The sequence below is a fragment of the Gossypium hirsutum genome, chromosome A06 (assembly GCF_007990345.1).
Source record: "Gossypium hirsutum isolate 1008001.06 chromosome A06, Gossypium_hirsutum_v2.1, whole genome shotgun sequence".
In the NCBI taxonomy this organism is placed as follows: Eukaryota; Viridiplantae; Streptophyta; class Magnoliopsida; order Malvales; family Malvaceae; genus Gossypium; species Gossypium hirsutum.
The window spans coordinates 24,691,388-24,763,476 of record NC_053429.1 but is presented as its reverse complement, the minus strand read 5'-3'; the positions used below and the strand labels follow the sequence as shown (position 1 = coordinate 24,763,476).

The 72,089-nt window shown below is 34.3% G+C and overlaps 4 protein-coding genes across 8 annotated transcripts; 1 reads left to right on the top strand and 3 right to left on the bottom strand.

The window, feature by feature from the left end:
- Positions 1-1,443: 1,443 nt before the first annotated feature.
- Positions 1,444-5,595, bottom strand: LOC121230662 (eEF1A lysine and N-terminal methyltransferase-like). Its single transcript, XM_041115794.1, has 7 exons — positions 4,936-5,595; positions 3,826-3,947; positions 3,440-3,520; positions 3,221-3,295; positions 2,490-2,656; positions 2,243-2,393; positions 1,444-1,814 (listed from the first exon to the last, which is right to left on the bottom strand). Exons 1-7 carry the CDS (start codon positions 5,060-5,062, stop codon positions 1,617-1,619), a joined length of 921 nt encoding a protein of 306 aa, XP_040971728.1. The 5' UTR covers positions 5,063-5,595; the 3' UTR covers positions 1,444-1,616.
- A 9,316-nt stretch (positions 5,596-14,911) lies between these two features.
- Positions 14,912-23,242, top strand: LOC107962841 (alpha-aminoadipic semialdehyde synthase). 4 transcript variants are annotated; one of them, XM_016899383.2, is made up of 26 exons: positions 14,912-15,104; positions 15,282-15,340; positions 15,687-15,942; positions 16,019-16,105; positions 16,180-16,309; positions 16,409-16,582; positions 16,727-16,809; positions 16,919-17,020; positions 17,126-17,201; positions 17,269-17,440; positions 17,781-17,877; positions 18,025-18,191; positions 18,277-18,337; positions 18,482-18,622; positions 19,703-20,056; positions 20,189-20,269; positions 20,493-20,558; positions 20,817-20,934; positions 21,140-21,269; positions 21,507-21,586; positions 21,806-21,964; positions 22,063-22,300; positions 22,392-22,500; positions 22,579-22,740; positions 22,823-22,892; positions 22,984-23,242. In XM_016899383.2, exons 3-26 carry the CDS (start codon positions 15,694-15,696, stop codon positions 23,034-23,036), a joined length of 3,159 nt encoding a protein of 1,052 aa, XP_016754872.2. In that variant the 5' UTR covers positions 14,912-15,104; positions 15,282-15,340; positions 15,687-15,693; the 3' UTR covers positions 23,037-23,242. The 4 variants fall into 4 exon arrangements, with proteins under 4 accessions (XP_016754872.2, XP_040971726.1, XP_040971727.1 ...); XM_041115792.1 differs by having other exon boundaries at positions 14,919-15,054; XM_041115793.1 differs by having other exon boundaries at positions 14,931-15,104; positions 16,023-16,105.
- A 133-nt stretch (positions 23,243-23,375) lies between these two features.
- Positions 23,376-26,963, bottom strand: LOC107962843 (uncharacterized). Of its 2 annotated transcripts, XM_016899387.2 has the most exons (7): positions 25,907-26,869; positions 25,712-25,809; positions 25,062-25,086; positions 24,464-24,584; positions 24,244-24,378; positions 23,783-24,012; positions 23,376-23,692 (listed from the first exon to the last, which is right to left on the bottom strand). In XM_016899387.2, the coding sequence occupies exons 1-6, from the start codon at positions 26,388-26,390 to the stop codon at positions 23,796-23,798; spliced, it is 1,080 nt and encodes a 359-aa protein (XP_016754876.1). In that variant the 5' UTR covers positions 26,391-26,869; the 3' UTR covers positions 23,376-23,692; positions 23,783-23,795. The 2 variants fall into 2 exon arrangements, with proteins under 2 accessions (XP_016754876.1, XP_016754875.1); XM_016899386.2 differs by having other exon boundaries at positions 23,376-24,012; positions 25,907-26,963.
- An 881-nt stretch (positions 26,964-27,844) lies between these two features.
- Positions 27,845-29,643, bottom strand: LOC107962842 (glucan endo-1,3-beta-glucosidase 5). Its single transcript, XM_016899385.2, has 2 exons — positions 29,226-29,643; positions 27,845-29,124 (listed from the first exon to the last, which is right to left on the bottom strand). Exons 1-2 carry the CDS (start codon positions 29,567-29,569, stop codon positions 27,993-27,995), a joined length of 1,476 nt encoding a protein of 491 aa, XP_016754874.1. The 5' UTR covers positions 29,570-29,643; the 3' UTR covers positions 27,845-27,992.
- Between the last annotated feature and the right edge of the window lie 42,446 nt (positions 29,644-72,089).

Sequence of the window (72,089 nt, the reverse complement as noted above, 5' to 3'; positions counted from 1 at the left end):
TATTTTTGGCTTGTTATGCGACTACATCATGCTACAAACCTACTCTAGTAAATAAATGTTATGTGAGTAGTTGCTTTTCCCCTTCCTTTTAACTTCACTAACTTAAGCATTAAAGATTGGATTAGGGGAGTAAAAAGAAAGAGAAAAGAAAAAATCTTTGAAAAAATGGAAGAAGTAAAGAAAAAGAAAAAAAGGAGAATTAGAGAAAATGAAAAAGAAAATAAAAGTACCGTATGTTTATGGGAGAAGAAAAATAGAGAGATAAAAAAATAAATTAACTTCCACAAGTGTTTTAACAAAGGAAAAGTTAAAAACTTTTAACTTTTCTATTTGAGCAAAAGTGCTTTTCGAAAGTTAAAATTTTCAAATAAAAATTACTTATTGGATTAGAGGTGTATTGGATTGGATTAGAGGTGTAATGGAATAGAGGTGTAATAGCAAATCAACTGTTTGGTTGAATGTAATGGAATAGAGGCGTAATAGTAAAACTGTGTTTGGTTGAATGTAATAGAGGTGTAATAGCATAATGGAGAAAACTAAAATGACCAGAATACCCTTAGCATAAATTTGTTTTGGTAAATGATTATTGTTATTGTTATTTAAATTTTAATAAGATTATTTATTATCAAAAATAAATAATTTAATCATATTTAAACATAATTATTATTTAATATATTTTAATTAAAATATATAATTTAATAAAATTCTTAATAATTAGCAGAAATTTGTTTTGGTAAATTATTTTATTTAAATTTTAATAAGATTAATATCAATAATAAATAATTTAATCATATTTAAACATAATTATTATTAAATATATTTTAATTAAAATATATAATTTAATAAAATTCTTAATAATTAATATTCTTATATGAATTTACTCAAACCATAATATATGATACTGTAAAATATAAAATAACATAATTATTATTAAATATAATATAATTAAAATATATAATTTAATAAAATTCTTAATAATTAATATTCTTATATGAATTTACTCAAATCATAATATATGATTATAACTAATATGATTTAATTAAATATATGATTTAATAAAATTTAAAATTATTATAACTAATATGATTATAGTTTATGAATTTGTATAATTTAAAATAATAATTATTACATATAATTTAATAATAATATATAATTTCATAAAATTCTTGATAATAAAAATTTTCTTATATGAATTTATACAATTTAAAATAATTAATATTAAATATAATTATATAGTGATATATAATTTCATAAAATTCTTAATAATAAAATGTTCTTATATGAATTTACTAAAATCAATATATAACTTGAGAATTATATTATGCATAAACATAATTAACTTATATTAAGAAAAGGTTAGATGAAAATGAAATTGTACATTAAAATCCATATGTTATATAGTTTTACAACATCAAAAAGTTTGAACATTGATATTTAATGGTAAGAATGCATACCATTCAAAGAAAAGAAATAAAAACCCACCTCGGACTTTTCTCATTCTGTGGCGCAATCTTCAGTCACCCAGTTTCAATGCCATTTGCTTCAAAATCTGCAAAAGCTTGCTCTCGAGTTACTTGAGAATACATTAAAGGGGAAACTTTGTTATCAAACGGTCTTCACTTTAAACGTTTGAGCTTCTTTGCTGCATCTGTGATGCTCTGGCTTATCTCGGGATGTTCGGACTTGAGCAATTTATCAAGTTTAAGGGCAGCATCAGGTATGCAATCCTCCTCAATGTGAGACTCCGAACAAAGACCGAAAAGTACTAGGTTGACCTCTCCCTCCAGCTGAATGCAAAATAAGTGGCTAAAAACCTGAATGATGAGCATAACATAACCAAATTGCAATGAGATTTGCATGGTTCGATGCTACATAAATGTTGTAAGCATGGAGAACGAAAAATTAGTTAATCCAAGAACTACTGTTAGCTTTCTAAATTCTTAAATCCACATAATAAGTTCCCGATGGTTAAAACAATCAACGAAGTTAAATTTATAAAAATAAATAGTAGCATTAGACTACATGGGATGCAGTAAACATTCCTAGGAGGGTCATATCCTTGAATCCATGTAAAGATAAAGGTCGGACATGGGTACTTAAGGAAAAAAGAGTCGGACCAACATAGAAATAAATAGTAATAAGAAGCTTTTAAATATATTTACATTAGATTTATAGAGAGAGTATAGAACCATGAAACAAGAGATGAACTTTGATTAGCGAGTATTTATGTTCTTAATCTCACCTCTTTCATCCTTGAGACAACTGCATCCTTGATGGCAGGAGACCTTGAGACCAAATTAATAACAAAGAGACCTTGCTCGGAAAGAGTATCTTTTACGTTTTGAAGAAAAGAATCTTCCACAAAATCAGCAGCAGGACATCTCAGTCCAGAGCTATAAAGACAATACAACAGAGGTGATTAAAAGATGTATTTAAAAGCTTTCCGCTTTGCAACAACAATTGTTGTAGCCGTTAATAGAGCAATTCACCTTGAGTCAGAAAAGTCCACATCAACAATAATTATGTCAATAGCGGTACTTCTGCTTTCAGCATCTGAAAGTTTGCAACTTCCGTTGGAAGAAAGGAGCACTTCATTGCCAGCTGAAAATAAGTTTCTGTAGTCCCGGACAAACTGGATGCCATCAGCAATATGTACCTAAAAAATTGGAAGGCGAAAATATTTGAAGCTCTATTTAAAATATATATTATATCTGTCATCTTACAATTCTTTTACAAATGCATTCTTGAAAAGGTGAAACAGATAAATTTCCTACCATATTCATTCTATCTTTTCCAACTTTTATTATTATACCTAAGACATTGAAGATACTTCCTATACGGCTGACGTCTTGATAATAACATAAATATTTGTGTGTAGTTAGACAATTGACCTAAGAGGGTTTAAGAAAGTTCATAAGAAACTTTCAGTTAAGGCTTGATAATATTCAGGGCCTCACAGGTTTCCTAATTAGACCAAACAATCCAGCCTCTAATGACAATAATTGGAAGGTTTGGCATCATTGACCATAAACGCCTATGAAGGTCAAATTATGAATCAAGAATATTTCCCAAGTTGAGTTATATTGAAGCCAGGTTTAAGGATGAAACAAAAACAATTTGATAATTATTGGAAACAAGCTATTCAGTGACAATGGTACTAATTTTTCAGGAAAGGATTAATCACTTCAAACTAAAAATGCACTGAGATACAGTCAGTTACCTTCATTCGTTTATCTTCAGTAAAACCAAAATAGTCTCTTGCAAGGTTAAGCATAACAGGATCTAGCTCCACTCCCTGTGCATAAAAATTCCATTGCACTATTTCCATCAACTGAAGTCAACTTCAAAATCAATCAGAAGATTCAATAAAATTTTTAACAAAGCAATTCCTTTTGAAAGACAGTTTAACATGTCTTTGACAGGGTAACGTAAGAATTACCTCAATTTGCATAGATTGCATACATCCATGAAGAAACATAGGAAGTAAGCCCGCACCAAGACCTATCACAACTGCTTTAACCTGAGAAAGATGACTTCTGACATGAGCAGTAGTGCAGTGCATCAAAGAAAATAAGCATCAACGATTTGAAACAAGACAAACATTATGCTACAAAGATTAGACCTCCAAATCTGAAAGTTGGCTAAAGTAGGTCTATTCCCAATACACAACAATCACATCAAATGACCACCAAATATACTTAAAACTGGCAACCATAAATTTTCAACATCTGATGAAGACGAGCAAAACAGCAATTACAGATATCTAAATAGGTGGAGGGCAAAAATCTACCAAATATTCCACAAAGAAAAAAGAATGAGCGTTACCCTATTCCCTGATGATGCCACACTTTCCAAATAGGATGAAATCAGAGAAAACCCAGAAATGATTGCTGTATGATAAGAACTGGCCAAATAACCATGATACACCTTCATTTTGCCGCTTGATTCTACATATCATGTAAAACAACATCAGAATGACACACAAGTAGTTGAAAGGTGATGGAGTCAGCATTCTAACAATTTAAAAGTTAAGAAGAGTCTTGTAGATGGAAGGTAATTTCTGTACTTTGAATACAAAATGTTGCTCAATGACATGATAGAAGTGGCTCTGCTTTTATAAACAGCGACTAATAAAAAACACAGACAGAACTCAGAATTTTGCTCATTCAATGATTTCTGTCCAATTTTCTTGAAAATAGCACCATATTTCCCCCCTTTACCAATAATAATACACCAAAAGAAACAACAGTTCATTCAATGCACAGGAATTATATAAAATGAAGCATAAGAAAGGACAACTGCCCAACACCATAGATCTAAGACATCAATAGAAACGTAGAAATTCATGAGAAATGAGTCTGCAAGACCATTGTCTTCCAAGACAGTAGATTATTTCTCCAAAAACACATCCATCCAACTTGGTAACAAAGTCAACCAAAGTTTAGGAATCACCCAAAAACCACCAACGAACAAAAAAACAATGAGCTAGACATGACCAAATGAACAGTGAAATAGCAAACGATCAACTGTTTGTCAGCCTAGCATATAAGCACAAATTCACTACTTGTTTTTTCACCGTCAGGACACTATGGTCCAAGGAACAGTTTTACCTCCACTACTGAAAACTTCATACACAGAAATCACATTAAAAACTTGTTGGAACAAATATCTAACAGTCCAACATGACTTCGCATTCCAATGCACAATTTCAGATTACAGAAACAGTAGCAGAAAGGCATTCCCAGAAACTAATTCCTAGTTCTGCACCTTGCTCTTATCTCTTAAAAAAAGTAATTAAAAAAAACAGCATGGTCTAAAAGAATAGTTTCATGGGATTCCACATGTCAATGTGAAAGAAGTTTTACAACTCAAACAAACTCACCCAACATTATATAAGAGTTATTCTACCCAAAAATTTCAAAGAAAACATATTACCATTATTTCTTTTGAGGGCTCCTCTTCGTTTGGATTTGGAAGATGAACTGGCTTTCTTCTTCTCTGTTCCATAAACACTTTTGTCAAACAATCCATCCCTAGTTAGCAAAGCTTCAGACTGTACCATGCAAAAATATTTGATAAAAGATTGTCGAACAAAAGAATTGGCAGATTAATTTCGGTCCGAAATAAAACTCACCCGATATTGGATTAGAGGTGATGACCCGAAAAACGCTTCACTTTCAAAGGATTCACTGGATTCAGCTATCAGGTATTTCCAATTTTGTGAAAATATTGAAGAGCAGTAGAGAGTTGCAGATAGGGTTGGGAGGAAATGGGAGGAGACAGAGACTGAAGAAACGATGAGGACAGAATAATAAACAAAAACGGTGGGAGATGGAAGGAGAAATTTTGAGGACAGAATAGGAGAGGGTCGGGTAGGGAGGGAGGGTAAAACAGAGAGCAGGGGACGGAAGGCGGACGTAATAGGTATTACAGGGATTTGGGAAGGGATTACAAAAGTAGCGAAAAAGGGGATTAGGTCGGGATTGGTTTACGCCCGTAATGCCTATTACAGCGAACCAAACGCCGGATTAGAGGCGTCATGTAATACGCGCGTATTCGGCCTGTATTGTATTAGGTAATACACTGAACCAAACATATCCTTAACTTTTCTATTTGAGCAAAAGTGCTTTTCGAAAGTTAAAATTTTCAAATAAAAATTACTTATCTTGCAAGTCAAAAATACTTTTAAAAAATACGTCTAAACAAAGCGTAATTATGTGCCCTATAATTGACCTTTCAAAACCGTAAAAAGCTTGATGGTAGAAGTCAATATTTTCCTCCTACAACCCACCTCAAACACAAAGGCTAAATTCATAATTAAACCTACAATCTCACATTTAAATAATGATAAAAATGTAGCAAAATAATTAAATAAATAGAACTAATCCTATTAGTAATTATTCTAAACATTCACGTTTCAATTATTATCATTGGTATCAATTAATACATAACAAACATGCATTGAAAATCATTTATTTATTTAGATTGATACCTATTTTGTTATTAGCTCACTCCACTACCATGAAAAAAATTCATAACCATTAAAATATGATTCAAATGTGGCCAAATTACACTTCAATCAATTAAAAATTATTACATGAAATCCATATGTAATAAAAATAGTAAATAGATTAAAAAATATAAAAAATTTAAAAAATAGTTTAATTAATAATTAATAAATAAAAATAAATTATCCTTTGACTTTGATTGATTTGACTAATCATTGGTCTGTGTTAATCAAGAGTTGATTGGGTGTTGAATGATTATTAAGCTAATAGTTTTTTATATTTTTATTTTATTATAATTTTATTTATTTATTAAATTTTTTAATCTATTTTTATTGTTAATACATATAGATGCCATATGATAATTTTTAATTAAATTAAAGTATCACATGACACTTTTTAATTGAGTTAAAGTATCACACGACTAACATTACAACAAGAAACTTTTTAATATAACTTTAGATGAATCAAGAAAAATTTAAATACTAAAAAAGGGCAAACCTTATACTTTAAGGCGAAAAGATGCTTTGAAGCCTTCTAATTTTATAGGGGTGTTCAATCGGTTAATCGAACCGAAATAACATTAATTGAATTAACCGACCCTTCAAAATTTTTAACCGTTAACCAAATCGAAATTTTTTCAAAAAAATTAACTGAACCAAATTTTTTTCAGTAAATTCGGTCGGTTAACCGAATTAACAGAAAATTATATGTTTTTTAATTTTTGGTTAAAATAAGTATAAAATTAACCGAATTAATCGAATTACCTAAATTACCCGAATTACCCTAATTACCCGAATTAACCGAATTATTTGTATAAAATTATATGTTTTTTATTTTTATTTTTATTTTTATTTTTATTTTTAGTTTTAGATTTTTATTTTTATTTATCAAATTATTAGTAATTTTTATGATTGGGTTGGGTAATTGGGTTGGGTTGGGTACTTGGGTTAATATATATTAGATTAAGTATTTGGGTTTATGTTGGATTGAGTTTGAGTGAATAGTGAGCTATTTATATATTATAATTTTATTTATTAATTTTTTCGGTTGAACTGAAAAAATTTGATTAACCGACCGGTTTCGAATCAAATTAACCGTTAATCGAAAACTCAAAAAATTATTAACCGACTCCCGACCGAATTAATTTGGTTAACCAACCGATTAACCGAATTCGGTCGGTTAACCTAATTTTTTCGGTTTTAGCCGAATTTTGCACGCCCCTACAATTTTATATATAAATATGATAAATGCGGCTTTTTTATTAAAATGACTTTAAAATTTTAATAAATTAGGAAAATGACCCACTTTCTTGATTATGTACCTAATAATTTGAAATAAATAGTAAAATTGGTGGAGTCAAAGAGAATAGCGCACCAACATGCTACATCAGTCATCACAATAAAAAAATCAATTTTCTGGTAGAGCTAAGGAGAATGGCGCCACCTGTATAAATACCAAGAAAATACTAAGATTTTTCAATAATTAGGGGCCAAGAAATAAATAATGGTAGTGGAGCCATTCAAACCGGCACTACCACTTTTTTATGTGTCAGGGATATTTCTTAAAAAAATTTAAATAATATATTATTTTATTTGGTGAAGTCTTTCTAAATGGCGTCACCAATATAATGTGGTTTTTTTTAGAAAAAAATTAAAATGAAAACATATATTTTTTTAGTTTTTTACTTTTTTTAATTTAAAAAAATATTATTTTATTTGATGGAGCCATATAGAATGGCGCCACCAATGTAATTTTTCTTTTTTTTTAAAAAATTAGCTCTTTTAGTGAAATTATTATTTTATTTTGGTGGAGCCATTTTCTTTGGCATAACCACCTTGGTGGTGCTACATATATAGATCTTGTTAACATTCTGGTAACAATTGAACTGGAAAAGAAGAAAAGAGAGAATTTTTTGTGTTTAGTAGGAGAGCTGTGAAGATAAATAACTCGATGTTTTTGGTATACGTTTTTTTTTTATGGTGAAATTGTAGAATGTAATATTGGTTGTGTATTTTAAGGTCGACAAAGAGTTGGGTTCATATAACAACCCAACTCTCCTACTAAACTATTAGGTTAAGCTAGGGAAAGACATCATAGTTGCTCAAAAATCCAAATTATGGTGGGAGTTCATATAACAACCCTGTCCCGGGTCCTATCTACAAATACATCTGGAGGTGATAGGCACCAATGCAGATTTCAAAGATGGGTCTAATAATCGTAAAGATTCTGATCACAATGTCGAAGATTATAGTGACCCTGATCTTGATGAGGTTTTAACGGATATTGAGGATAAAGGCCCGGAGGAGGATGAAAATGTTCACGCCCCTTCTTCAGATAACCCAAGTCATGGTTTTGTCTTACGAAATAACCTTGGAGTGACATGTTGTGCATAGATCTAGATGCAGCGCATGCACCTGAGTTCCCCAAGTACACATATATAATTTCTACTCACAGGTTAGCGTCAAATTCGCAGTTTTCGGAGTTGTTTGTTGGGCAACGGTTCAAGAACAAGGTGGACTGTGTGTTTGCCGTCAAACAGTATAACATGAAGGTGTCAATTGATTACAAGGTCGTCAAGTCTACACCGACATTATATGTTGGGGAATGTTAGAGAGTTGACGAAGAGTGTAGTTAGCGGGTTCGGGCTACATTTATACAGAGGACTCAAAAGTGAAAAATACGAAAATTAGAAGGGTGTCATACATGCATTGTCACACGTATTACTCAAGACCCCCGAAAGTTATATGCTAAAATTATCTGCAACTGCATCATGCCACTAGTGAAAGATAGCCCGACCATTCATGTGTCAACATTGATTAAAAACAGGCAAGCCCAGTTCCAGTACAAAGTGTCGTAAAAGAAAGCATAGTGGGCAAAATAAATGGTCATGGAGCAGTTGTATGGCAACTGGGATGAGTTATGCAATGAAATTCAGGGATAGATTTCAGTGATGATGGAGTAGTGCCTGGAACTATCATGGACTTGCAAACATTACCTTACAAAGGCTTGAATGGACAACTTGAATCGAGGAAAAAAGTTTTTCACCGATTGTTTTGGACATTTGATTCATGTGTTAGGGTCTTCCCCCATGATAAATTGCTTGTATAGGTTGATGGAACATGGATTTATAGAAAATACATGCAGATACTACTGGTTTTTGTTGCACAAGACAGTAACAGAAATGTTCTACCGATCACCTTTGCCATCGTGGAGTCGAAGAACTCCGAATTGTGAGAATTTTTCATTAGCAACTTGCAGAGGTATGTTGTCAGGCAAGACAACATTTGTATTGTCTTTGGCAAATCTAAGGGTCTTGTTGTTGTGATTAAAAAATATGAGGTTTCGTAGAGGTCCATCTATTGAATTCACCATATCGCTGTCAATTTCCACAAAGAGTAAAAGAACAAAGATTGGTGTAAACAAGTCATGAACATAGGTACAAATATCATGATTAAAATTGTTTTATGAATATTTGGAGTCAATTTACTAAAAGGAATGGTAATGTGTTTTATCGAATACATATACAGAGTACGAGCTAAAACCACACCGATTCAAGCATAAGCTGGTGAGGTTGGAGACTAACATGGTGGGGTCCAATCCCTCTCTTAGACAGTGGTTGGGTAGCATGGAACCATGGTAATAGGCTCAATATTTTCATGATGGCTACCGATATGGTTATATGATGACAAACCTTGTTGAGGCCATTAATTTCGTATTGAGGCGTACATGTCACTTACCAATTTCATCAATTTTCTCATCTACATTTTACAAGCTACCAACCCTGATGCCAAAAATGGGATTGAAACAAGCAAAATAGATAGAGACCGGACACGTGCACATCGAAGATGGCAAGAATGCCATGGAAGTCAATGCTCATAGGGCGAGGTCGATGAATGCAAAACTATATTCCCAAAACTTGAAACCTTTTTGGGTGATAGAGTGCATCAGTCCTCACTCGGAGATCCTGGCAAGGTCCTACGGAGTTGATATCTGAAACAAGCGGGACGAGTGTAAGAGGTTGCAAACACTTCAATACCCATATGCTCATGTGGCTGCAACATGTGCAACCTTCAATTTGAATGTCAAACAATATATCGACGATGTGTACACACTTAAATGTTCTTTACGTATTTGGGGTAACAGTTCCCTGTATTGAAGGATGTATCGACATGGGAAGTGACCCCACCTGTGTTTGAGATGTTTCTAAATAGGTCACTACGTAGGAAACTCAAAGGAAGACCGACAACGACGAGGATTCAAAATGACATTGATATCAAAGAAGAGCTCGAACCAAAGTGTTGCACCATATGCAGAATAGCCGGCCACAATCGGAGTAAGTGTCCACATTGAAACGTCCATATTGGCCAATCTTCACAGTTTGGAGGAAATTAAATGATATACCCGATGTTTTTATTTTATGGTCTTATGGAAATGAAATTTTCTTTTAATTTTATTTAAAACCATTAGTGTTTAATTTTAGCTAAAGTCCTTAGTGTTAAACTTTTATTTAGAACTAACTTATATTTTTAATTAATTATAAACACATATACAACTTTTAATACTTGAAAATGATATTATGAGTTATACAGAAAAAAAAAACATAAGTTATGGAATTATAAATTAGTTAAACAAACAAATATGACATAACACTTGAAATTTACAGGAATCAAAATTAGAATGAACCGAGAGTGGTATCGTCATTTAGGGTGTTGCAGTTTACGGGCCTTCATTGACAAGCTGGACATTGGGGGTGTATTATACACATCAAGAGGATCAAGCGCTGGATCGATGTAGCCTGAGGTAGGGTTGAGTACATGGTATCACCAAACATATCAAAAATGGTATCAGTGATTGCAGTTGCATGTAAGTTGAACAGGGGTCGCCTATCTCTGGGTGATATGCATTTCTCGGGAATCCCTTACCAAAAATGTCAACCCATTGGTCCGGTAAAGTGTGTGTGTTCGAAGGTTGGTCCTCTGGGTCAGACTCCGCCATAGGTTGAATTTTATGTGTGTAACTGTTATTCGGTATTATCATAAGTTGCCCACCATATAAATAACTGCACCATTGGGCGATGTACCACTATATGTATTCATTCGAGAGACTGAAGTCAAACATCTTGTGGGCCATGTACCACTATATGACCAACACTACTGATCCCCAGCTATAAGTACCGGCACGATTGAAATCCTCCAATAGAGGCAAGTACATTAAGTGGACCCTATTAGACGTGTTGTTCGGCATAAGTACCCTATATCAGCTGCATAATATAGGCTCGAGCAACGCACCTCACCTCATACTCAGTGGCAATGCTCGATAACTTCTGAAAATTTGCTATCAACCATGGCAATGTTAAGCATGTAAAGTTCTCTTCCCCATCAACAAGGGACCATCTAAGCAATCTGTGGCATGTTACTGAAGGTTCCAACACTTTGCTTCTGCCTGTGGCCACATCACCGTTAACTCGTAACCCAAGTTGCATAGTGACGTCCTCCAATGTGATCATGCACTGCCCGCAATGCATAATGAAGGTGTGGGTCTCCGAGCACCATCGCCAACCAAGGCAGATATTAGGTCCTCTCTCAAATCGAATCTCCGGATCTATGCGACGTCTCCAAATCCCACCAACTGTAAGTATGGCATGACCCACTGGTCCGCAGTGTCCTTAAGAAAATGGAATTGCGACTTCAATACCCGACACTCATCCTGTATAGTAAAAATTTTATAAAAATATAATAAACCAAGTATCTATAAAATTAAAATTTAGGGTAAAATAAAAAATTTGAACATTCAATGTTTTCTAAGTAATTCTCCAATCAATTTATTTCTTCGTACCTACTATATGCTATATATCTATTTGTTTAACTCAGTAAAGAAATTGAATTTTGCTAATAAAAAAATTAAATAATCAAATAAAATCCCAAATAAAATAAGTTAAATAAAATTGATCATAGTTATGTTCACGAGTCTAAAGTGTGGGATATTAGGTTGGGAAGCTCAAAGTTTAATTAAATATTTTTATTTAAATTTAATTATAAAATTATATATTTTGTTTTTTTTATAAACTTTACAATTTTAATTTTATCGCTTAGTATAAAAATTTAAAAATAAGGTAACCTGTATTTGGCCCTTGAATTCTTCAAATATATATATATATATATATATATATTGTCTTTAAAATAAATATTTAAAGAATGCGATAAATTATGATATCTCAAGCCTTTAACTTCATCTTTTTGTGTTTGGCCGCAAATTTTTAAATATTTAAAAAATACGATAAGTTGAGATCAATGTTAGCATTTTCCAATTTCATTTTTGTTAATGGTATTTTCCAGAGTATAGTTTCAACATGTTTGCATTTTTAAAAAAATGTTTTAATTAATTTTAAGTAATTTGATTAAATTAAATTAAGAATAATATCATATATTATTACAAAGGTGACTAATTTTAGAACTGCATAATTTAAGTTATACAAATCCAATACATCAAATTAGTAATTAAGATTAATTGATATAAATTTAAGTTATTAAAAATAAATGCAATTATTTGATTTGTCAAATCAATAAAAAATTAATATGTATTTTTAATTGAAAATTAATATAAATTTCAATGAAAATAAAGAAAAGAAATCCACAATTTGATTTTATTTGTCGGATTAATCCCTACTATTGGTCACCTCCAATTTTATGGACATTTCAAGCTATTACATCAAAATTAAACTTAATCTAAAATCTACCATTCCAACTCTGTCCAATAATAAAAAAATTATAATTTAAATCTATATATTAGTAAAAGTAGTATATAAGAATAGCATATCACATTTTATAAATAAATATCATATATAAAATGTGAATAAATAATTTATTATTTAATAATTTTACTATTTTGTTGATCTTAGATAAAATGTTGTCCGTATTTACTTGAAAATACATTCTAATATTTGCATAACTTCTTTTTAAATATATATAAATTAAATATAATTAATTATTATATTACAATAACTACTTCTAATATAATACATGCACATCAAAATATATTTACATACCTTAATCGTATTTATTAACTTCGAAACTAACACGACTCCTTTTTCTCTTCTCTTCTCTTCTTCTATTTCAACACAAGGGGGACCAAAATCAGCCCTACCCTCCCTTTTAAAGGTACCAGCCGGCCTCTTCCTCCCCCCTCTCGCCTCTTCAAAATAATTTTTGTTTTCACATATCTTACTTAAAAGTTCAAAAAAAAAAAAAATTAAACCCCCATCTGACCTGACCAGTCACATTGCTAATGTTATTGATGTAACTGACGCGATGTAACTAGTTAAAATATTTATATTTTGGTCCAATTTTTTTTATTTTAAAAATGTCTCAGTATATTTTTTTTACAAAACAATCATTTTTCATTTTTTTTTCAGTTAACTCTCTCTTCTACTTTCTTTTTTTCTTTCTTTCTCTTTTTTCCCAAAGTTTCTTTATTTTTTTGTCCTCTATTTCTTACTTTCTTTTAAAAATGTCCCTTACCAAACGATTAATTCACATTACAAAAATGATTTAAATGGAAATTATTTCACTAAACTCACAATATTTAATTTTACAATTTATATAATTTAAAAATTATATTTTAAAGAATATAATTTTACATTTGCAACATTCAAAAATAATTTCACTAAACTTACAATATATAATTTTACACCACGAGCAATTTTCTCAATACTAAAAAAAATGATTTTTGTTCAAGACCGCTAACATTATGTCTTACAAATAAAACATAATTAAATGATTTTGTTCAAGATCTATAGTATTATGTCTTACAAATTGAAAAATATAATTTTTAACTGCAACACGAGCAAATCGTCCGAGCAAGTTTTTCAATGTTATTATCTTGCTTCTCGAATGCCGTTGATAGTAATGATCTCACCCGTGCAGTTCAATTTGGCATTCCTTAAACTTTCAAACATTTCGTTGACCTAGAGAATCCCAAATAATCCACTTGTTGCTGCATAACCAATTTGAACCAATAACTAAATAAATAACTGGCAAAAAAAATAATCATTAATTTTGCAGATGCCGAAGCTCCACCAGATTATCATTAAACAAAACATACCTCAAATTATAAATTTTATTAAATAAACAAAAACACAAATACATTAAAAAAACACCCATCATCTCTTTCCCATTCATCCTCTCCTCTAACATAATATAAAAAAAATTTATTTCAACTTATAGTGATCAAGGGTTATATTTAACTATTTGATCGCACTAGAAAGAATGACTCTATCAAATAAAATATTATTTTTATATTTAAATTTAATTAAATTTTAAAAAAATACAATACATTAATAGCTATATTCTTAATGGTTCTATCAAATAAAATATAGTTTCCTTTTTTACAGTTTTAAATTTAAAAAAAAAAACACATAAGTGCAACAAATAAAATAATATCTTTTAAAATTTAAAAAAATTAAAAAAAACCTGACACATACATCATAGTTTATTTCTGGGGCTTTCCTTGATATTTATATAGATAGTATCGTTATCTTTCGTTCGATGAACTTTGAATATTCATTTCAAATAATTTTATGTACATAATCAAAGTAGTGAATATTTTCGTATTTTATTAAAAATTTTAAGATCATATTAATAATAATAATAATAAGCCGGTAAATGCAAGTCTTAAGGAGACGTGATGAGGTGGAGAAAGGGTAACTTGTCCCAGTGGCAAAAATTGAAACCTAACATTAGACATGATTTAATTATGGGAAGGCATTTGGAACTAGGATATACGTGGCCCCACGTGATTGGAAGTAATAGATATGTAATAACTGAAAAGTGGGACCCATCTTCTCTGTCCCTAGCGTCATATCCTTATCATCACCCCAAAACAAAAAGGGAAGTGATAATCCATCCATGATTCACGAGTAGGATTCCAGATACATGCATTAACATATCATCATTCATTTATTTATACTATATTTTCCTGATAAACTTCCTCCGCTCTGAAGCCTTTAATCCGTATTACGATCTCTTCTTCTATGATTCCCGGAAGCTAGGTGGCAGCTGCCCATCTTTTTTCACAACTAAACTTTTCCTTTCTTTCAACGTAGAGCGGTTCCTCTGTTTCAACGTTACTATTATTATTATTTTTATTATTTTCATTGTTAAACTCAATCAATATGATTTCTGAGTTTCAGACTAATATTTGTTCTAATGACATGTAATTCATACATGTTCATAGTCTCTACTCATCAGTTCAGTGATATATCTTTTTCTTTCCCAGAACTGTTTGATCACCGCTTCAATTTGGGTTCATCTCATCTTTTAATTCTTCATTTACAAGTAAGTTGTATTTTCTTCAATCTCTGTTTCTCTCTCTTACGTGTTTGAATCTTTCCTCAACTTGTGTTTATATAACTTCAAAATCACACTTAATTTGTTCGATTGAATGAGAAATGATCCCAATAAAACAAACTGTCGGCAGTATTTAAATTTCTCAGTGACTGATCTCATTGAGGTATAATTGTTCTGCAGCAATTTGTTTCATTCTTAGTTTGTTTTCTATTTTATTATGGGATCCTCTGTAAGAAACATACTTTGATTAGTATTTTTTGTTCAATCCCATTCTAAAGAAGCCTGTAATAGTTCTAGTTGTTCATTTTTTTTTCTTTTGTTTTCTCTGGTGAAGGTTCAAGATGCTTGGAAATGGAGTTGTTGGGATTCTTTCTGAGTCATCAAATAAATGGGAAAGAAGGGTTCCTCTCACCCCATCACATTGTGCTCGACTTTTACACAGCGGGAGGGAGAAAACAGGTATAGCTCGTATAATAGTGCAGCCATCGACGAAGCGCATCCATCACGATTCCCTCTACGAGGATGTTGGTTGTCACATATCAGATGACTTATCAGAATGTGGTCTTATTTTGGGTATCAAGCAACCAAAGGTGCTAAATGTTCACCTTTCCCTATTGTTTACATTTTACAATCTTTTATGGCCTAACTGGTTGTGCTTTATTGCAGTTAGACATGATTCTTCCTAATAGAGCTTATGCCTTCTTCTCACATACTCACAAAGCTCAGAAGGAGAATATGCCATTATTGGATAAGGTAAGCTTCTTCTGTTGTATCTTTGTATGACACTATGAACTTATTGTATGACTTTGTCTATGGCATGCATGTAGATCCTCGCGGAGAGGGTATCGTTGTATGACTATGAGCTTATTGTTGGGGACAATGGTAAAAGGTTACTTGCATTTGGCAAATATGCTGGCAGAGCAGGAATGATCGATTTATTACGCGGATTGGGACAGCGTATGCTCTATGACTCTTTAATCCTTTTAAAATTTTGGAGATTTTATCATTTGCATACCTTTGTCTATGTGAAGATGCTGAATTGTCATCAAATTTCAGGGTATTTGAGTCTTGGATATTCAACACCATTCCTGTCTCTGGGTGCATCATATATGTATCCTTCCTTGGCTGCTGCAAAGGCTGCAGTGATCACCGTGGGTGAAGAGATAGCTTCTCAGGGACTGCCTTCAGGGATATGTCCTGTAATCTTCGTATTCACGGGTTCCGGAAATGGTACTGGAACTTCTTACAACATTCAATTATGTGATCTTCCATCAGAATACATGTCTGTTGTGCTGCTACAGAGTTTGCATTCATTTGATGTTATTAGATTACTCAATGTATAAACTTGCCTAATACCACTGTTTTGCTTTGCAGTTTCTGTTGGTGCTCAAGAGATATTTAAACTACTTCCTCAGGTTTTTGTTGAACCAAGCAGACTTCCAGAACTCTTTGGAAAGGTCAGTTTCCAATTTCAGTACTCCTTTTTTATGCATATAGTGGTATCTATCCAATCAATTTCCCCCACTTCTGATGCTGCTCTCATCAAAGTTTTTAAACCATTCTCAGGGAAGGAATGTTACATCAAAGAGGGTCTTTCAAGTTTATGGTTGTATCGTGACTAGTTGCGACATGGTTTCACACAAAGATCCTTCAAAAACATTTGATAAAGTAATTCATTCTCTCTACTTCTGGTTGTTTTTTCCTCTTCATTTTCGGTTCCGACCGAAAGACTGATCTTTGGTATTCCTTTTCTCTTTTCTTTTCAAATTCCAGGCAGATTATTATGCACATCCAGAACATTACAACCCCATTTTCCATGAAAAAATAGCCCCATATGCATCAGTAATTGGTAGGTTTGTTTTTCACTTTGTAAAGATTTCATTGCTTATAAATCACTGAAATGCGGTTTGTGACAGTGAATTGCATGTACTGGGAGAGAAGATTTCCTAGATTATTGAGTTCCAAGCAGATTCAAGAACTAAACAAGAAAGGATGTCCACTTGTTGGGATCTCTGATATAACATGTGACATAGGGGGCTCAATTGAGTTTGTTAATCAAACCACATCAATAGACTCGCCTTTCTTCAGGTATTCTAATGCTGCTTTGATCCTCAAAATGCCTTGTTTTTTAGGCTACTGAAACACTAAAAGCAATCCCATTTTTGAAGTTCCATCAAAAATGAAATTGAAAGCATGGCCAGGAATCTGTCTTTATCCTACCCCAATAGCATAAAACACAGTACTGTGGAAGTGGAGGCTTAATGATTCCTAGTTCATACTTAATGATGGAGTTGATTTTGAAGCTCAAACTTTACCATTGGTGTCAAATCCTAATCCAAATGCATATATATTGTGGATTGCATTTCAAATAATACTAAATCTACTATGATATTTGAAATACTCTTATATGGTCAATGATGCTTTTCAGATATGAGCCATTGACCGATTCGTACCATAATGACATGGATGGTGATGGCGTAATATGTTCAGCTGTTGATATTCTCCCAACTGAGTTTGCAAAAGAGGTGCAATTCATATTTCCCTTCCATGGTGTTTCCATTCAAGTTTATTGTTAGCCTTATGGCTTTTTTTTTCTTTGACCCGTAGAATGAACAAGTTTTAATATTTATGCAGCTTATGTTCATTAACATGCCATTCTTAACTGTTTCAAGGCATCTCGACACTTTGGAGACATTCTATCACAGTTCGTTGGGAGTTTAGCTTCTACAGCAGACTTCACAAAGTTGCCTGCACACCTCACCAGAGCTTGTGTCGTCCATGGGGGAACACTTACTACATTATATGAATATATCCCTCGTATGAGAAAGTCTGACACACTGTAAGCATTTTAATCCAATCTTGGGACTTCAAAACCGAATTTGATCCATCCATACTTTCATAACTGAATATATCTTTTATTTCAGAGATATATCAGATAATCATACTAATGGACACATCAATAACAAAAAGAAATACAGTGTATTGGTAAGTATCTAAGTCCATCACATTATGGCTTTCGACTAATTAAATATCAAAATAAAATGCGGGGATGAAATCCAAAATTTGATCAAGTTGAAGGAGCAAAATCAAATTTAACCATCAGACCCTATTGTAATTCATGATGGACAGGTATCACTGAGTGGGCACTTATTTGATCAGTTCCTTATAAATGAGGCATTGGATATAATAGAAGCAGCTGGTGGTTCCTTTCACTTGGTAAAGTGCCAAGTGGGCCAGAGTACCGATGCCATGTCCTACTCAGAGCTTGAGGTAAGTATACATAATTAATGCATCGGCTATTTATGCCATGTGATTAGGCTATCCACCTACTGGGTGGTTTATAATCAGAATAAATACAACCATTTGATCTCAATAAATATATAACCTAGACTATTCAAGTCTAATACTAATACAATCAATTTAAGTTAATTCTTATATTTAATTCAAGTTAAAAAATCTAGTGCTACTGCTACTAGATAGGGCTGTAAATGAACCGAGTTTGAACAAACAAATTTATATTCATGTTCGTTTGTTTATTTTTAAATTTATTTGTGTTCAGTTTGTGTCCGTTAAAAATTTATATTTTTGTTAATGTTCATTTATTTAAATTTATGTATATTTATGTTCGTTTGTTTAATGTTCACGAACATATTCATTTAACTTAATCGAACATGTTCACGAACATTAAATGAACATGTTCACGAACATATAATTGAACATGTTCATGAATAATGTTAATAAATAATAAACAAACAAACAAACAATAAATACATACATACACATATATTGTTTAGATATAAAATAGTCAAATGTAAATATTAATAATTATATTATAAATTAAAAAAATGCAAACCAACATAATTTTATTAATATATACTAATGAAATTTTTATAAGAAAATATCGTAAATAAATAAACGAGTTTTAAACAAGCTTGTTCATGAACATAAACGAACCAAACACACTTTTTTTCATATTCATACTCATTTTGTTTAGCTTAATAAATAAACATAAACGAACCTTACAATTTACAAACAATTAATTGAATATTCTGTTCATTTACGCTCCTACTACCAGACTCGATACTGTTTCAAGCAGAAAAAGTAAAATATTACACAAAATAACAAGAAACACACGGTTGTTGATACATGAAAAAGGACAAAAATATTCATGAATTCACTCCTCAGTTGCGTGATTATTCCAGTTACGTAATTCATACACCGGTTATCTTCTTCCTAAATCATCAAGAAATTGAAAGCGACTAGTTTTAAGCTATTTAGTTTCTAAATTTAGTTATGGCATATCTATTTCAAGTTAAAATTCATTACTAGAAGCCGGGTTTTCCTATTTAGGTTGGTGCAGATGATGGGAAAGTTCTGGATCAGATCATTGATTCATTGACGTCTATAGCTAATCCAACTGAAAATCATGGAACCCCAAGTCAACAACTGAATAAGATTTCCCTCAAAGTTGGTAAGCTCCAGGAGACTGGGATGAAGAAAGACTCCGAATCCGACCCCAAAAGGAAGATGTTGGTGCTTATACTCGGCGCCGGCCGTGTTTGTCAACCGGCTTGCGAGCTGTTAGCCTCAATAGGAACTGCTGCTTCTCGCCAATGGTATAAAACTTGCCTCCAAAATGATTCCGAAGAGCAGATGGATGTTCATGTTATTGTTGCATCTCTATACCTTAAGGATGCAGAAGAGGTAACAGCTCGGACTTTTCATTTTTATTGAAATGTTCATGTCCGAGTATCATACTTGTGTTACTCTCAAGTCCGAGTAACATAAGCTTAGAAATCTCAGTTTATGTTCCGATAATGATGGATCTGATGGCAGATAATTCAAGGTATTCCGAATACAGCGGCAGTTGAGCTTGATGTCACTGATCATAGAGCTCTCCATCAGTATATTTCACAGGTAAGATGTAATAACTAATAGTACTAACTACATGCTGCAATGATCCAAGAAGCAATTTGTATCAAATGATATATATATATGAATGAAATGATTTGAAATGATTGATTCAGTAGCTTCTTGTTACTTTTATATGTAACCCTTTTGCTTAGTGTGCATCATTGTTTCAAGGCTTAGATCAGGGTCTTACATTATCATATATGCTTTTCTTCTGTGCCATTAACAGGTTGAGATCGTTATCAGTTTGTTGCCTGCTAGTTGCCATGTTGCAATAGCAAAAGTGTGCGTCGAGGTACTTTCTCTTACACAATTCAGCATGGTGATAACTTCTGAAACACTGTATTTAGTGAAGAAGTACCTTGAAAACTGATGCTAGCTTTCTAGCATACCCTGTTGCAGTGGATAACCAAATGATTCAAACTTATGTTGTGCGAGCAATTAAAAATGATTCAATAGATGAAAGTAATAATCAAATGTTTGAGTTGTTACCGTGAATATGGTTCTTCAGTCATCATAGCTAAAATTATTGTATTAATATCACTTTATGCAGCTTAAAAAACATCTTGTCACAGCAAGCTATGTCGATGACTCCATGTTAATGATGGATGAAAAGGCCAAGAATGCTGGCATTACAATTCTTGGTGAAATGGGTTTGGACCCTGGAATAGGTAAATCTGGTTTTGCTTTGTAGTGCCTGTGTTTCTTAAAGCTTGCTCATGTCATTGGCTTCTGTAATAAAGCATGTTACTCAGACTCTTCTGGTTTCTTGAAGAACCCATTTTGGGCACATTTTTGAACATGGATAAGGAGATATGATTATCCTATACATAAAGAACATAATTATGGATTAAATATGTTGTTTCTGCTTTTCAGATCATATGATGGCAATGAAGATGATAAACCAAGCGCATCTCAAAAAGGGCAAAATAATGTCTTTCACTTCCTATTGTGGAGGGATCCCATCTCCAGCAGCTGCAAATAATCCATTGGCATATAAATTCAGGTCCATTGAATTATCTTCTAATGCTGAACAAGTAGAATTGTGTTAAGATAGGCTGTTAAACTCTATTTTAGACTACATGGTTTAACTGAAGCACACATTGTTCTGTTTTTTTGTTTGGTTTTGGAGTTAGAAGGCCAACTAATTGTTTCCCTGATGATATTACTCTTATAAATGAATGGAAGTTGAATGTTTGAGCACCATAGTTATAACTCACAAATGTTACTCTTGATTTTTCAGTTGGAATCCTGCCGGAGCTATTAAAGCAGGACGAAATCCTGCCACGTACAAATCTCAGGGTGAAACAGTACATGTAAATGGTAAACTGTCAACTTCTATAACAAGTCAAAGAAAAACGATTTATGTATCCAAGTCAACTTGTTTTACTATAAACATGTATATTAATCACCCTTTATTATAGTTACATATATATGATCCGTAATTAGTTAAAGACTTATGTCTGTATATTAGTGTCATGTAATGGCTACAAATTTATGGATTTACCTTTTATTGTTTCACTTAATCGATCATGTTTTCAGGGGATGACCTCTATGATTCGGCTGTGAGATTTCGGATACCTGATCTTCCAGCTTTTGCATTGGAGTGCCTTCCTAATCGTAACTCGTTAACTTATGGGGATCTGTATGGGATCGGACATGAAGCATCCACAATATTCCGTGGAACTCTCCGCTATGAAGGCATGGGATTCCCCTCTTGAGTTTTGCTACTCCTAATTCTGTTTAAGCTTCAATGCTAGAAATTTGAATCTATATTAACATCTTTATATTTTTTCCAGGTTTTAGTGAGATAATGGCCACACTTGCAAGAATTGGTATATTCAATGCCGAAACTCTTCCACTTCTCAAACATGAAGGTCGACCAACATTTAGAAATTTCCTTTGTGAGCTTCTGAAAATTGATACTAAAGACATGAATGAAGTTGTAGTTGGGGAAAAAAAGATAGCCGAAAGGATCCTAGAACTTGGACATTGCAAGGAGCCAGGAGTTGCTGTAAAGGCTGCCAAAACGATTGTGTAATCCCAATTTACATTCTAATATCAATTATGTATTCTTTTGACATAGCAATCAAAAGTTGCAAACCATAACACTCTTCATCTGTTTCAGGTTTTTGGGACTAAACGAACAGACAGGAATCCCGGTTTCGTGCCAAAGCGCATTTGCTGTAACATGTCATCGAATGGAAGAAAGGCTAACATACTCTAACACAGAACAGGTATATATAAATTACTCATAATTTAATGAGAAAAAAGTTGGATGAATTTTTTCACAAGCTGTTTGATTTGATCCTCAGGATATGGTTTTGTTGCACCATGAAGTGGAAGTAGATTTCCCTGATAGCAAACAGACCGAGCGCCATACCGCGACTTTACTGGAATTCGGGAAGGCTAAGAATGGAAAAATGATATCTGCTATGGCCCTTACTGTTGGCGTTCCAGTAGCAATTGGAGCTCTGGTACACTTTAACAACATTTCGCTTCTTCCCTTATAATTGAAAATGCTTTGAAATTAATTTATTGTAATTTTGATGGTTTCAGCTTTTAATTGTAAACAAGATCAAAACAAGAGGTGTATTGAGGCCTATTGTTCCTGAAGTTTATCTACCAGGTAATTTTCTCCATACCCATTGCATAACTTTCTTTTGCTTTATTCCATTAATTTTGAGATTTTTAACCATCAATAGTATTGACCGTGGCAGCTTTGGAAATTGCTCAAGCCTATGGTATCAAACTGATGGAGAAAACCGAGTGACCACCATTTCTCAAGATATCTATGATTCTCGGGGAGTGGATATAAATGCCGGTTTAAAACCAGACATTTCAAAGCATAAAGTGCTTATGTAAGTATATAATGTGCATACTCCAATACGTAAAAATGCATATATAGTTTATTTCGAGGGGCATGTAAACAACAGATGTTATTTAGTAAATGAATATATAAACACTAGTTGAATGCCATTGATGGAAAGAGTTTATTTGTAAATTGTAATGCACGGCTACCTGTCAGGTGGATTCACTGCAGATGCTAATGATCTCCTTCACATAGGCTTTGCATGTCATCATTATTAATAAACAAAAGAACCCTTGCAAGTAAAGGAAAAAAATACAAAACTTGATACTACAGTTGGAAAAGAACCTTGAATTTGGATATTATAGCCAGTTGAGCAACTCAATGATACGTCACTTCACCCAATTTGGATCTCACTAATGTTTTTTCCCCCTAAACTCAAACTGGACAAAAGGATAGCTAAAAAGAAAACTTTCCTTCTTCAGTGGAACCCTCGTACTCTACGGAATTACTAATTACATTAATGCATTATTCCACTCACATTCCTTCCAGTTTCTGTCTTCAATGTCAATACAACCATGTCCCCAATTTTGGGTGGTCTCCTTAATGGTTGATTTGCCCTGAACAATAACAAGCTCAAATTTTTCGGGACTATCAAATGTTTTTGAGTACGAGAAACAGTTAACAAAACTGTGAAGTAGGAGTCTGACCATAAAGACCATATTAAAGGATGGTAGAACTAACGATCCAAGACGCTATTTGTTGTTCCACTTCTTCCCAGCTATGCACTTTAGTCACCAAAGGATGTTCATCAATTGATTGCGTCTTACACCAAGGATAAGAATTCTCGTAATCAAAAAGCAGAACCCTGATTCCAACTTGAGCACACTCAATAGCATATCTAGGGTTATCATCAATTAGGATCTTGGCTCCCAACAACCTGCAGCAGAAATCAACATAACAACCAAAGGGTTTATCAGAAATAACTTCTCCAAGGAATTAATAACCTCGGCAAGACAACTACCATGAAAAGATGCTGGTTACTTGCATCATTCTTAATAAACAAACAATTGCACTTGAAATCATTAAAGGAATTCACGGATGAAAATGGAGCTGCTACTAAAATCATCCAAAAGCAATGTTATGGGTTAACAAGGCCTTATGAGCGTACCGGCATATCTCTGACTTGGGTCTAGATTCACCATCAAGAGCAAAATGGTTGCCAAAGTGAATCTCATGGAAAAGTCCGGGATAATGCTTCTCTAACCACTCAATTGTATGGTCCTTGATCACATTCTGCCGAGACCTACTCGAACAATTATGAAAGAACTGCTTAAGTGAACAGATCAGAAATAAAGGCATCATTAAGTAAGAATAGTATGCATACATACGTTACAACGGAAAGGTTACAGAATCTAGATAACTTGTGAAGCGCCCTCTGAGCGCCTGGGAGTGGATGGATACCATTCTTGAAGTATGGTGTCTTGAAGAACTCATGGACACGGATATCAGCTGCCAAAACAACAAAACAGGGTATGTTTTTAAGTAATCCTTAGCCAAAGAGTTGAAAGTTTTTTCAGAAAGAATATCAGAACATTCAGCATTTTATTAAACAATAAGAACATATGCAAAATGTAGAAACCTCAGCAAGTTTGCAAAAAGTTACTAAATCTGATACTTCTCCTTTATTATGATGAAAAAAAGAAATTCCTCAAATCACTTCCTAATAAGGATTCTATTAGTCTATTTATTCTATTACTCTATTTGTTTAAAGTAGGAATTCAGAAAACAAGAGAAACCCACAAAAGACTACACCTAGGTTGACAACCTTAACCTTTCATGCATAAAAAAGCTATATTCAGGGCAATTTATACAAAATTTGATGAAATTCAATATAGCAGTAGCAGCATCTTACTGGATGCCTTTTGTGACATGAATTTAATATATATATACATCCACAGAGGAATCAATCAGTATGTCTAGTGATACCTTCATCACGAGAACAGTTCCATATCTGTAACAAAAATAAAATATGCATTAGAACACTTACTAAGAAACCTAACCAACATTGAAACAGTATCTGACTACCTAGTAGAAAATACAATGACAAAAGTAAAGCTACTAAACTGGAAGACCCCAAGTCCCCAACCGCAGAGTAAACCATCAAGCATGTTACTGCAACTTAAACATGGAAGCAAATTCATTTCACAATAATTTACAGAATGAGACCATTACTGACATAACTTGAAGTGCAAATGGCTAGCAGCATTCTAGTAGAAACTATTCACACACAAAATGGTAGCACAAAAGACAGAACTTCACAGCTAAAAACCCCTTGAAGCCTTAGCTAATTCTACAACAATCATATAAAGATATGCCTGGCATAAAAATGAGACTTTTTCCCCTTCCCTTAACCTCGCCAGCTTTGCTGTACTCAGTGAAGAGCCACTTCTTCTTTGTTTCTTCTGTGGATCTTCGCCCACTCACAAAATTATGGTTCATCATCTTTTCCACTTAATTAAAACTCAACACTGATTGACTTATAGTACCAAAAGAATGCCAAGTATTCTCGAATCTTGACTTCATTCTACTACAATTCCCAACAATGAATAAACAAATCATGAAAAATAAAATCTTACCCTGAAAAACTCGTAAACATGGTACTCCGAAACTGAATGATTTAACGAATAACGATCCGCTATAAATCTATTCAAAGCCGACACAAAGTTTCCCAGTACTGCTTATACCATAAACCAAAAAAAAGCAATCATTGCGTTAGATAATACATATTTTCTTCTCATAAAAAAAGAGCTGGGTAGGAAAAAAATTTGTACCTTCATCGACATCGACAGCAACCACGATTTTCTCAGGCAACGGCTTGTCAGGAAAATCAAGAGTCCCTCTTTGAGACAAGCCACGAGAATCAGCCACTGTATTCGCCCTTTTCTGGGGTTCATCATGTTTAGAGATTTCTAATTCGCTCGCCAATTGGGAAGCGAAGGCGAGTGCTTTCTGATCCCACTTTCTCGGCGAATCATTGAGGCAACTTTTGACAGTCAAATTTAAGCCAGAGGCCGCTTTGTTGAACTTGAAATCGCCGCCGCTGCCGCAGCGGCTGACATTGTAATTTTCGAGAGGCACGAGTTTGCCCAAGAACTGGAAGCAACGGCGCTGGTCGTTGGGCGACGTGTGAAGGTGCCTGGAAAAAAGGGGGTCGTTACGGGCCAAAAACGCCATGAAAATATCGTTTCCCTTATGGTTACAGTTAGAGATTTGATTGAAGAAGAAACGAACACTTCTGCTTTGCTTCTGTAACATAACGAAGCTCTTCACATTCCAGCTTCCCCCCAGAAAATGCAAACAATAACAATGATTTTGCAGCAAAAAAAAAGGTTAAATAATTCGATTAATTAATGAAAGAAAAAAAGAGAGAGAACCAAGGGAAACAAAAAGTAGTGTTTGAATTGATTAGGGAAAATGGGAGAGGGAAAAAAGGAGTAAAAGAAAAGCGCGGCGGTAGTCATTTATTTATAATGGAAAAAGGTGAGAATATAATTGAAAATTCTGAAGGGGATATTGATGTTAAAATGAAATGAGAAGGGATTTATTGAAGGATATCTAGAAATTAGGAGAATCTGAGGGATTTCATAAAATGATGTTTGCTTTGAATTACAAATTTTGGAACCTCGTTTCTGCTTTTCCTAAAACCAATTAAAGAGAATGCCAAAAATGAGAGGAGATGGCTCACTTTGGGACCGCCGAATTTCTTTCCCCATTCTTTTTTTTTTCTTTTTTAAATCAGATCCAATTGGGTTTTTAAAAGCAATATTCTATCTAAATAATGAGTTTCAATTATTTTAACCTGATTAAAAATATCAAGCATTTGAATGAGGATCGGGTCGGCAGATGTTGCTGATGGCTATATTATACCTGGAAAGGAAATGGGACAAAATTTTTTTATTAAAATGAAAAAACACGTGTGTTGCTTTGGGGTGCAGCCGAGAACCTGATAGGCTTTGGCAGTAGGTAGCTAGGCGCGCCGCTGGCTCAGCCACTCCAATTGTATTATTTTTATTATTATAATAAAGACGTAAAGTCGAGAAATCCTTATCTTCATCATGTTCCGCATTTTCTAACCATTACTTTTATATTAAAGGGTTAATTCCATCCTAGGCCTTTACATGATGCTTAAATTTTTAAATTGGTACTCAAAGTATCGTCATTTTATCTATAAGCCTTCAACTAATTTAATTATTAAATTATAAATAAATGTATATGAATAATTTAAATTTGATATATTAAAAAATTTAATCTTCATAATTTTTTATCGAAACACATTGGCCTTAAATTATCCATTCGGTAAATAATTTGATTCGCATGTATTTAATGTTTATATTAAAATAAGAATTTATTAATACAATATTAATATTTTAAAGACCTAATTTTAAGGTTTTTTAAGTTTAAGTAATAAATTAGTTTAATAATTGAATTATGGTTAGTAAGAGTTTGTTGATACTGAATGGAAAATTGCGTACTTTGGCAGTACCTTTGCTGCTTGGTTTAGATGTTGAAGGTTGTGCAAGGCCAACATTGAGCCTCGGACCTAAATTATTTAAGTAATTGATTTTAGAATGAAGGAAGCCCCCCATGGAGTCGTTTTCGTTTCAGTTGCCCTCTCCTTTCCTTGAGACCATAATTATCATCTTCAATATAACGCTGAATGTGAAGTTTCTAATATATTACAATTGAGGGGAGAGATATCATAGCCAGGATTTAGATTTTAATCTGCAAACAAGGAATGTTTTGATTGAATAATTAAATTTACAATGGGGTCTAAAAATAAATTAGTAAATTTAACCTCAGAAAATGGAAGAGATGGTTGCCTGAGTGACTGCAGCAAAGGCAAATTAAGAACTCAAATCAATGAACACCACAAATAACTAAACCCAACACCACAACCAAAGCTGCAAATATGCCTTCCATTTTTGAGGCCGAAGACTTGAAAGGGGTACGAGCTGCTTTCTGTTTTCGGGTGTCGATCATGATCTCGAAACGACAAGGTGGCTTAGAAGGATCAACGTTTGTAATGGTAGCCAAGTTATTAAAAGAACATGCTTCTTTGCTTTGGTTCATGGTCTGGAAATACGAATTAAAAGCATACGAAGCGTTGCTTTGGGCATCCAGATTACCACACGAGGACCCATACCCCAGACTGGTGCAGTCCGCGTTCTCGCATGCGTAGGTAATGCTTTGTGCGAACTTATTGGGGTCTGACGAGCTAGCCGAAGGAGACATTACGCACCATTGCTTGGCCAAATATTTGACACCTTTAGCTGGGACGAGGGCTCTTCCATTGCCCATATCCAATGGATATTTGACGCTGCCATCGTATTTGAAGATACCCCAATGCCTTTCAAAGTTGCCAGGCAAAGTGCTCTTATGGTCTTCATCGAGGAGTGAAAAGATGTAGACATCAGGCGGGGTACGGCGTTTTGGGCTACCTTGGCCTTGGATTATACGGCTTATAAGGGCTTGGTTGAACCTTTTAGCATTGTCTATATTTCCATTAGGATCACCATCAGTTGGCCACCCAACTTCTCCAACGACGATAGGCATACGTCCAAAGCCATTCTTTTCGAGGGCTGAAATGAGGGTATCAAAGTTGGCATCGTAAACATTGGTGTAAACGATGGAACCATCCACAAGGGGACTAGCAGTGTTGTTGAAGAAGGCATATTCTTTGGGGAAACTGGGATCAGCTTGGAGACTGAGAAAGGGGTAGATGTTGATGGTGATAAACCCACCATTGTCTTGTAGGAACTTGATGATCTTTGTCATTAGATACAATAATTCGGGTCGGAAATTACCGCCGGAGGGTAAACCGGAGTCGGTCTGGTAGACGTCGGCGTTCAGTGGAATGGTTACCTTCACCTGTTTGCCTAGGCCTGCTTTGATAAGAGCTGCTTGAATGTTTTCAAGGGCTGGCAATGTTGTACGCACAAACATATCTTTGTATGAGTGGAGGAAAGGTTCATTGCCTATGGCTACAGACCTGGCAAGTTGGAATTATGCACCACACAAAGTTTATCTTTTAACTATATATAGATATAACAACATAACATAAGCAAATATACATATAAAAAGAAAGTGTACCTTATATCAGTTCCATGGGTGGATATATAGTAGGAAACATTTTGTTGCACCCATGCCTCGGCATTTCCCACAGCACTGGCAAGCGAAGCCAACATGTCATTTGGTATTCCAACCATAACTTGGATACCAGATCTGCCAAGAGCCTTGAGTGCCCCAGTATCAGCTTCAAACAGCTTCACTTTGTTGAACCCATTGTCTTTCAGGAGCCTGACCACTATGTTAGGCGGCAATGGGTGCGTGGATTGCAGCCCCCAGTTGCAAGCCAAGCCTAACACACCCTTAGCCAACCCTTCATGTCCCAACAGGCAAAGAAACAAGAACCACGCCAAACGGATTTGACCCATTTTTGGAAACGATAATCAGTATCAGACAAAGCCTCTTTTTACTTCTTAAGCCTTGTCTGTATGTGCTTATATATGGAAGTAGTCTGAGGTTTAAAGGCATATAAAGGTGGAGAAAATGTGCTTTTACCAATGGGAAAAGAAAGGGAAGGAATTACATAAAGGCTCAACAACGAACTGGATTCCAAAGGGAAAAACCCAAATTTAAACCATCATTTTAAAAACATTATCTTAGGGCTAGAGGTTATGTTAACCAAGAAAGGTATAGAATGAACATGTTGGAGATGGTGACGTGTACACATATTCAATAGGAGCACCTAGCCTAGCCTAAATGGAAAAACCAGAATAGAAGGAATGTATGCATACTTTGGAACTAGGATCTAAAAAAGGTTTCTGTCATTAATGGAAAGTCTCTTTTCGTTACTTCTCCTTGTTACATTTCAGCCCATAATATTCGTCACAGTGGATAGCTTCATCTTCACTTACAATTCCATAAATAGAAGATACCTGAGCTTGTCACTCAAGACTCTAGTTTAGATCTTAATTCTTAAGCCATGTTTGTTCCCCGAGTGTTGAAATGGAGCTAGCTTGATCAACTAACCCAGTTCTGGGCTTTTCAATTTGGAGCTCTTTTTATAATTTACATGCTTTCCTTTTCACACAAAATCTGTATTTAGATTTAGGTAGTGTCTATTAATAATTAGATTAGATTTGGGAGTCATAAATAGCAATCAGCATGTTTTAATAAGTGGGTTTCATTGAAAGGTAATTAGCATGTTTTGACAAAACTGCTTCACTGCTGAATTATGTTAGTTGGTTAGGTTTATTTATGGGTGGAATTGGAATATTTATACTTTAGAAAGTATATGCGATCATCTTAATGGTATACATACAAAGTTTTATTAGAGATACAAATTCCTATTCAGATGATAAAGAAATTGTCAAGGATTAACAAATGATAATAATGAATATATATTTTTTCTAAATAATCTCGTTATATGTTATTGATCACAACTGTTATTTTTAATCCAATGCTTAGAACTACTCATATACCCTCCAAACTTATAAGTAGAAGGATAATGAGCTTCAACGCACTCAAACTCATCCTCCTATATTGGTAACTTATATATTTTATTTGAGTTTTAAATGCAAAATTATTTAATTGACTAGGAAGTAGGAACCATACACATTCAGCAAATAATTTCCAACTCTCCTACTCAAAGTTGTTTTAATCCTAGCATTACTTACTACTTTATATGAATAAATTAGATTTTTATAATTATTACCTTATTTATCATAATTTACTAGTTTGTATGAATAAATTCGTGAAATTTGAACATCAATAATAACAATAAATCGCAAAGAAACAGAGAAAAATAGAACACACAAGTTTTACGTGGAAGCCCTTTCGAGAAAAACTACGGGTAGAGGAGAAGAAAAATTCACTAACTGTTGAATTCGAATAATACAAGAGAAGAGACGACTACAGCTATTTATAGGTTTAAAAATCTTATTCTAATCAAAGTCTAATAGAAGCAATGCAGTATGATTGAAACATCTTATTCAAATCAATATCAAATAGAATAAGTGTACTTCTATACGGATTCCATTTCTGCAGTTTGTACCGTACCGTGGTTGCCTTCGGCCCCAGCACCCCCAATTGCAACCCTAGTTCAATTTTATGCTTAATGGGGATATACGGTGGGCTACAGACTTTACCCCTACAGATCCCCTTATCTTGCCACTTTTTTTAACAGAAATTTGGGTCACACAACTCTAACAAAATTCAATTATCTAATTTATTAAAATTTATCATTTGATTTCATCCTAATAAATTCAACTATTTATTACATTCTGCATCGATCAAGAAATTCTAATTGAAATATGTAAATTTTGTAACATCAAAACACATTTTCAGTTAAAAGTGCATATGGGAAAATTCGAGAAATTTTCTGGAAGTTGAAGGAGACTGTGTGGAAGATCCCCTGGAAGTTTCAAAGACCACAAAAGGGTTAGGTTCTTTATTTGGCTTGCTCTCAAGTAGAGGTTGCTCACTAATTTGAAAGAGTCTCGAGAGGTATAGGCTATAGTTTGATGTGTAAGGTCTGTGGGCACATCACTGAGGATGTGTTGCATGCTACCAGGGATTGTTCTGCTGCAAGGCATATTTGGAATCTTTTAATTCCTATTAATAAAATTTTTAGCTTTTAGTCAGGTAATCTACATGAATGGATCGTTTTAAACCTATAGAATGAGCATGACTTGGGATTTGGAGAAGCCGATTGGAAATGCTTTTTGGGATCCTCATATGGCACATATGGAAAAATTGCACCCTCTCTATTTTTCAGGGGGCGTCTTGGAATAATATTGACACTATTTAGGTCTCCTATAGCTGGGCCAAACAGTTTATGATGACAGCTAGAGGCCCAACGAGACCAATTCAGGCTCCAAGTTCATGTTCCAATCTACATGAAAACTGGGTCTACTTGAATATTGATGGTTCAGTAAAAATTGAGGATGTTTCTGCTTCAGTAGGAGGAATTGTGCCAGACCAAGCTGGGAATTGATATTTTCCTTTAACATATTCTTAGGGAGTTGCTTAGTATCAAGGCAGAATTGTACGGCATCTTAGATGACTTAGACATCTTGATTGACCGAGGCTATGATAATGTGCTGCTTCAGACAGATAGTTTTGAAGTGGCTAATGCCGTAAAGGAAGGACTCACAAGAGGATCTAACTCTGCCTTGATCAGTAGAATTCTTCAACTGTTTTCTTGGCTTCAACTTTGAAGCATCTGTCATATCCCTAGAAAAGAAAACCGGGAAGATGATAGACTGGTTAAATTGGTTCATTTGAATAGTCAAGGATTACATGTTTTTGAAGTTTCCCCGATTAGGGAAATAGGTTATGTGATGTAATCTGTCTTTTTTATTTTTCTTCTTTATAAAAAAAACACATTTTATAATTATTAATGCAAATTATAAACTCTTCAAAATTGAGTGATTAAAAAATATATTTTTTTAAGAAATAAGTGATTACAATTTTAATTTTCTTTTAAACAAATCATAATGCAATATGAATATTGTATTGTGGTATGTTAAATATTATGACAAATGCAGTCTATATTTTATAGATATTGTTACTTGCCATGTCATTCAATCATTAATGGCTAATGACTTGGTGATCACGATTTTCAATTTCCTTAATTTTGGTTCTTACATTCCTTTAATAGTCACTTCACAAATATGAATCATCATATATGTAATTTATATTTTTTAATCATATACGATTAACTTATTAATGATTCATTACTAATATTACATTATATAGTTATTAATCAATATTCGCTATTATATTTTCTATTAATTGCTAATTATCAACAAAATTATTTCAACAACTTAAAAGTATAATTACGAAATCATATATGCTACAAATATCCGGCGGGACATACCTTGCAACTATGTACATATAATGTTGGATCTAGTGTAATAAGTTGAAAGAAATTCGTTTAATAAAATATATGTTGATTATATTAATATTATTTCTATATTGTCCTCAACGAATTTTGCACACAAAATAAAATTGAAGTAAAAATTAGTTTATTGGTTATCTAATATTTAACTAATACTAAATTGTATTACATGGTTGAATAGTATTATGAAAAGACAACTTGTATTAGTAGATAAAACTAAATATGTCCTTAATCTAATCGAAAATGAATAAACTAATTGAAAGACTAATATGTGTCTATTGAGTCCAATTCGCGAGTTTTTTTTAGCATCAAAGTATATAACTCCCAGAAGATAGAAACATAGATGTTGCTAATTGGACTGATAGTATATCAGACAGGAATTAAGTAAAATAGATCTTAAATCTGTTTGTAGATTTATTCACTTGTGGCGTTCATAATATAGTGTACATTAATCTTAAGTGGATGATGAGCTATGTATGCATAACTCATATACTTTGATGTAGGTAAAAAGCCTGAGTTCAAATAGAATAGGAATCGAAAGTTGGTATATTGGGTAAACGATTTTTGTAGTATGTAGCATCATTCATAATAGTGGAACTCATAGCCTAATTAAAGCGTAAATGGTATCCTCTTATTGGCATTGCATGATAAATAAAAAGCAAACATGGCCATAAGTCATTTGTCTTTGTGATAAATGACTTTATTATTTGATTGTAATTGACTTTTTCTTAAAAGAATATGTAATAGTTACCATGAGATAAAATAAAATCATATAGGGAGAAGGGATTTATTTAAAAGAGATTAAGGATATCCTATGATGGTAACACACTTATAACAAAGTCATTGGACGAAATCTTATTAAGTAGCTTTCGTAATGATATGTAATTAGGGAGAGTTCAATTAGAATATTATAGTGGAATGACTTGGTGACTAAATAAGTTTATAATTAATAAGTAAGAAGTTAGACTTAATTTTAAATTATTTGAGCCCTAATTATATATGTCCAATCGATCCTTACGCTAGCTCGTTAAAATAAAAAAATTAATTACATATAAAAATCAAATAGAGAGAAATGAATGGAAATGATGAAGTAAGGGAAATGAGTCGCATTCACTAATAAATGTGTTTTCTCGCTAAGTACATAAATGACTTGAGAATTAATTTACGATTTTTTGAATTATTATTTAATTAATTATAATTAAATAATTAAAGTTATAAAATAAGATAAAATTAATTAATTATATTTTCTTATAGATTCTTTTATGGTAAAGTTGTCGTGGCTTTAATAGAATTAAAATTTACTTGAGAAAATTATTTAATTAAGAAATTAATTTAGTTAATTGAATAAATAATAATTATTTTGGAAATAAAAAACAAGTATCGAGTTGAATTATATTATAAAGTGTTGGATCAAAAAGTCTAGGAAGCACTTATAAATGGGCCCAATACTACCCCTAATGGACATGAAGGAGCGGCAATAGAACTATTCATGGGCAGCAATAGAACTACGATCAATTACATTCAATTTCAACCATTAAACATTTAAAATACGAGTAATACATTTGTATGATACGATATATAACCATGAACCATAGGCTTACCCATACTTTTCTTGATCAAATCATGAATCTGCTTCGAAAAATTGATGTTCAAAATTCCATCCACAATATTCATGATAACATCCCAATCTAATACAGGAAAATCATCCTTCCGATTAGCAGCACTGCTAACAGTCAAATACTCTCATTCCACAACAAAGTGTCCTTAAAAGAATGTTATACCCCTCTGCCTAGAGCCACCAAGTCCATGTCCCCTTGTTTTATTGGATCCGATGTAACACCCCTAACCTGAATCCGTCGTCGGAACAGGTTTACGAAGCATTATCAGAGTTTATAGATCACTCAACTAGACATTTCATATAATATAATATTCACATCAGAAATCAAGTTGAAATCAAACATATTGTGCCTTATATGAGCCTTCAAGGTCTAAAATACACGTTAGAAACAAGTCGAGGCTAAATCGGGTATTCAAAGAATTTTTCAAAAAACATTGAAATTTTTCAAAGTTGCAGGGGACACACGGCCGTATGGCCAGGCCGTGTGACTCACACGGTCAAGAGACATGCCCGTGCCTCAGGCTGTGTAGGCATTCGAAATAGGGACACACGATCATGTCCTAGCCCATGTCTATGCCCATGTAACTCTCTGACTTGGGTCACACGGCCAAGTTACACGTTCGTGTGCTAGGCCGTGTTGAACATACTGACTTGCACAACTTTAAAAGATACAGAGGACACACAGCTGTGTTACCTGGCCATGTGTCACACATGACTGAGACATACGCCCATGTCTCTGCTCGTGTGGACAAAACTAGGCCATTTTCAAGCCACATTTCTCACCCAATTTGGTACCAACCTAAACATAACAATTTGTGTAATAGCCCAATTCTGGGCTTGGTCAGAACAGTGGTTTCAGAACCACTAACCCAAGGTCGGAGAAATTTTTTTTATATTATTTTATGTGTTGTAGAATGATTATATGAGTGCATGAAAATTTTGGTGAAATAATTTTAGTGATTGCATGCTCAATTGCGAAAAATGACTAAATCGTATAAGGGACAAAAGTTGTATTTCATTAGCTAAAGGTGTCAAATAGCTAGAGAACCAAAATTAAGGGTTTTTAAAGAGAAAATAGGCCTTTATTAATGGCATGGCAAGCCATAGGGACAAGAAAATCAAAAAGGTCAAAATTAGATGAAATTTGGTGACCAATTTGACTAGAATAAAATAAAATAAGGAAAAGCTATCATCAATTTTCGGTTCTTCTCTTCTCCTCGAAATTTTCAGCAAGGAAGGGGTCTTGAAAGCTTAAAATTTTAAGCCATTAAGTTCTCTCATAAGTAAGTGATGTTGATGACTTTTCTTGATAATTTTTGTACTTTTAGGACCCTTGTAGCATAAGTTAACTAATGAAGGACTATTTTGCAAAATGGTTGAAGGTCTAGGGTTTTTCCATGAGAGTATTAATGTTTTTTGCTGAATTTTTATGGAAGAAAATGAATCTTGGTTGTTAAACAAACAACTTTTGTGAAGTAGTTTTCATGGAAACCCTGACTAAGGACCATTTTGCATAAGTTATAAAATATGTGGTAAATGTGTGAAATAATGGGAATTATGGGCTGATTATAGTATAAAAAGAATTCAAATAGGGTTGGCAAGTGATAAAATTTGATAAAAATCGATTTACGAGCCTAGGGGTAAAATAGTAATTTTGTAAAAGTCTAGGGGCAAAATGGTTATTTTTCCAAAATATGAATTAGGAGATGCATTGATTAATATGATGATTAAATTTAGTGAATTTTTATCATTTTAGATCAAGAAATGCGAAATTCGGACCTAGACCGGGGGAAGGCCAAATAAGTAGATTAAATCCAACTAGTCGCCCATTTTTTGTATACCGAGGTAAGTTGTACGTAAGTAAGTCAACTTTATCACTATTATGTGTTGAATGATTGATTTTGCATAATATGTTTGAACATGAGTATAAATAATATGTGACGAAATTAATGTGGTAAATTCCCGGTTGAGCCTAGGAATAAATTAGATATCCATGTCATGACATTTGGTTGATATGTGCGCCAGTGTAAGACCATGTCTGGAACATGACATCGACCACGATACGAGAGCCTGTGTAAGACAATGTTTGGAACATGACATCGGCAATGTAATGAGAGACAGTGTAAGACCATGTCTGGGACATGGCATCGGCATTAATATGTGCGCTAGTGTAAGACCATGTCTGGGACATGGCATCGACCACATTATGAGAGCCAGTGTAAGACCATGTTTGAGACATATCATTGGAATTGAGACGAGAGCTAGTGTAAGACCATGTTTGGGACATGGCATCGGCCTCGACATGTGAGCCAGTGTAAGACCATGTTTGGAACATAGCATCGACAATTCACCCTTTTGTGTAAAGCTTGTCAGATATCCTTTAGTACTCCAAATAGTTTCACGGATTATTTTACAGCTTATGATAATGATATGGAATGATATAATCATGTTGTGAGTGGTACAGGTTCTTATTCGAAATTCATGAGATATAAGTCTAGTTATGTTACATTAATGGTAAGAATGACATGAGTAAGTTCCAGCTATGAAATGATTTTGGGACGATATTCAAAATCTTTGGTTTTTACTTGTGATATATAAGCATATAGTGATATCTATCCATGTTCACTCAAGAATGTTGTATTGATTTATAATATGCACGGCTAATGTTGTTACTTATTTATATGCAACTTACTAAGGTTTATGCTTACTCCCTCTCCTTTCCATTTTCTTTTAGTGCCACCAAGCTAGTATCGAGGATCAAGGGATGTCGGAGGCATCGATTATACTATCACCTGAATATTTTGATTTTGGCATATACAGGGACTTGAATCTCTTGTTTAGTGTCTTGGTAGTTTAGTCAAAAGAGTTGGCTCATATGATGGATGTGATATTCATTTTGTATAGGCCATTAATGTTGGCTAATATTGATTATTATTAAATGCATTTGATGCAAATGTCTTATGGTTGTGGTTGTTCTGGTTATATGTCTTATGCTTGGATTGGTTTTGGTTGATGTTGTGTAGGTTGGTGCAAGTAAGGGTGGCAAAAGGGCCTGGTAAATAGCCTTGTTTTTGTCCACACAGGCACACACGGGTGTGTGTTGTAACAGCCCAATTTTGGGCCTAGTCAGAATAGTGGTTACGAAACCACTATTCTGAGGCCGAAGAAAATTATTTTAATATTATTTTATGTGATATAGCATGTTTATAAAGGTGCATGAAAATTTTGGTAATTTTATTTTAGCGATTTCTAGCTTAATTTCGAAAAAGAACTAAATCGCGTAAAAGGTAAAAGTTGTATTTTAGTACCTAAATGTGTCTAATAGCTAGATAATTAAAATTGGGGGCCTTTGAAGGGCAATTAGACCCTTTTTAATAGAGGTGGCCAGCCAAGGGAGACAAGATTGGTCAAAAAGCCATATTTTATGGGATTTGAATGACTTTTTTGGTAATAAAATAGAATAAAGAAAAAAATTGTCATTTTCATTCATTTTTCTTCTTCTCTTTCACCAAAAATGGTAGCAAAGAAAGGGTTTTGAAGCTGAAAAATTTCAGCAAAGAAACTCCCTTGATAGTAAGTGATTTTAATGCTTTTTCTTGATGATTTTTGTGTTTTTGGAACCCCTAAAGCACGAGCTTTCAAAAGAGGGGACTATTTTGCAAAATGATTAAGAGTCTAAGGTTTGTCCATGAAAGTATATGTGTTGTTTGCTGAGTTTTTATGGAATAATGAGTCTTGGTAGTGTTATAAACAACTTTTGTAAAAGAAGTTTGCATGAAAACACCTAAAAAGGGGTATTTTGCAAAGTGGTAAAACAAGTTGTAAATGTGTGAAATATTTGAAATTATGAGTTGCTATAGTTATGAAAATGGTTCATCTAGGCTTAAAGAGTAAATAAATTGAATAAAAATCATTTTACGAGCCTAGGGGCAATTTGGTAATTATGGAAAAGTATAGGGGCAAAATTGTAAATTTTTCCAAAATGTGTCATTGGACTAATTTGATTAGTATATTGTTTTAATAAGTTAAATGTGATGTTATAGATGATGAAAAATGAGATTCGGTCTTAGAACGAGGAAAAACGAGAAATTGATGTTTAGGCCTCTTTTACCAATTTGGTGTCGAGGTAAGTTCATATGATAATAATAATGCAAAGTTATGTTTGCATTACATTCCTTATTAATATTGCATATATTATATGATTTAACATATTGGAAAAGTTGATGGAATGTTGTTTAATGTGTGGAGTTATGACATGGAGAATATTATATGAAATGTAAGAAAATGACGATACATAACATGTGGTATATGAAATATGTGAAATTAAATGCTCTATTGTTACCATGTGATGTGTTTTTGATGATACATTCCTTAAATGTCAATTATTGCCATGAAAGTATAAATATGCTATGAACATAGTGAAATGCCATTACGAGCAAGTATGATAGAGATGCTAAGTATGAGAAAGGAAAATCCCGTTTGAACCTTAGGAATAGTCTAGGATACAAGTGACATGTCATTAGGAAACTATAAATCTGAGCTCGTTGAGTGGTCTGAGTTCGTTATGGATGTGTTACATGTTATGAGGTAGCGTTGACTACATATATTACGCGCTATAGAGTGGTCTAGCTGCGTATATAGCACTTATGTGAAATCTTCTGTGTATCCATTAGTATTCCAACTGTTCAACGGGAGATCTGAGGAAAGATTTGATAGTGGTTCCAATGAGGTAAGTCATTGGTGAGTATGTACTTTAGTTATGTTACAAGTTGTACAAGTATGTACATTAAACTTATGAGTAATGGCTTGATATGTGATAATCTATGATGTATATAGTATTTGGTGAATAATATGAAAATGGCATGATTTGGAATAAATCTTTGATACTTGATGACATTGAGATTATGGGTCCATGCTTATGTTGCATAGCTATGTGTTCTTACCATGATAGATGAAATGATGTTGTATTAATTTGGTGAATGATAATTGTGAATGAGTAAATTAGCCTGGACGGTTTTGGGCTACTGCAGTAGTGTAACTTTGAAAATACACTAAAAATTGTGAAAAATGAGTCAGAGGATAAATATTATTGAATCTAGTTTCTTATAAATGAAACCGTGTAAGCAAAAGAATTTCCTATAGTGAGATATTTGAAGTTGTGTGAGACAGAGTCAGAATGACTTCGAAATTCCCTGTTATGATTTGAGAAAATCATTATAAATTGTAAAAAAATATTTATGAGTTATAATTTATATTTTTAGAATTCTTAATGAGTCTATTGTCAAAAGTAATAGACGGGAACATCATCTGAGTCTTATATTATAAGATAATTAATTTTTAGAGAAAAGGGGTCAGAACTGTCAGACAGCGAAAAAGGGTAACTTTAAGGAATAAATTGTACTATTTGGCTTAACCAAAAATTCTGCAAATTGTATGGTAGAAAGGTACATGAGTCTAGTTTCAAGTAAAATTAACAGAACTTAATTTGGAGTTTCGTAGCTCAGATATAAATATTTTATTGACTGTTGTACAAGAAGACAGCTTATCATGAACTTGAGAATATGTTGGGAACATTGATAAAAACATGTTAATGAGTTGCTTATTGTTTTTGTATGAACTTACTAAGCGTAAAGCTTACCCCCTTCCTTTCCTATGTTCTCTAGTGTTGCCAGATTAGCTCGGGTTGGAGTTCGTCGGAGATATTATCACACTGTCAAGCTATCGCCATTGGTGTAAGTGATGATTCCAAGTACTTTGAGTCTATGACATGTATAGGAGTTTAAATATTTGAGTGTGTGACATTTGTTTTAGCCAAATGTATTGGCTTACATTAGCTATTGAGGTTGTAAACCTATTTATATATGCATGCATGTGCTATGGTCTTATGTGATGAGTTTATAATGATTATGGCATGAATGTGGTAAAGATGTCAGTAAAATCTATGATATCTATTGCATGAGAAATTGACATGATCATAACATGTTTATGGAGGTTTAAGTGCCTATGTATGCCTTGTTGTATGCTATTGTATAAGTATGTGTGCGTATGTTGTGAGGGTGACAAAATGGCTTGGAAAATAGCCTTATATTTGTCCACACGGGTAGACGCATGGCCGTGTGTGACACACAGTCTGCCCACATGGACGTATGACCCGGCCGTGTGTCCCCTGCACCTTGGAAATTCAAATCAGTATGCATAGTAGTAAACACACGGGCAGAGACACGGCCATGTGTCTCAACCGTGTGGTGGACACGGGCTAGCACACGGGCGTGTGCCTTCTTTTGTTCATGACCAAATGGACAGAGAGTTACACGGGTGAGGGATACGGGCGTGTCCCAATGAACATTAGGCCGTGAGGTGCACACGGGCAACCAACACGGCCATGCCAAAATGAGCACACGGGCGTGTAGAGCCTTAAAGCATGAATTTTCCAAGTTTTTCTTAAGTTCTTAGTTTGGTTCCGAACCATCTCGAATGTATGTTTTGGACCTCGTAAGCTCGTTTAAGGGACAATATACATGTGAACGAGAAGTTTTAAGTTAAAAGAAATTTTATTTCCCGATTTTATACGCGTATGCTTAAGTTACGTCCGGTAGCACTTCGAACCCTGTCCCGGAGTCATATACAGGCGAGGGGTGTTACATTTAGTGGTATCAGAGCATGGTTTAGTCGATTTTTGGACTAACATATCGTAAGTGAGTCTAGCTATACATGCCATAGTACTAATCGTGATAGTGTGATATCTTCCGATGCTAACGAAATTGTTTGCTAAGACAGGAAAGACTACCAACTGAGCAAATCTTGTTGATAGAAGTAATATTGAGATGATTGAAACGTGCTTGTGATATGTTGAAATTTGGAAAGGTATGAAAATAAATTCATGATTTTTACATGAATTAATACTTAATATGTGATAATCATAAGTTAAAGAATGTGAAAACATGGAATGAAATGAAATTTAAGTTGTGATAAGCTCTTTCATGCATGTTAGTATTCATACGATGTTACGTGCCTAACTTATTTGGCCTAATGATTATGAAAAGAAAACTTTACTCGAAATGACAGAATGTGTGTATAAGTACTTCTATTTAATGATGTGTAATCAGTATGTATATGTGATTAACATTTATGTTTAAATCTCTGAATTAAAGATGTCATAAATGTTATGATAGCATGAAAACTAAAATGAAAGATCATATTAAGTAGAACGCTGGAATTGAGTACGATCGTTCGATTATGAATTGACGGATAAGACCATGGTTGGACTATGGCAGTGCAAGTGATATGTGTGCCAATGTAAGACATGTTTAGGACATGCATCGACTTTGAGACGAGAGCCAGTGTAAGACATGTCTGGGACATGCATCGGCCGTGTTGTGAAAGCTAGTGTAAGACCACGTCTGGGACATGGCATCCGCTTGATATGTGTCAGTGTAAGACCTGCCTGGGACACGACATCGACACAGATGGATGAGAGTTAGTATAAGACCATAGTTGGACTATGGCATTAAGTAAACGATGTACTCAAGACCGTAAGACGTTCTCTTATTTGATAAAGGTTGGTAAGTAAAATAAGGCTAAGTGTTGAAACTTGATTTGATATTAATGATGATTCGAGTAAAAGAAATGAAATTTTGCATCGTGATAAGTTCACTGATGTTTGGCTAGTATTCATACGAAATAAAGTTGCATGTGTTACTAAGATATGTGAAAGTGTGTTCATAACAAGTTAGAAATTTGAAATGTTTGAATCATTGTGCATGATATTGTGTTGTTGTTAAGTGTGTATATGTGTGAGAGTCAAAAATTTAGAGGCTTTACAATCTTCACCCCCTTACCAGAATAGAGCTATATGACAAGATTCGTGAGAGATTTATAGTATGAGCTTGCAAATGTGAAACTAAATAGTGCAATAATGGAATATTATGGGATTAGTGACGATAGGATTAATCAGAGGAATGATGTTGGATTTGCAAGGATGTCTGAGTATGACAAATTCAAAAAAAAAATTTATGGCTATCTCTCTCTTTTGAGTATTCTGTATTTTCCTTTATCCTTGGGAACATGTATGGTTGTCCATTCCTAGTGAAAATTTTATTGGATGAGAATGGTAGCAACTGTGATATTAGACGGAAAGGTCTGTTAATCCGGTTAGTTATGATCAACATTTCTTATATCTTGGAATTCTTTTCTGATATGCCGAAAGGAAGTCGATGGTGAAAATTCAGGTGAGACCATTTTGATGCTTCTATTGATTATGGTTTTATATATATATGCGGGAAATATATTATTTCTGTTATGATGGAATTCTAGAGCGTATAGACGGCAGTTTCTTTTTGGTTTTCTCTGAGGGATTTTTCAAACCTTTCTCATTATATTCTTCTGGGTTATGTTCTCGGATTTCTAGTATAGTATTATATCTTAGAATTCTTTATCTTGGTTTTTCCTATCATTCTTATTTTGAGAATTATCAAATCTAGCTTATCTTTAAGTATATTCTTTGACTTGCGATAATAATTTCTATTATGATTATGCTTTTGGTTCAATCATAGAAGTGTGGGAATTCTAGTATCTAGATTTCTCTAATCTTCATGTAAAGAACTATTATCAGTAAAGGTAAATTAAGTTATGTGCATTAAGTTTATTCTCTGGTTCGGGAATAATGTTGTGCAATTACGGTTAAATAGACGTACAACCTGAAATGAAGAAATTTTATTCTTATAGGTATGATACGGAAACACATTAGTTGGACTTTTATCATTCGAGATTATAAGTAAAGTTGTCCTGATTGATAAGGAGATCAAATTTATGAAGTTGAAATCGTTTAATTCATGTTAGTAAGATTTTTAAATAGTCGATGGCCTGAGCATAGAGATGTGACTATAAATGATAAATTAGGCTAGTACAGCATGATTCGACTTTCAATATGGAATTTCAAGGAGGATATATTTATGGCTTCTATTATTATTATTTCCGAGTAAGATTTGAGTACCGAGAAACTCTGGGTTATGCAGAAAATCGTGTAGAGAGCTCACAGTAGCATCTTGCCTGTTCTTCCAAAGGATATTGAGTTGCCTACAGGGAAAAGCTGAATATCAAATGTATTCGAGAGTATTATTGTCAGTGATGACATTGAAAAGAAAATGAGAAATGACTGTTATGAATTTCGTATCAGGATATCTCTCATCTCCAAGAAAAAGGAGGAATGCCAATTGGTTTGTATTAGATTGATGATGGAAGTCCGCATGATTATTTTAGTATGTACAGATATATTATTCGACAAATCTGGCTGAGTTATGTTTCTGAGTTTATAGTTCTTAGAATATCAGTCTCCAGTATTTCGAATTGAGCCCGGGGTTTATACCACAACTATGGAAAGGCTACAGGAAATACTGAGTATGAGATTGAGTTGATTTGTAATTTTGAGAAAAGGGTGAAAGTGACTCATGAAAGTTAAAAGCAACTTCTTTTGGTAAGATTTTCGGAGACGAAAATCTCTAAAAGGGGAAAGAATTGTAACAGCCCGATTTTGGGCCTAGTCAGAATAATGGTTTTGAAACCACTATTCTGAGGCCGGAGAAACTTATTTTGATATTATTTTATGTGATATAGCATGTTTATAAAGGTGCATGAAAATTTTGGTAATTTAATTTTAGCGATTTCTAGCTTAATTTCGAAAAAGGACTAAATCGCATAAAAGGTAAAAGTTGTATTTTAGTACCTAAATGTGTCTAATAGCTAGATAATTAAAATTTGGGGCTTTTAAGGGCAACTAGACCCTTTTTAATAGAGGTGGCTGGCCAATGGAGACAAGATTGGTCAAAAAGCCATATTTTATGGGATTTGAATGACTTTTTTGGTAATAAAATAGAATAAAGCAAAAAATTGTCATTTTCATTCATTTTTCTTCTTCTCTTTCACCAAAAATGGCAGCAAAGAAAGGGTTTTGAAGCTGGAAAATTTCAGCAAAGAAACTTCTTTGATAGTAAGTGATTTTAATGCTTTTTCTTGATGATTTTGTGTTTTTGGAACCCCTAAAGCATGAGCTGTCAAAAGAGGGGACTATTTTGCAAAATGATTAAGAGTCTAAGGTTTTGCCACGAAATTATATGTGTTTTTTTTCTGAGTTTTTATGGAATAATATAAGTCTTGGTAGTGTTATAAACAACTTTTGTGAAAGAAGTTTGCATGAAAACATCTAAAAAGGGGTATTTTGCAAAGTGGTAAAACAAGTTGTAAATGTGTGAAATAGTTGAAATTATGACTTTCTATAGTATGAAAATGGTTCATATATCTTTAAAAAGTAAAGAAATTGAATAAAAATCATTTTACGAGCCTAGGGGCAATTTGGTAATTATGGAAAAGTATAGGGGCAAAATTGTAAAATTTTCCAAAATGTGTCATTGGACTACTTTGATGAGTATATTGTTTTAATAAGTTAAATGTGATGTTATAGATGATGAAAAATGAGATTCGGTCTGAGAACGAGGAAAAACGAGAAATTGATGTTTAGGCCTCTTTTACCAATTTGGTGTCGAGGTAAGTTCATATGATAATAATAATGCAAAGTTATGTTTGCATTACATTCCTTATTAATATTGCATATATTATATGATTTAACATATTGGAAAAGTTGATGGAATGTTGTTTAATGTATGGAGTTATGACATGGAGAATATTAAATAAAATGTAAGAAAATGGCGATACATGACATGTGGTATATGAAATATGTGAAATTAAATGCTCTATTGTTACCATGTGATGTGTTTTTGATGATACATGCCTTAAATGTCAATTATTGCCATGAAAGTATAAATATGTTATGAACATAGTGAGATGCCATTACGAGCAAGTATGATAGTGATGCTAAGTATGAGAAAGGAAAATCCCATTTGAACGTTAGGAATAGTCTAAAATACAAGTGACATGTCACTAGGAAACTATAAATCTGAGCTCATTGAGTGGTCTGAGTTCGTTATGGATGTGTTACATGTTATGAGGTAGCGTTGGCTACATATATTACGCACTATTGAGTGGTCTAGCTGCGTATACAGCACTTATGTGAAATCTTCCATGTATCCATTAGTATTCCAAGTGTTCAACGGGAGATCCGAGGAAAGATTTGATAGTGGTTCCAATGAGGTAAGTCATTGGTGAGTATGTACTTTAGTTATGTTACAAGTTGTACAAGTATGTACACTAAACTTATGAGTAATGCCTTCATATGTGATAATCTATGATGTATATAGTATTTGGTGAATACTATGAAAATGGCATGATTTGGAATAAATCTTTGATACTTGATGACATTGAGATTATGGGTCCATGCTTATGGTGCATTGCTATGTGTTCTTACCATGATAGATGAAATGATGTTGTATTAATTTGGTGAATGATAATTGTGAATGAGTAAATTAGCCTGGACAGTTTTGGGCTACTGTAGTAGAGTAAGTTTGAAAATACACTAAAAATTGTGAAAAATGAGTTAGAGGCTGAATAAAATAAGGAATTAAAGCTTACTGAATATAGTTTATTATAAATGAAACTTTGTAAGCAAAAGAATCTCCTATAGTGAGATATTTGAAGTTGTGTGAGACAGAGTCAGAATGACTTCGAAATTCCCTATTATGATTTGAGAAAATCATTATGAATTGTACAAAATGGTTATGATTTATAATTTATATGTTTAGCATCCCTAATGAGTCTATTTTCAATATAAATAGATGATAACATCATCCGAGTCCCGTATTATGAGATAATTAGTTTTTAGAGAAGAGGGGTCAGAACTGTCAGACAGCAAAAAAGGGTAACTTTAAGGAATAAACTGTACTATTTGGCTAAGCCAAAAATTCCTAAAATTGTATGGTAGAAAGGTACATGAGTCTAGTTTCAAGGAAAATTAACAAAACTTAATTTAGAGTTTCTTAGCTCCAGATATAAATATTTTATTGAATATTGTACAAGAAGATAGCTTATCATGAACTTGAGAATTTGTTGGGAACATTGATAAAAACATGTTAATGAGTTGCTTATTGTTTTCATATGAACTTACTAAGCGTAAAGCTTACCCCCCTTCCTTTCCCATGTTCTCTAGTGTTGCCAGGTTAGCTCGGGTTGGAGTTCGTCGGAGATATTATCACACTGTCAAGCTATCGCCATTGGTGTAAGTGATTCCAAGTACTTTGAGTCTATGGCATGTATAGGGGTTTAAATATTTGAGTGCGTGACCTTTTTTTTAGCCAAGTGTATTGGCTTACATTAGCTATTGAGGTTGTAAACCTATTTATATATGCATGCATGTGCTATGGTCTTATGTGATGAGTTTATAATGATTATGGCATGAATGTGGTAAAGATGTGATTAAAATCTATGATATCTATTGCATGAGAAATTGACATGATCATAACATGTTTATGGAGGTTTAAGTGCCCATGTATGCTATTGTATAAGTATGTGAGCATATGTTGTGAGGCTGACAAAATGGCTTGGAAAATAGCCTTGTATTTGTCCACACGGGTAGACGCATGGGCGTGTGACCCGACCGTGTGTCCCTTGCACCTTGGAAATTCAAGTCAGTATGCATGGTAGTAAACACACGGGCAGAGACACGGTCGTGTGTCTCAACCGTGTGGTGGACACTGCCTAGCACACTGGCGTGTGCCTTTTTTTGTTCATGACCAAATGGACAGAGAGTTACACGGGTGAGGGACACGGAAGTGTCCCGATGAACACTAGGCCGTGTGGTGCACACGGGCAACCAACACGGCCATGTCAAAATGATCACACGGGCGTGTAGAGCCTTAAAGCATGAATTTTCCAAGTTTTTCTTAAGTTCTCGGTTTGGTTTTGAACCATCCCGAATGTATGTTTTGGGCCTTGTAAGCTCGTTTAAGGGACAGTATGCATGTGAACAAGAAGTTTTGAGTTAAAAGAAATTTTATTTCCTGGTTTTATACGCGTATGCTTGAGTTAATTCCGGTAGCACCTCGAACCCTGTCCCGGAGTTGGATACAGGCGAGGGGTGTTACATGTGTCTAGACCGTGTGTGGCACACGATCTGCCCCATGGGTGTGTAGTCTGGCCATGTGTCCCTTGCACCTCAATTTTTCAAGTCAATATGCATGGTAGTAAACACACGGGCAGAGACACGACTGTGTGTCTCAGCCGTGTGGAGGACACGGCCTAACACACGGGCGTGTGCCTTGGCTATGTGCCCTGAATTGGTTGATGACGTCAAAAATAGAATGTTAAGGTTTTTGTACGCGGGCTGAGACACAGGCGTGTCATGGCCATGTGGGGGACACAGGCCATAAACATGGGTGTGTGCCAGGCCGTGGGAAAACCCCTGTAGGTTCAAATTGAAAAGTAAATCTACACGGGTTAAGGACACGGACATGTCCAGATATGCCCAGGCCGTGTGAGCTACACGGGCTTTCAGCACGTTCATGTTAAGATAACACATGGGCTTGTCACTTTTCCACACGGGCATGTGCTCTGTTTAACTTGAAAGTTTTCAAAGTTTTCTAAAGTACTCGGTTAAGTACCGAATCTTCTTGGAAGCGTGTTTTGGACCTCATGGGCTCGTATTAGGGACTTTATATTCGGTTTTCAAAAATTTTTAATTTGGACGAAAATTTATGGCACGGAAATGTTTGTATGCATGTGTTTAAGTACGATAACACCTTGTATCCTATTCTGGCGTTGAACTCGAGTAAATGGTGTTACAATTTGCATATCAACAAGCCATAAAAATGCATTCAAATCAAGTTAAAATCAAGTCTTAAACTTGTATTATCACAACATACAACCAATATGCCCTTAGGCCCCTCAATTGACAACTTAAAGACATGTCAACAAGAATCTTAATTTGCCTAAATGACCAAATTCATGTATGCATATTCAAACTCCATTTTACTTTCTTTCATTTGTAACATATCAATTACACATCAAACATGACATAGTCACTTATATATATGCATCAAAATATACCAAACACAAGCCATTCAAGTGGCTAGTCTCAACAAAACCCTTATATGCTAACATTGGTGAACACTACCTATACATGCCATTATAACCGGAATTAATTTACTGAAAGTACCAAATAGTGTATAGGGCAAAATTTTCAAAAATACTCTATCACCAACTTGAAACTCTATATCTTTACGTTTAAGATCCGCATAAGATTTCTGATGATCTGAAGCTGCTTTTAAACTATCTCGAATCACTTTCACTTTTTCTTCAATCTCATGAATCAAATCAACCCCATGTATCTTTTTCTCACTAAGCTCAGTCCAATGTAACAGAGTTTGGCATTTATGAACATACAGAGCCTCATACGTTGCCATTTTTTTGCTTCATTAAAAATTATTATTATCTGTGGATTCGACTAACGGTAAATATTTTTTCCAATTGCCTTCGAACTCTAAAACACAACACCGAAGCATATCTTCAAGAATCTAAATCGTACGCTTAGACTGACAATCAGTTTAAGGGTGAAATATAGTGATAAAATACAACCGCGTACCCAGAGCTTCCTGTAATTTTTTCTAGAATCACGATGTAAACCACAGATCTCTATCTAAAATAATGGAGACTGGCACTCCGTGCAACCAGACAATCTCTGAAATATATAACTCCGTTAATCTGTCAAGTGAGAAATCTGTACGTGCTGGAATAAAATGTGCAGACTTCGTTAAACAATCGACGATAATCCAAATGACATCTTTCTTTTTCGAAAATAGGGGTAACCCCGATACAGAATACATAGTAACTCTATCTCATTTACACTCTGGTATCATCACTAGTTGTAACAGTCCTAAAGGTACCTGATGTTCAGCTTTAACTTGCTGACATATCAAACATCTAGATACAAACCCAGAAATATCACGTTTCATTCTCGGCCACCAATACATCTGTCTTAATCATTGTATATTTTAGTACTCCCCAGATGAACAGATAAGCTACCACCATGAGCTTCGTGCAAAATCTTTTGTATAAGCTCTGGATTCTTTGGTACACAAACTCTACCTCTGAATAACAAACAATCATTGGGTCCTACCTGAAATTCTGAATCAGAAGTCGACTCACACTATACCCGTTTAGCTAACATCTTACTATTACATTTCTAAGCTTCGCAGATTTACTATAAAAACATTAGTCTTGCTTTTAACTTAGCTAGGAGTAAGCCATCATCAGATAATGACAATAAGTTATTCACCGTTCATAGAACAAATAAGAATTTTCTATTCAAAGCATCAACAACTACGTTTGCTTTTCTCGGATGATAATCAATAACTAACTCATAATCTTTCAATAGTTCGATGCTGTCTCAAATTCAAATCTTTCTGTGACATAAGATACTTTAAACTCTTGTGATCGGTACATACATGACATTTTTCACTGAATAAATGGTGTCGCCAAATTTTCAACGCAAAAATAATAACTGTCATCTCTAAGTCATGTGTCAGATTGTTCTTTTTATGTGGCTTTAACTGTCTAGAAGTATATGCTATTACTTTACCTTCTTGCATCAAAACATAGCCTAATCCGTTCAGTGACGCGTCACTGAAAATCACAAATTCCTTACCTGATTCAGGCTGAAACAGAACTGGTGCTTCAGTCAATAGGGCTTTTAACTGATTAAAACTTTGCTGACATTTATCAGACCATTCAAATTTCACATCTTTTTGTACTAGCTGGGTCATCAGTGTAGCTATCATCGAAAATTTTTTTACAAATCTCCGGTAATAATCAGCTAATCCCAGAAAAATTTCGACTTTAGATACATTTGTTGGTGGTTTCCAGTTAACAATCATTGAAAGTTTATTCGGATCAACCCTGATGCCTTCAACCGATATTATGTGTCCCAAAAAACCAACTTCCCAAAGCCAAAATTCACATTTGCTAAATTTAGCAAACAATTGTTTATCTCACAAAGTTTGCGAACAATTCTCAGATGCTCAACATGTTCAGTCTCATCTCGGGAATATATCAGAATATCATCAATAAATACCACAACAAATTTATCTAAATATGGTCTAAAAATTCTATTCATCAAATTCATAAATACTGCATGTACATAAGTTAAACCAAACAACATTATAAGAAATTCCTAATGTCCGTACTTGGTTCCGAATGCTATTTTTGGCACATCAGAATCTTTCATTGTAACTGATAATGGCCAAAATGAATATCAATCTTCGAGAACCCTGTGGCACCTTTCAACTGATCAAACAAATCATCAATGCGAGGTAGTGGATATTTATTCTTGATTGTAACTTTGTTGAGCTGACGGTAGTCAATGCATAATCTCATTGATCTGTTCTTTTTCTTAACAAACAGAACTAGTGCACCCCAAGGTGAAAACTAGGTCAAGTAAAACCTCTATCAGTCAACTCTTGCAACTGTGCTTTCAACTCTTTTAACTCAGTAGGAGCCATTCTGTATGGTGCTATCAATATTGGTATTGTTCCTAGTACAAGTTCTATAGCAAATTCAACTTCTCTAACCGGCAGTAATCCAGGTAATTCCTTTGGAAACACATCAGGATACCCACAAACCATTGGCACTGATTCAAGCTTCGACTCAGACACTTTAGTATCCAATACATAAGTAAGGTAAGTATTACAACCTTTTCTCACATATTTTTATGCTAACATAGCTGGTATCACAATGGGCAACCCATTCAATTTATTTGATTCAATATAAAGCATCTCACCATTTTGACATTTCAATATGATATGTTTTTGTCTACAATTTACTACAGCATCATGTTGAGTTAGCCAATCCATGCCCAATTTCACATCAAATTCATCAAACGGTAATAGCATCAAATCAACCAGAAAATAGTAACCCTGAATCATCAACGGACAGTTCTTGCAAACCTTATCAACTAATACATACTGGCCTACAGGATTCGATACTTTAACCACGAATTCAGTGAACTCAATAGGTTAATTTTTACTAGACACTAATTTTGTATAAACATATGAATGAGTCGATCCAGGATCAATTAAAGCAATTACATCAGTATCAATAAGAGAAAAATTACCGATAATAACATCTAGTGTAGAAGCATCTTCGCCTGCACAAATAGCATAAGCCCTAGCTGGTGTTTGTGCCTCAGACCTTACAGTAGAATCTTTCATCACACCATTGCTATTGCTCACATTTCTAGGATTACGAGGTGGTCTACCTCTCGTAGTTGTGTTGCTCGACCTCGAATTTTGAATATTATCTTTTTTCAGATTTCTCTGGGAAATCTCTAAGATAGTGGTCAAAGGAACCACATCTGAAACACGCTCCACTCTTCATTTGACACTCACGAAAATATAGCTTGTTACAGTGTTTGCACTTGGGTCTGGTATTTCTAGTATTACCCACACTCACTACAGATGTAGCCTGAGTTTTAGAACTGGAGTGTCGAGTACCTCTATCTCTATCGGAGTATCCCGCAGAAGTAGTAGAATGGTCATGATATTTCTTTGATTTCTTCGATGCTAATTGGTATGACTTTCCCATCAATCTCTTACTTGAATCTCTAGCTTCAGTCTTAGCTTGTCTTTTCTCTTTGCTCAGCTCTTCAGCTTTATATGCTTGATCAACTAGTACAACAAACTCTTTCAATTCGAGGATCCCAATTAATACTTTTATATTTTTATTTAAGTCATCTTCAAACCGCTTACACATTGCAATTTCAATTGGAATATATTCTCGAGCATATTTTCTCAATTGAACAAATTTTCATTCATATTCAGAAATTGTCATATGACCCTATTTAAGCTCCAGAAATTCTTTACATTTTTAGTTCAGAAACCTTTTGTAACGTCTCGGTTTTAGATAAATCGAAACAGTGGTTTTGGGACCACAAATTTGAGGTCAAAAAATTATTTTAATATTATTTTTATATTTACGACATGAAATTAGATGTGGGTGAAAGTTTTGTGTGCTAATTTTATTGTTTGGATGTTTAATTTGACAAACGGATTTAATCGCATAAAATGCAAAGTTGATGTTCAAATTGTTTAAGTGCTTAATTGCTATGATTCATTAATGGTAAAGTGCTTATGTTGTGAATAAACCATGGATAATGGAAATTGACATGAATAGCCATTCATTAAATGATTTATGATGTTTTAAACAAATGTTAAAATGGTAATAATAGAATTAATGTATAATTAAGTAAAAACAAAATCAAATATGGTTACATTATCATCTTTTATGGCCAAATGAAGCAAAGAAGAAAGCTAAAATAGGGCTTTGATATTCGACACTTGCATAGCTTGATTGAGGTATGTTTTGAGCTCGGTTTTTGATGATTTCTACATTTTTGTGATCGTTGCTTTGAGTATTAGCTAGCCCGTACCTTAATTTTTGAGTTTTTTGGTGATTTTGGAAAATTTCATTGATGGATCCATGAGTTTTATGATGTTTGATGATAAATTATGAAAGCTTGGTCTTTAATATACATGTTTTGTAAAGTGATTTTGAGTAAAAATCCATATTAGGGATTAAATTGAGAAAAGTGTAAATTGAGGGGTTAAATTGTGAAATAAATGAAAAATATGGGCTGTTAGGGACCTATAGAGAATTCAGCCAAGCATGGGTCTTATTGAATTTTGAGTAATTTTTGTTTTTATGAAATAGGGACTAAATTGTTAAAATGTGAAAGTTTAGGGCCAAAGTGCAAATTGGCTAAAATTATGTGTTTGTGGATTAAATTGAATAAATTGGTGATTAAATGGGTTAATTTTGAATACAATTAGATCAAGAAAGAAAGAATTCGGATTTAGATCGGGGAAAATCGAAGGTTATCGAGTAATCAATCCGATTCGTCAATTGTGAGTACGAGGTAAGTTCGTATGTGATAAACATTGTTACAATTATGTTTGTAATGTGTTAATATTGAATAAATTATATATATGAGACGATGGTTGTGTACGACGATGAATTGATTATGTTTGGCACTTAGTGTGCGTATTGAGATATCTTCAGCTATATAAAGCACTTAGTGTGCGATTCGGATTAGCTTCAGTTATATACGACACTTAGTATGTAAGACTGATAGCTTCGGCTATGAAAGGCACTTAGTGTGCGAAATTGTAATAGTTTAAGTTATGCTTCGGCACTTAGTGTGCAAGATATCGAGTATTCGACAGTATCATGTAAATGTATGAGTTCGATATGAATTTGTACAGGTATGTACGTATAAAGCATAGAATTCAAATAGAAGAAGTTATGAGCTTGTTCATAAACACTTGAGTAAGCATGAGAAAGGTTTGTTAGTCACCATGAATTAGATATCAATTAGTATGAATTGATGATTTGTATATTTTAAACTGCTGAGTATAATAAGTACAAACTTACTAAGCTGTGAAGCTTACTGTGTGTTGTTTGTCTATGTTTTATAGATTATCAAAGCTAGTTTCGAGTCAGAGATTGTTAGGAAACGTCATTACACTATCGATCATCTCATTTTGTATATATGGTATATGGCATGTACAGTATAGTGTCATTTTGGTATGTTTTGAGTCATGATATTAGCCATGAGACTTGGCTTGTAAATAATGATGTGTATGGCCATTTGAGTTGGCTTGATTTATATGTTGCAAGTGATATATGAGATGTTTATAAATTATCATGTGTTTTGGCATGTTTGACTAAGTGGTTGCTCATTTGGTTAGTTATTAGTTGATATATTAATGCTTTAGAAATGGTATATTTTAGTATGAATTATAGATGATGATTTGGTATTTTTGAGAATCATGATTTGTTTGATAGAAAGGTGAAAAAAATTCATTTAGGAGATATGCAAGTTGTGATGATTTTGGCTTAGTAATTTAGTATGTTTTGAAGAAGGAATTGAGTAATTGAAATGGTTAATGATAGATGGCATGATATGTGAGTGAATTAGCATGTTTTGGCTGCCTATATATGTGTTGAAATGATACCATTTTGATGGCTAGGTGTGCATGAGAAAAGGGTTGCAAATTGGCTTTGCAAATGGCCTATTTTTGTCCACATGGGCAGAGACACGGGCGTGTGTCTCAGCCGTGTGCGACACACGGTCATGCTGCACGGCCGTGCGTCCCCTAGGGTACCCTTTCGAATTAAGTCAGTATATCCTACAGGTTTGACACGGACTAGGCACACGGGCTGGCATATAGGCGTGTGGCCTATTGTGTGGCCAAGTCAGTAACCTCCCTAATTTTCCCACAGCCATGGCACACGGGCGTGTCTCTGGCTATGTGGTACAAGTTAGTAAGTATGCCATGTTTTCACACGGCCTGTGACACAGGCGTGTCTGGTGGCCGTGTAAGGCATATGACCTGTTCACACGGGCGTGTGGCCCTTGAATATTTAAAAATTTTCTAAGTTTCCCAAAGTTTTCATATGTGATCGGTTTAGTCTCGAGCCTTCTTTAAAACATGTTTAAGGTCTTGTAGACCTAATTAAGGGACATTGTGTTTGCGAATGAATGTTATTTGTTATTGAATATTTACTGAGTTGTGAAATGTATGATTTATGTTGTGGTTAATCGATAATGCCTCGTAACCCTATTCTGGCTACGAATACGGGTTAGGGGTATTACATTTAATTGGTATCAGAGCTACGGTTTAGTCGATTCTAGGACTAACGTAGCGAGTGAGAGTCTAGCTATACATGCCATATATAAAAACTGTGATAGTGTGATGATTCCTGGCAGTTACAAATGTGTTTTTATATAGCAAATGGATCCCGATTGAGCCATAGCTGATAATGTGGAAAGTAATGCACCTGCTCCCACTCAAGGGACAGCGCTGGCTGATTCTAGGCCTATTTGAAGTAGCCAAGGGGGAGAGGCTAAGCAAGCTTTCTTCCAAATGATAAGTGAGTGGTTCACAGAGTTCACTTGAATGAATCCGGCTTCTCAACAACCTCCACCCCCACCTGTTCCTCAACAAGTTCCAATTGTGCCAAAAGTGATGGATTTGATTCGATTGAGTAAGACACCAGTGGATAAGATACGTAAACACGGGGCTGAAGAGTTTTGGGCTACAGTTGATGATGATGTTGAGAGGGCTGAGTTCTGGCTTGAGAACACAATTAAAGTATTTGATGAATTGTCCTGTACTCCAGATGAGTGTTTCAAGTTTGTTGTATCTTTGCTTAGAGATAATGCATATCATTGGTGGAAAACGTTGACATCTGTGGTTCCTAGAGAACAGGTTAATTAGGAGTTCTTTCAATCCGAGTTTCGAAAGAAGTACATAAGCCATAGATTTCTTGATCAGAAATATAAAGAGTTTCTAGAGTTGAAACAAGGTCGGATGACAGTGACAGAATATGAAAGAGAATTCGTTCGTTTAAGCAAATATGCACGAGAGTATGTATCTAATGAGGAAATCATGTGTAAACGATTTGTTAACGGGCTAAATGAAGATATAAAATTGTTAGTCAGGATACTTGAATTGAAGGAATTTGTCATACTAGTTGAGAGGGCTTGTAAAGCCGAGGATCTTAGCAAAGAAAAGAGAAAGGTTAATTCAAAGACCAGAGATTCAAGGAAGAGATCGATGAGTAAATTTTATCATTCCTCGTCGAATAAATCTAGAGACTATTTTAACCGATCAATAACTTCAAGGAGACATCAGAATAGAGATCGTGGAAAGTAGTATACCAATCCTAAAGCTCAAGCCACATCAGTATTGAGTGTTGGTAACGTAAAAGATGTTAAACCCGAGTGTTAAGAGTGTAGAAGATGGCATTTTGGAGATTGCTGGGTGAAAAATAATAATATAACTTTTTACAGTTGTGGTTCACGAGATCATTTTATTATAGATTGCCCAGAGTTAGCTGAAAAAGATAATGCTTAGAGTACGAGGCCAAGTAACACTGCTATTAGAGAGAGACCATCTCGTAATGTTGGAAATGTAAGTGGTGGTAGAAGTGCAACATGAGACACTGCTGCGAGATCTGATGCTAGAGCACCTGCACGAGCCTACACTATTCACACTCACGAAGAAGCGTCATCTCCAGATGTTATCACTAATACTTTTACTCTCTATGATACTAAAGTTATTGCATTGGTAGATCCAGGATCAACTCATTCGTATGTATCTGTGAATTTAGTATCCAGTAGGACTTTACCTGTAGAGTCTACTGAATTTGTAATTAGAATATCGAACCCTTTAGGCAAATGTGTGTTGGTTGATAAAGTGTGCAAGAACTGTTCGTTAATAATTCGGGATAATTGCTTTCTGGCTGATTTAATGTTGTTTCCATTTGATGAATTTGATATAATTCTGGGTATGGATTGGCTAACGCTGCATGATACGGTTGTGAATTGCAAAAGAAAGACGATTATTTTGAGATGTCAGAATAATATCCAGATTGAGTCAGATGATTTGAATAGCTTGCCAGCAGTGATTTCATCGATGTTGGCTCAAAAATATGTGAGAAAGGGTTGCGAAGCTTATTTTGCTTATGTGCTTGATACGAATGTGACTGAAAAAAAAGATTGAATCAGTGTCAGCTGTGTGTGAGTATCTAGATGTGTTTCCCAAAGAGTTACCGGGTTTACCACCAATCCGAGAGGTTGAGTTTGGCTTTGAGTTAATGCCAAGTACAATGCCAATATCGATAGTTCCATACATAATGTCTTTGATAGAGTTAAAAGAATTGAAAGCTCAATTCCAAGAACGGGTGGATAGAGGATTTGCACGACCGAGTTTTTCGCCTTGGGGTGCTCCTGTGTTGTTTGTGAAAAAGAAAGATGGCACGATGAAAATGTGTATAGATTACCGACAACTTAACAAAGTGAAAATCAAGAACAAGCACCATTTACTACGGATTGATGATTTGTTTGATCAATTGAAAGGGGCTACAGTATTTTCAAAGATAGATTTGAGCTTAGGTTATTAGCAATTGTGAGTTAAAGACTCTGATGTGCTAAAGACTACATTAAGAACGAGGTATGGTCACTATGAATTTTTAGTTATGCCCTTTGGACTAACGAATGAACCTGCTGTCTTTATGTATTTATTGACAACATATTGATATATTCACGAGATGAAACTGAGCATGCCGAACATTTAAGAATTGTATTGCAGACTCTACGTGATAAGCAGGTATATGCAAAGTTCAGTAAATGTGAATTCTGTTTGCGTGAGGTTGGTTTTTTTGGGCATATTATATCAGCATCATGTATTCGAGTTGATCCGAGCAAGATTTCTGCAATTATGGACTGAAAGCCTTCAAGAAATGTTTCTGAGGTCCGCAATTTTCTTGGATTAACAGGATATTATAGATAGTTTATAAAAGGCTTTTCGATAATTGCAATTCCGATGACAAGATTGCTTCAAAAAGATGTTAAGTTTGAGTGGTTAGATAAATGTCAGAAAAGTTTTGAACAGTTAAAAGCTTTATTGACTGAAGCTCCAGTGTTAGTTCAGCCAGAATCGAGTAAAAAATTTGTGATCAATAATGATGTGTCGTTGAATGGTCTAGGCTGCGTTTTGATGCAAAAGGCAAAGCTATAGCTTATGCCTCGAGACAGCTGAAACCGCATAAAAAGAATTACCCGACGTACAATTTAGAGTTAGCATTCATTTTGTTTGCATTGAAGATTTGGCACCATTATTTGTTTGGTAAGAAATGTCATGTGTATTCAGATCACAAAAGTTTCAAATATCTGATGACTCATAATATTTGAATTTGCGACAGCGGAGATGGCTAGAATTGTTAAAAGACCTCGAGTTAGTAATTGACTACCATTCGGGAAAAGCAAATGTTGTTGCTGATGCATCAAGCCAGAAATCATTTTTTTCTCTACGTACAATGAATACTCAGTTGGTTCTATCTAATGACGGATAGATTGTAGCTGAGTTGAAAGTGAGACCGTTGTTTGTACAATAGATTTGTGAAGCTCAGAAAGTTCATAATGAAATGTTAGCAAAACGAGCTCAATGTGATTCAAACCCTGATTCAGAGTTTCAAGTTGATTCAAATGATTGTTTGAGATTCATATGTTAAATATGTGTTCTGAGAAATTTAGAGTTGATTTGGATGATTTTAAATGAAGCACATAGTAGTCGTTTATCTATTCATCCGGGAAGCATGAAAATGTATAACGATTTGAAACAGCTCTATTGGTGGCATGGTATGAAACGTGACATTTCAGAATTCGTTTCTAAATGTTTGATTTGTCAGCAAGTTAAAGCTGAGCATCAAGTGTCGTCTGGTTTATTACAGCCGATTATGATTCCCGAGTGGAAGTGGGATAGAGTGACTATGGATTTTGTGTCGGGATTACCCCTATCTCCAAGAAAGAAAGATGCGATCTGGGTTGTTGTTGATCGATTGACAAAATCAACTCATTTCATTCATTTATGAATGACTATTCACTAGAAAAGTTAGCTGAGTTGTATATCTCCGAGGTTGTAAGATTACACGGAGTACCTATTTCTATATTTTCGGATAGAGATCCGAGGTTCACATTGAGTTTTTGGAAGAATTTGCAAGATGCACTGGGTACAAAACTACATTTTAGTACTGCATTTCACTTGCAAACGGATGGTCAATACGAGCGAGTTATACAGATACTCGAGGATATGTTGAGATTTGCATTCTTGAGTTAGATGGTACGTGGGAAAAGTATTTTCCATTGATTTAATTTGTGTATAACAACAGTTTCCAATCGAGTATTAAGATGGCACTTTATGAAACTTTATACGGTCGACAATGCCGAACACCATTATATTGGACTGAACTTAGCGAGAATAAGATTCACGGGTTTGATCTGATTAGAGAAACAGAAGAAAAGGTGAAGTAATTCGTGACAGTCTGAAAGCAGCATCGAATCGACAGAAATATTACGCAGACTTGAAACGGAAAGATATTGAGTTTCAGATCGGGGATAGAGTGTTTTTGAAAGTTTCACCGTGGAAGAAAATAATCAGATTCGGCAGAAAAGGAAAGTTGAGTCCGAGATACATCAAACCATATGAGATTATCGAGCAAGTTAGACCAGTTGCTTATCGGCTAGCATTACTATCTAAGTCAGAAAAGATTCACAATGTATTCCATGTATCGATACTAAGAAGATACAGATCTGATCCTTCGCATGTTATTTCCCCGACCGAAGTTGAGATTCAGTCAGATTTATCGCACAGTGAAGAACCGATTCGAATCTTAGCTCGTGAGATCAAAGAGTTGAGAAATAAAAGAATAGTATTAGTGAAAGTATTATGGCATCAACATGGGGTAGAAGAAGTTACGTGAGAACCTGAGGATGCTATGAGAAAGCAATATCCAAACCTATTCGCTGGTAAGATTTTCGGGGACGAAAATCCCTAAGGGGGAAAGTTGTAACAGCCCGTTTTTAGCTAAATCAGAATAGTGGTTTCGGGATCACAAATTCGAGGTCAAAAAATTATTTTAATATTATTTTTATATTTACGGCTGAAATTAGATGTGTGTGAAAGTTTCATGTGCTAATTTTATCGTTTGGATGTTTAATTTGACAAAAGGACTTAATCGCATAAAATGCAAAGTTGATGTTCTAATTGTTTAAGTGTTAATTGCTATGATTCATTAATGGTGAAGTCCTTATGTTGTGAATAAACCATGGATAATGGAAATTGACATGAATACCAATCATTAAATGATTTATGATGTTTTAAACAAATGTTAAAATGGTAATAATAGAATTAATGTATAATTAAGTAAAAACAAAATCAAATATGGTTCCATTATCATCTTTTACGGCCGAATGAAGCAAAGAAGCTAAAATAGGGCTTTGATATTCGGCACTTGCATAGCTTGATTGAGGTATGTTTTGAGCTCAGTTTTTGATGATTTCTACGTTTTTGTGATCGTTACTTTGAGTATTAGCTAGCCTGTACCTTAATTTTTGAGTTTTTTTGGTGATTTTGGAAAATGAAAATTGTTGGATCCATGAGTTTTATGATGTTTGATGATGAATTATGAAATCTTGGTGTTTAATATACATGTTTGTAAAGCGATTTTGAGTAAAAATGCATATTAGGGATTAAATTGAGAAAGTGTAAATTGAGGGGTTAAATGAATTAAAAAGCCAAATTAAAATCCAATTTTTGCTTATATTCTACCCCATGGCCAAATGTACCAAGAAGAAACCATGGCTAGGGTTTTTCAAGCTTCCAAGCTCGATTGTAAGTCCGTTCTAACCCCGTTTTTAATGATTTTTATGTTTTTTGAAATCCTCGTAACATGATTTATCTATTTCTACCACTAATTTAAGAAATAATTAAGGTCTAAAATTTTACTCATGATGGATATTTGTGTATCTTGATGTTCAATGGTAGGAAATGTATGTTTGGTGTATAATAAATGACTTTTGCTAAGTGATTTTCGACAAAAATGCCTAAAAATGACCTATTTGTAAAAAGTTGTGAAATGGGTGTTAAAATGCGAATAAAAGAAAATTTTGGGGTGCTATAAGCATGTATAAGGTTCGGCTAGGCATGGGTGTTGAAGAAATTGAGTACATTTCATTTTACAAGCCTAGGGACTAAATTGTAAAAATGTCAAACTTTAGAGGCAAAAATGTAATTTTTGTCATAATGTGATTTTGGGCTGATTTGAATAGTATAATGATTAAATAAGTTAAATGTGATATTATAGATTAAGAAAAATGAGGTTCGAAATTAGAATGAGAGAAAAATGAGTATTTGAAGGTTAGGTCCTTTTCGCCATTTTTATGTCGAGGTAAGTTCGTATGTTTAATAAGCATTAAATTATTATGTATAAATGCTTAATTGATATACTTGTGGTACGAAATATATGGTAAATTCGGTTGGCGATCGTGTAATTGGCTGTCAGGCCAAATTGAGTTATTATCTAGTATGTTTGATTCACACAAATTGTTATTTATCGAATATGAGAAAAAAGAAAAGATTGGCATAATTGCCTATTAAAATGATTATGAGAAGATATGGGCTTTAAACAATTGAAAGATGTTAGAATATATGCTTGAAAAGTGAACACTCATAATTAATGTGCATGTTTATTATGAGGTTTAAAATGATTGGTTGATTGTGGTAAACGGTTATAATGGAAAGATTTCGGTTATTAGGCTAATGTCAAGACATGTTAAATTATTCTTGTGAATTGATAAAATAAACAATGTGATTGAATAAGTTATAACCGTAAGTTTTAATGCAATTTATATTATCTTGTGTTTATATCATTGGATTTGGTAAATGATTGGCAAGAGTTGCTTATTATGTTCATACGGACTTACTATGCTATATAGCTTACCCCCTTCCTTTCCCATGTTTTATAGTGCCGTCAAGCTAGCTCAAGTTGGAGATCGCCGGAGATCTTATCACACTATCAAGCTATCATTTTAGGTATTGATGAATTCAAGTATTCTGAGTTACTGCATGTATAGAGACTTGGTCAGTTTGCTATATGCATCATATGATTTTACTCAATGCAATGGCTTGTAATCGTCAAAGGCTTGTTTTGCTATTTGGCCATGTAAGTTGGCTTATATTGGCTAACATGGTTGTAAGCCTAAGTATATTCATATATGTGTTAATGTCTATGGTGATATGATCGTGGTATGCTTAGTGAATGTGAAATGTTTGGAAATCTGATTTACGGCATGATTGTGTAATTTTTAGAAATGTGACCTATTGATGAGATGAGAAATTTGAGTATAATTTGGTAACTAGAAAGTAATTGAATGAAGTCTAATGAATGTAAAATTTGTATGTTTGATTTAGGGCTTAATAAATGTAGTGAATGTGTTAGATAAATACATTGAGTTGATATGTTTTAACCATGAATGTGGATGTTTTGGTTGCCCAAGTATGTATTGTTTTGTGCCTTTGAATTGGGGTAAGTGTATGTGTGAATAAGGGTGGCAAAATGGCTTGGTAAATAGCCTTATTTTTGTCCACACGGGTAGACACACAGGCATGTGTCTAGGCCATGTGTGACATACGGTCAGCCCCATGGGCGTGTGATCTAGCCATGTGTCCCCTGCACCTAAATTGTTGCAAAATAGAATGCTCAATATCAAGCACACAGGTATGAGACACGACCGTGTGTCTCAGCCATGTGAAGGACACGTCCTCGAGACACGAGCGTGTGCCATGGCTGTGTGACTTCAATTTGCTCTTGGATAACAAATAGAGAGTTACAAGGGTTAGGGACACGAGCGTGTGTGACCACACAGCCTGTCCACACAGGCGTGTCCCAAACCACATGGGCGTGTAACCCCTGTTTTAGCAAAAAAAATTAAGTGATGTGAAATTTTCTAAAGTTCTCGGTTTAGTCCCGAACTGCCTCTAAAGCACGTTTTGGGCCTCGTAGGCTCGTATTAGGGACTTTATGATTAAATGAAAATGGCTTTAATTTGGACTCAAATTTATGACTCAAAATTGTATGTGTAACACCCCAATCCCGTATCCGTCGCCGGAATAGGTAAAGGGGCATTACTGGACTTGAAACTCATATCAGAACAGTAAAAATTTTTTTTATTTTTTTTTGAACATTCCTTTAGATAAGTACTAAAGACAGTCAGGGATACAATTTAAACTTCTATAAGTACACATTCAAAAGATGCCATTTTCGCATGGCTTATATACATTAACCAAAATATTCTTCGACCACTGGTCTATTCTATACATGCCATAAAATAATTCTAAACATAACAGTAACAAGCAGTGGATAGTGATAGTGTGACTAGTTGCTGACGATCCCCGAGCCTGTAGCTTCGAAATGAGATCTATAAAACAGAGAAAACAAAGTAAACAGAGTAAGCATTACAATGCTTAGTAAGTTTTAAGCAGTGTCAACAAATAACAATCAAATTATAACATAGTTGTTCGTATTTTTATTTCACTCTTCCTTCGGGCATACCATCCCTTTACCGAATATGCACATCTCATCATATACAATAGCCAGATAAACTTTCACATAAAAGTGAGCTCATGTGACATAGATATATTGTATAATTTCACATAACCTCTCACACTGATCCGATGTCACATAATCATAGGAATAGTCTCATAGATTGCTCTCGTATGCATCACATAACTACCTTATGATTTAGTTCAAATCAAGCTCACATATAAACTTGGGGTGCATACCTGTTTAACCTTTCGCATTGAATATATTTATAAGTAATTCTTATTACGAAGTCTTATAGCTTTAACCTCTACTCGGATTATCGGCGAGACCTTTAGCTCAGACGAAATCTCCACACGAAGTTATCGGGTCTTACCCGGACAAAATCTCCACACGTAGTCATCGGGTCTTACCCGGACATAATCTCCACACGTAGTCATCGGGTCTTACCCAGAATATATTTCCAAGTTTCATGTACATTTAATCACATGTTACAACATTCACATCGACTGTCATATTTGTAATTCATTTGCCTCATCAAATATCTAATAATACACACCTTTCACATTTGGTCGTTCGGCCACAATATACGCACATCGCCTACATATTTTACACTAGCCATTCGGCTTTACCACATATACATATCTCATACATATTTCACACTAGCCATTCGGCTTTACCACATATACATATCTCATATATATATTTCACATTGACCATTCGGCTTTACCACATATGCATATCTCATACATATTGTAATATCCCGAATTAGGGCCTAATCGGAATAGTGGTTTCGTGACCATAAATTCGAGATAGAAATAATTATTTTATAATTATTTTGAGGTTATGATATGATTGCATGATTGTGTGAAAATTTCGTGATGAAATTCTATGCCTAAAGTGCTTAAATTGAAAGTAGGGACTAAATCGAATAAGTTGCAAAACTTGCATTCTAGAAGTTTTTAGTATGAAATTGTTTTGGAATATTAATGAGGAGGTCTTAAATAGAAATTTGATCAATTTTAAGTTCATGGACAAAATTAGGACATGGAAGGAATTTTTGGAAAGTTTAGTAGTAAGGGTATTTTGGTCATTTAGTTATTAAAATGAATTAAAAACAAAATTAAAAGCCAATTTTTGTCCATCTTCTTCATTAGGCCGAAATTTCAAGGGTTCTCCATAGCTAGGGTTTGTTTCAAGCTTCCAAGCTCCATAATCAAGAAAGACGTGGAATTGACCTCAATCGAGGAAAAGAAAAGATTGTGGACTAAATTGCAAAATCTTTGTATTTTGGTACCACGGTAAGTTCATGTGTAAATAATGTAGCATAATGGTTATTTTTAAGTTATTGATGTTAATTATATGTTATGCTAAATTTTATTATGAAATGTATGCTTTGTGGTTAATTTCAAATAATATGTAAATTATGTGAACTACTTGTTAAATATAATTGTTACCGAGTATTGATTTCGGCATTCTACGAAAGACGGCAAGGATAAGTGTTCGAGGAAAAAGCCCGTTTGAACCTTAGGAATAGATTAGGATACAAGTGACATGTCACTAGGATGGTTGAGCATCCGAACTCGTTGAGTTGAGTCCGAGTTCACTTATGGATGCGAATGTCCGAACTCGTTGAGTTGAGTCCGAGTTCGTGAGATGTAACTAGGCATCCGAACTCGTTGAGTTGAGTCCGAGTTCACTTATGGATGCGAACGCCCGAGCTCATTGAGTTGAGTCCGAGTTCGCTTATGGGCGGGTTACATGATTGCTTGATTGCATATATGGCACTTATGTGCAAGTTATCCATGTATCCGAATTATATTCCGATGTGTTCAACGGGTAAAGTTCTAATCAAATGGAGGAATATTCGAGATGTAAAGAAACGTATTGGTAAGTGATGTGAAATGGATATTTTGGACAGGTATGTATTTAACCCTCGGGTTGAGTATTGATACAACCACGATAAGGTAATAAGATGATGAAAAATGATTAAAAATGTGATATGTGTTTTAGTGATACATGCTAATGTTGATTGGTATGACTGTTTGTTATGTTACTTATTATTTGCATATGAACTTACTAAGCATTTATGCTTACTCCCTCCTTCTTACTCATTGTAGTTTTGGACAAGCCAGCTCAGGAGTCGGGATAGGTCGAAGGCTCAGTCACACTATCCGGAAGACTTTTGGTAATGGCTTGTAAATTTAAGTATGGCATGTATAGCAATATACCTTTTTTGTGTAAATGATCTTATGGTATGGTGATGGAATGGTTGAGGAAATGCTTGATAATGATAAATTATGAAAATAGTTAGTTTAGATTATATTTGATGTTAAGGAAAATTATTAAGATACTTAGTGCATAAAAACTCATAAAAGGGATGAAATTTGCCATAAAGAGAATACTGCAGCAACACTGATGCGAGTTTAAAAATTTACTAAAAATCATAAAAATTGAACTTGGTGATGGACTACATATTAAATTGAAGCTTATTATGTCTAGTTTCACATGAAACAAATGAAATAGGTAAAGGAATTATATGTTACAAGATATTTGAATTTTAGTGAAACAGGGTCATAGCAGTTTCTGAATCCCCTATTCCAACTTTATAAATTCACCATAAATTGTAAAGATATAATTAGGTAGTGTATTTTATATTCTAAGAATCCTTATTGAGTCTAGGTTCAGGAGAAATAAACCTCATAGTCATATGGATTTTGTACAGAGAGAAATGTGGTTCGTAGTAAACAGAGGTCAGACCAGTCAAGTCCTGAAACAGGGGTAACTTTAACTAATAAACTGTACTAATTGGACCAACAAAAAATTCTAGAAAAAAATTAGTAGATAGGTATATGAGTCTAGATTTAGGGAAAATTTACAGATCTTGATTTTGAGTTTCGTAACTCGAGATATGATTTTTCTTGTGACTGTGATGCAAGTAGCTTAAAAGGTGTGAATGTAGAAATAAATAATCCAAAGTTCTAAATATGTTAAATTAAGCTTAGTAACACCTCATACTCGACTCCGGCGACGGTCTCGGGCGTGGGGGCGTTACAAATATTTCACATTAGCCATTCGGCTTTACCACATATACATATCTCATACATATTTCACATTAGCCATTCGGCTTTACCACATATACATATCTCATACATATTTCACACTAGCCATTCGGCTTTACCACATATACATATCTCATACATATTTCACATTAGCCATTCGGCTTTACCACATATACATATCTCATACATATTTCACTTTACCACATATACATATCTCATACATATTTCACATTAGCCATTCGGCTTTACCACATATACATATCTCATATACATATCTCATACATATTTCACATTAGCCATTCGGCTTTACCACATATACATATCTTATACATTAATTTCAGCAATAGCTTATAAGCAACTCAAATAGTTTCATCAATGTTTACAACAAATTCACATATTCACTACAAGCTGTTTTCCTGAGCAATAGTCACTAAATTATTTATAACTGGAGCTACAAAACTCAAAATCAATTGCCGTTAATTTTCCCTGAATATAGACTCATATATCTTCCATCCATAAAATTTTCAGAATTTTAGGTTTGGCCAATCAATACCAGATTTTTCATAAAGTTTCCCCTGTTTCACTGTTTGACTAATCTGACCACTCTTCACTACGAATCAAATTTCTCATTGTACAGAATTCAAAATGTGTTCTATTTGATTTCATTTGAAACTAGACTCATTAAGGAGTCTAAGCATTATAACCATTTTTGTACAAATTATAATGATTTTCTAAAAACCGAACAGGGGATTTCGGAGTCATTCTGACACCGTCTCACTCAACTTTAAATATCTCTTTATAGGAAATTTCTTTGCTCACACGGTCTCTTTTATAAGAAACTAGACTAATTAAGCTTTGATTACATATTTTATTCAGCCTATAATTCCACACCATTAATTTATGGTGATTTTCTAAAATCACGTTACTGCTGCTGTCCTAAGCAAAATATTACAATTTGCTCTTAAATTTCCAAGTCCAAACACTTATGAACTCACCATTTGAGTTTAAAACATATCATGGCCACATCATATCTTATTAAATCAACTCATTATGTCCTATTATGATTGAATTTACTCAACGTTTAATCACTTAAAACTTACCTCGGAAGTGGTCGACGACTAGATATCCACGGCTATTCGTTTACTTTCTCTTTTCCCCTATCCGACTTTGATCCTCTTTGCTCTTAAGCTTAAGTAAAACAATAGATTTGCTTAAGTACTTAACTAATATTATTCACTTAACAATCGCATTTGGCAATCACATATCATTTAATCTATATCTAAAATGTGACAGCCCAAAATTGACCCTAGTCGGGAAGTGGTTTCGGGACCGTTAAACCGAGTCACCGAAATGTTTGAATGTGATATTTATTGCCTAGAATATGTAATTATGAATGTGTGAAAATTTCAAGCTTCGATTTAGTCGATTGCATGTGAATTAAGTCAATAGGACTTATGTGAGAAAATTTTAAAATGTGATAGGTCAATGCGTAAGGACCTATTAGTGCATGTGGAAAAAAGGGGGGACTTGCATGTCAAATTCCCCCCTAATAAGTAGTGGCCGGCCATGCTATGGGTGGAAACATGTTGGGAACATGTTGGCCTAGTGAGGTATGTAGGATAAAATATAATAAGAAGTATGGGGAATAAAGAAATGGAAAAAGGAAAGGATGTGTGTAATTGTTTCTTCCCCTCCCCATTGCCGTGAAAGTAAGAAAGAAAACAAAGAAAAAAAAAGTGTCCATCTTTCTTCATTTCCCCTTGGCCGAATGTTCTAAGGAAGAAAGAAAAACAAGTTGTGTTCTTTGGTTCTTCTTGGCCGAATTGAAAGGAAGAAGAAGGGAGTGAAGCAATCGGTCATCTTAGGTCACTATTAAGGTAAGGAAGTTTGTACTAGCTTTTGAAATTTTAGTTGATATTGAGTGAGTTATCAAGTGATTTTTGTAAACCATGTTGAAATTTCGATTTTGGGGGTGAGTATGGTTTTCGGCTATAAAAGATTAATAAGGGTGATGATTGTGTTTCATGCTAAACTTAAATGACTAATGGTAGTTGCTCACATCTTGATATCTATGAGTTCCTTTCTTGGTTCTACCATAGACCCCCAAAGTATATGTTTATTGGGTGTTGTTGGAGGTTTATGATAGAAGCTAATGAGTGAGAGTTTGATAGGTACCATGAGGTTAAACTTCATGAGATTGTAAGCTTGTAAGTTGGATGATGAAATTCATGCTTTGTGAAGGTAAAAGGAGTAGAAGGAGCATTCGGCCATGAAGAAAAAAAAGAGAGCAAAGGGGGAAATTTATGATGAATTAAGTTGGAAGCTATTATAATGTACTTGTACATTCGGGTATGGGATGATAATATATGAGATGGCTATAATTAGCCTTGTGATTCGGCTCTTGTATATATATATATATGCACATGATGTATTGGTATGATACAAATATATATCACCCCAAAGTATATGTTTATATATGGTGGTGGTTTAGTTATGGACTAAATGATGGATGCATATTGAGTTATAATATGTAATGCATTAGTTAGTAAAATGTATGTCATTTATATGTGGTACTAAGAATATAATTTGGCCTCAAAGTAGACATGCATATTCGGCCACATGAGATGGATTGGCGTTGCATGAATTCGGTTAGAGGCAAACATATTGATGCCTATATCTTGGTTAGGACAATCGACTAAAGGGGAGTGTGGGTTAATATGTTGAGTTGATGCATGATTTCACATGTATGTGACTTTAAAGTCTAATGTATAAATATGGGCTAAGTGCCTTATATTCCTCTTTTCGATGCTCAAATGATTAAATCAATTTATTTGTTTAATTAAGCTCAAGAGCAAAGGGGAAATAAATCCGATAAAGGGAAGGAAAAAGTGGTCGAATAGCCATCGGAATCGTTCGACGACATCCGAGGTAAGTTCTTGAGTAAAAGAGCTTAAATTATGATGTGATTAGATCATGTTTTGAGCAAATTAAAATCATGCTCTTTGTGTGGCTATTGAGCCGAATTTGCAAGAATGATAAATGTCTTGTGTTTGAGTTTTGCTAACGAAAATGAAATATGAATGGGCCATGATTTATTGTTAAATGTGCATGGTTATTTGAATGCTGTCCGGGCTAAGTCCCGAAGGCTTGTGCTAAGTGACAATATCCGGACTAAGATCCGAAGGCATTTGTGCGAGATACTAATTCCGGGCTAAGCCCGAAGGCATTTGTGCGAGTTACTAAATCCGGGTTAAGTCCCGAAGGCATTTGTGCGAGTTACTAAATCCGGGTTAAGTCCCGAAGGCATTTGTGCGAGTTACTAAATCCGAGTTAAGTCCCGAAGGCATTTGTGCGAATTACTATAACCGGGTTATGTCCCGAAGGCATTCGAACGAGGAGCTATATCCGGTTAAATTCCGAAGGTACGTGATTTGGGAATGAATGAACTTGCTGTAAAATTCCAGTTAATACTCTCGAAACATCCCAACATTGAGGTATGTTTCGTATGTGCTTGAATTTAGTTGAGCCCTTACAAATAAGTATTCGCTCAGTTGATAAACGAGCTACCGGCCTTTGGCTGAGTTGATCTTTTGTGTATGTACATAAGGGTTGATAATGTGAAGCAAGTACGATATCGTAAATTTGTGCATATGAAATTATCCGTTTAGCTATATGAATGCTATACTTTTGTTGTGCTGGAATTCATTGCTCAAAACTTACTAAGCATAAATTGCTTACTCCGTTTCATTGCTCCTCTGTTTTATAGATTTGGTTCTCCAGCTATCGGACTCGGGATCTTGAGGTCAAAGTCGCCCACACTATCAAAGCCCCCTTTTGGTACAATTTTGGTTGAACTTCGAAATGGCATGTATAGGACTACCCGTTTGTTGTGGGTCGTGGACCCTTTGGACTTGTATAATTTTGGATAGCCATGCGAAAATGGCTTATATGTGTTTGAGTATAATGTTATAATCATTCGGTGTGGATATGCTTGACAAAGGATTAGCCATAGGAATGGTTAATCACTATCATAAATTGTGCTATTTATGCAAAAAGGGCTAGTTGAATCATGGAAACCATGAAATAGGTAAAGTTTACCTTAAAGGCAGATGCTGACAGCAGCAGTGATGTAGATTTGGAAAATCACTAAAAATAGTAGGAAGGGAATTAAATAGTGAATAAATTATGTAAACAAACCTTGATGAATCTAATTTCATAGGAAAGTAACGAAACAATCATACGGACAGTATGTTAAGAGATATTCAGGTTCTCGTGAGACAGGGCCAGAACGGTTTCTGGATTCCCTGTTCCAACTTTGGAAATTCACTATAAATTAACCAGAGATAATTAGGAGTCATGCCATATATGTATAGATTCCTCTCTGAGTCTAGTTTCTATAGAAACAAACGGAATCAGTATTGAAGCTCTGTGCAGGGAGATATCCAGGTCGTAATGCGCAAAGGTCAGTGTAGTCGATCCCTATAACATGGGAGACTTTGACTAATAAACTGTACTAATTGGCCCGACCAAAAATTCTAGAAAAAAATATGTAGATGGGAATATGAGTCTAGTTTCAGGGAAAAATCACGAAAATGATTTTTGAGTTGTGAAACTCAAGATATGATTTTTAAAGCGACTAGTACGCAGATTGGCAGTGTCTGGGAAATTTTTTTTATAAGGGGTTTAAAGTCTGTTAACACCTCGTGTTCGATTCCGGTGTCGGTCTCGGGTTCGGGGTGTTACATTTGATTGGTATCAGAGCTACGGTTTAGTCGATTCTAGGACTACCGTAATGCGTTGGGTCTAGCTATACATGCCATTTTATGTGATTACTTGATAGTGTGGTGATTTCTGACAACTGTAAATGTGTTTATTTATAGTAATGGATCCCGATCCCAACCGAGAGGTAGCTGATGATCTTGAGAGTTTAGCGCCTGCTCCCGCACAAGGGATAGCACCGGCGGACTCTCAACCTAATGCTAGTAACCCGAATGATGAAGCTAGACAAGCTTTCTATAGCGTGATGAATGATTGGTTCAACCAATACATTCGAACTAATACGGCTGTTCCACAGCCTCCATTCCCGACTAATACCACCCCGCACCTACAATACCTCCGGTAACTGACCAAATAAGGTCAAATAAGCCCCCAGTTGACAGAATCCGAAAACATGGGGCTACTGAATTTAAGGCTACGGATAGCGACGATGCCGAGCAAGCTGAATTTTGGTTGGACAACACTATCCGGGTACTCGATGAGGCTATCTTGTACACCCGATGAATGCCTAAAGTGTACTATCTCCTTGCTATGTGATTCTGCCTACTATTGGTGGAGTACTCTGACTTCTGTTGTGCCCCGAGAGCAAGTAACTTGGGAGTTTTTCCAAACTGAGTTTCGGAAAAAGTATATCAGTCAGAGATTTGTTGATAAAAAACGGAAGGAATTTCTTGAGCTTAAGCAAGGTTCCATGTCGGTTACTGATTACGAGCGAA

Coding starts and splice junctions, on each gene's coding strand:
- LOC121230662 (XM_041115794.1), bottom strand. CDS start 5,062: ATGGTACAGTCTGAAGCTTTGCTAACTAGGGATGGATTGTTTGACAAA. Junction 2,657..3,220: donor CTGAAGATAAACGAATGAAG/GTAACTGACTGT, acceptor CCAATTTTTTAG/GTACATATTGCTGATGGCAT. Junction 2,394..2,489: donor GTGGACTTTTCTGACTCAAG/GTGAATTGCTCT, acceptor TTGTCTTTATAG/CTCTGGACTGAGATGTCCTG.
- LOC107962841 (XM_016899383.2), top strand. CDS start 15,694: ATGCTTGGAAATGGAGTTGTTGGGATTCTTTCTGAGTCATCAAATAAA. Junction 21,965..22,062: donor TGGAACTCTCCGCTATGAAG/GCATGGGATTCC, acceptor TATTTTTTCCAG/GTTTTAGTGAGATAATGGCC. Junction 22,741..22,822: donor CAGTAGCAATTGGAGCTCTG/GTACACTTTAAC, acceptor TGATGGTTTCAG/CTTTTAATTGTAAACAAGAT.
- LOC107962843 (XM_016899386.2), bottom strand. CDS start 26,390: ATGTTACAGAAGCAAAGCAGAAGTGTTCGTTTCTTCTTCAATCAAATC. Junction 25,810..25,906: donor TGCTGTCGATGTCGATGAAG/GTACAAATTTTT, acceptor TGGTATAAGCAG/TACTGGGAAACTTTGTGTCG. Junction 25,087..25,711: donor ATGTTTACGAGTTTTTCAGG/GTAAGATTTTAT, acceptor TTTTTGTTACAG/ATATGGAACTGTTCTCGTGA.
- LOC107962842 (XM_016899385.2), bottom strand. CDS start 29,569: ATGGGTCAAATCCGTTTGGCGTGGTTCTTGTTTCTTTGCCTGTTGGGA. Junction 29,125..29,225: donor ACCCATGGAACTGATATAAG/GTACACTTTCTT, acceptor CCAACTTGCCAG/GTCTGTAGCCATAGGCAATG.